The sequence below is a fragment of the Triticum aestivum genome, chromosome 5D, assembly GCF_018294505.1.
Source record: "Triticum aestivum cultivar Chinese Spring chromosome 5D, IWGSC CS RefSeq v2.1, whole genome shotgun sequence".
Taxonomy (NCBI): Eukaryota; Viridiplantae; Streptophyta; class Magnoliopsida; order Poales; family Poaceae; genus Triticum; species Triticum aestivum.
Genome location: NC_057808.1, coordinates 534,231,039 through 534,302,230, shown reverse-complemented (window position 1 = coordinate 534,302,230; position 71,192 = coordinate 534,231,039). Strand labels below are relative to the sequence as shown.

The 71,192-nt window shown below is 44.9% G+C and overlaps 5 protein-coding genes and 2 pseudogenes across 6 annotated transcripts; 5 read left to right on the top strand and 2 right to left on the bottom strand.

The window, feature by feature from the left end:
- Window positions 1-21,207: 21,207 nt before the first annotated feature.
- On the top strand, window positions 21,208-22,384 carry LOC123123575 (pre-mRNA-splicing factor CWC21). Its single transcript, XM_044544102.1, has 2 exons — window positions 21,208-21,601; window positions 21,941-22,384. The coding sequence occupies exons 1-2, from the start codon at window positions 21,282-21,284 to the stop codon at window positions 22,104-22,106; spliced, it is 486 nt and encodes a 161-aa protein (XP_044400037.1). The 5' UTR covers window positions 21,208-21,281; the 3' UTR covers window positions 22,107-22,384.
- An 830-nt stretch (window positions 22,385-23,214) lies between these two features.
- LOC123123574 (50S ribosomal protein L18, chloroplastic) lies at window positions 23,215-25,537 on the bottom strand. The gene is made up of 3 exons (XM_044544101.1): window positions 25,229-25,537; window positions 24,449-24,610; window positions 23,215-23,548 (listed from the first exon to the last, which is right to left on the bottom strand). Exons 1-3 carry the CDS (start codon window positions 25,427-25,429, stop codon window positions 23,399-23,401), a joined length of 513 nt encoding a protein of 170 aa, XP_044400036.1. The 5' UTR covers window positions 25,430-25,537; the 3' UTR covers window positions 23,215-23,398.
- Window positions 25,538-42,875: 17,338 nt separating this feature from the next.
- LOC123126039 (uncharacterized) lies at window positions 42,876-43,985 on the top strand. The gene is made up of 4 exons (XM_044546455.1): window positions 42,876-43,013; window positions 43,117-43,241; window positions 43,358-43,491; window positions 43,618-43,985. Exons 1-4 carry the CDS (start codon window positions 42,959-42,961, stop codon window positions 43,712-43,714), a joined length of 411 nt encoding a protein of 136 aa, XP_044402390.1. The 5' UTR covers window positions 42,876-42,958; the 3' UTR covers window positions 43,715-43,985.
- Window positions 43,986-52,791: 8,806 nt separating this feature from the next.
- On the top strand, window positions 52,792-54,386 carry LOC123126038 (uncharacterized). 2 transcript variants are annotated; one of them, XM_044546453.1, is made up of 3 exons: window positions 52,792-52,923; window positions 53,019-53,221; window positions 53,323-54,386. In XM_044546453.1, exons 2-3 carry the CDS (start codon window positions 53,131-53,133, stop codon window positions 54,024-54,026), a joined length of 795 nt encoding a protein of 264 aa, XP_044402388.1. In that variant the 5' UTR covers window positions 52,792-52,923; window positions 53,019-53,130; the 3' UTR covers window positions 54,027-54,386. The 2 variants fall into 2 exon arrangements, with proteins under 2 accessions (XP_044402388.1, XP_044402389.1); XM_044546454.1 differs by lacking the exon at window positions 52,792-52,923 and having other exon boundaries at window positions 53,071-53,204.
- Window positions 54,387-54,651: 265 nt separating this feature from the next.
- Window positions 54,652-55,795, top strand: LOC123121131 (uncharacterized; annotated as a pseudogene).
- Window positions 55,796-59,714: 3,919 nt separating this feature from the next.
- Window positions 59,715-60,505, bottom strand: LOC123126036 (dirigent protein 22). Its single transcript, XM_044546452.1, has one exon. The coding sequence runs from the start codon at window positions 60,467-60,469 to the stop codon at window positions 59,900-59,902; it is 570 nt and encodes a 189-aa protein (XP_044402387.1). The 5' UTR covers window positions 60,470-60,505; the 3' UTR covers window positions 59,715-59,899.
- Window positions 60,506-68,530: 8,025 nt separating this feature from the next.
- Window positions 68,531-70,265, top strand: LOC123121130 (glutamate decarboxylase 1-like; annotated as a pseudogene).
- The last annotated feature ends 927 nt before the right edge of the window (window positions 70,266-71,192 follow it).

Below are 71,192 nucleotides of genomic sequence, written 5' to 3'. Positions count from 1 at the left end.
AGCGATAAAAGTGAGCGCAAATGGTATTGCAATGCTAGGAAACAAGGCCTAGGGTTCATACTTTCACTAGTGCAAATTCTCTCAACAATAATAACATAATTGGATCATATAACTATCCCTCAACATGCAACAAAGAGTCACTCCAAAGTCACTAATAGCGGAGAACAAACGAAGAGATTATTGCAGGGTACGAAACCACCTCAAAGCTATCCTTTCTGATCGATCTATTCAAGAGTCCGTAGTAAAATAACATGAAGCTATTCCTTCCGTTCGATCTATCATAGTGTTCGTACTAGAATAACACCTTAAGACACAAATCAACCAAAACCATAATGTCACCTAGATACTCCAATGTCACCTCGAGTATCCGTGGGTATGATTATACGATATGCATCACACAATCTCATATTCATCTATTCAACCAACACAAAGAACTTCAAAGAGTGCCCCAAAGTTTCTACCGGAGAGTCAAGACGAAAACGTGTGCCAACCCCTATGCATAAGTTCACAATGTTACGGAACCCGCAAGTTGATCACCAAAACATACATCAAGTAGATCACGTGAATATCCCATCACCATAGATAAGCACATGCAAGACATACATCAAGTGTTCTCAAATCCTTAAAGACTCAATCCAATAAGATAACTTCAAAGGGAAAACTCAATCCATTACAAGAGAGTAGAGGGGGAGAAACACCATAAGATCCAACTATAATAGCAAAGCTCGCGATACATCAAGATCGTACCACCTCCAGAACACGAGAGAGAGAGATCAAACACATAGCTACTGGTACATACCCTCAGCCCCGAGGGTGAACTACTCCCTCCTCGTCATGGAGATCGCCGGGATGATGAAGATGGCCACCGGTGAGGGATCCCCCCTCCAGCAGGGTGCCGGAACAGGGTCCCGATTGGTTTTTGGTGGCTACAGAGGCTTGCGGCGGCAGAACTCCCGATCTAGGTTATTTTCTGGAGGTTTTAGTATTTATAGGAATTTTTGGCGTTGGTCTCACGTCAGGGGGGTCTCCGGGTTGTCCACGAGGCAGGGGCCCACGCCCAGGGGGTGGGCGCGCCCCCCACCCTCGTGGGCAGCCCGGGACTCTCCTGGCCCAACTCTTTTGCTCCGGGGTCTTCTTTTGGTTCATAAAAAATTGTCAAAAATTGGCACGTCCATTGGACTCCGTTTGGTATTCCTTTTCTGTAAAACTGAAAAATAAGGAAAAAAACAGAAACTGGCACTGGGCTCTAGGTTAATAGGTTAGTCCCAAAAATCATATAAAATAGCATATAAATGCATATAAAACATCCTAGATGGGTAATATAATAGCATGAATACTTCATAAATTATAGATACGTTGGAGACGTATCAGGGACGCGCCCAGGTCGGAGGAGCAGTGAGGGAGGGGATCGACCGCGCGGGGAAGGTGGGCCGGCTTGCTGGGGTGGGCTAAAGCCCGTTGTGGCAAAGGGGTGGGGTGGCTTCTCTCTTTTCCTTTTTCCATGCTTTTGCTCTTTTCTTTTTACAGAAAAAAATGCTATGCAATATTTGAGCTGCCAAAAGGAGTTCTGTAAAATGTGGGACTTGGCCAAATAAATACATTACAATATTTGGCACCTGCCACAAAAAGTTTGGGAGGAGTTTGAATTGATTTGGATTTTCACAAATGGAAAAGCATTAAAAAATGCTGATTTGGAACTGCTTTAATTCCCAGGGGAAATTAGCTATCTCAAATGATGTTGAATCACTCATGACATTTAGTTAGTGAATATTTGCAACCCAGCGAACATTTTTGTTTTACTGTTTGGAGAAATAATTTATTTGACTTTATTTTAAAATTGAATTTGAATTGGTTTGAATCAAAGTGAGATTAGCAACAGTAACAGTGATGACTTGGCATCATTAGTAGGGGATTACTGTAGCTTGATTATTCGGGCGTTACAAATCTCCTCCACTACAAGAAATCTCGTCCCGAGATTTAAGAGGTGGAGTAAGGGGGAAGCTATAAGGACGAATGTCTGAAAGGATCAGCACCCGGTAGTTATCTCAAGGAAGGAGATTTTAGAAGCACCAGGACGTATCGAGAGAGCTATACAGAGATTCAACTAGTTTTAACCAGGTAGGCATCCAGCTGATGCATAAAATAGGTGATGAAGGGGTTCAGAGCAAGAAGAATAATGTTGCCTCTGATACCGAAATGAAACATGGTGAGGAAGTTAGCTCGTGTATTACATACGAAGCCGAGTGCCAAGAATATTTCTGAATCAAGGTTGTACAGGAGAGTCAGGTTCCGATCCTGTGGAACTGTGGGTTATGGGCCCACCATGTGGGTTAAAAAGTAGGAAGGGTGCTGACATCTTGTACGGTCCTGATAGCAAGGCATGTCAGAGGATAGTCTGTCAGTTATATTGGCAACAACGTTGGTACCAAGGGCGAGGGACGAAGAGAACCATTTTCCTGCTCGTTAAACGAGGCGGACCAATAGGCAAGGTTCTCGTCCATCGGTGGTTACCGGAATGTCATTAGCAATAGTAACAGGGTCTTACTGATAGAGTTGTACACCGAGGTGTTTCCATAAGCAGGGAATTATTACTTATATCATATAGATCACAAGAAGGGTTAAACAAACCAACGAAAAGGAAAAATATGATTATCGAATCAAACAACCCAAAGGAAAGGAATATGTGTTTACACATAAGAGTTGGGAGTATATCCTTCCCAAGGAAAAGCGGAGCAGGATATACATGATAGGACAGCAAGTTCAAAAGCATTTAGATAATGGGGAGAGGGAAGAATCATGATATTACCCATACAACGGTGTGAGGGTAATTGAACGAGAAACATTTTGTATTATGCTTCCGATGTTCTTGTTGATATTCGGAATACCACAGTCATGCTTCGATGCGGCAATGATATGGTGTCAAGTAAAGATTGGGTTCGAAGATCTCAAGAGATACCGAGAAAAAATTCCAAGATATCTCAGAATGTAAGGAATAACCAAGCACAACCAGGTCTGTGTTGGTAGAAATTCAAGATGTCATCGATGATATCACAAATCATCGAGGGGCAGGGATGGTATTTCTAGCCATGAATTCAATTGACATCTCTGAAGAAGCCAAAGTGTAGACGGCGATCACTACAGATTTTGTCGAGAGACTCTATGAAGATGCCATCGAGCAGAAAAGGAAGGATGAAGTGAAAGGCTATGAGAACCATGGATTCAACACAAGCTCGAAGTCAAGCTTGTTGTTCGAGGTGAAATGATAAGATGAGGAAGATCGACGCAAGCTTAGCTCATCGTCGAAAGTTGCTCCGGGCATAAGGACCAGGTAGCACAGTTAAAAGTTGACACGATAAAAATATAGCCGATCAGGCTAGGAATGATGTGATGGGGTATAAAACTTCCAATATCAGGTACTAGGTGTAATGCCGGAAGGTAAATCGGAGTAGAGGTTGGACGGGGGGAATGATTTGCAGAGGATAAGTATTTTAACTTATCCGGTAAATGGAATCAAGGAGGAAATATGGTCGGAACCATGATTGCAAAGGATCAATTCATAGATACAAGATGAGCTTGTACCAAAGAAATAATTATTTTTATGAGCAACTTCCATGATAAGTTCTACATCAGGTCCATGGGCATGAACACAAGGGTTCAAGGTCGACTCTCACTTCTTCAATGCATAACCTGTCATTCACTCCTCGTTTTTCGAAGAAATTGTAGTGCAGAGGATTTATCTGGCGACGTACCAGAAGAGTAAGACTCGTGAGAACTCTCGGGTTCACACGGATTATGGAAGGCATAAGTTCAACCCATCGGGGCATTTTTACGAATCTATACAACCATCAACCAAGCAAAAGATACGAGTTCAAAAGCAGAGTATCGGAGTCAAAGCAGATGATACAATTTACCGAAGGTATTATGTATCAGGGAAAAACTCACAAGATTTTGGATGTGAAGGACACTGTCAGATAACAGCCCAGCAATGGATCTGGCAATTCATGACAGAGTTGATGTGAGTATCGGTAATCAATCAGATGAAGAGGGGGATGCGAAGGCATCGGCTTATAGAAAAGTCTGAATGATTCGATGCTTGGGTACAAAGGAATTATGATTTCAAGACGAAGGATCAGAAGCAGAGGCTCTGATCAAAAGATGAGTAGGTTGAATAAACTTAAAGGTGCACCCGATCAAATCTGGATTGGACAAGAACCAGCTCATATCTGGAAGGATGTTTGAGCTAGAAAGAAAATTTCCAAGGATTAATTGATGATTGCGAGTATTCGCACACACGTTGAATCCATAGGAACAAAATGACAATCACAAAGAATTTTAAAGAATATTGCTAGACATATGGAATTAATCCTAATGCAAGCAGGCAAGGAGAATCAAGAGCAATAGGCTGCAGAGGATTTTGAAAGATCAGATAGCATTTTCAGGTATTTTGGAAAGCATGTGAACAACTGGGGACAAACGAACCCCGGTTAAGAGAATTACCCCGCAGTGCGAAAAGAAGCTGCAAAGCAGAAGGCACAAGGATTCTCGGAACAACGGAGAGTACTAGGGGTATCTTGTAATAACAGGAGCAACTGGGGATCAAGGTACAAGCGGCGAGGATGTTATTCATGGGGATTATCGGTGGTCAGGAACTGCAAGGCAGTTGGCACAGTGTCTCGAGAAGCATCTAGGAGTATCTGCAGAATCTTCTGGCGAAGCAAGCGATCATTGATAATGTCGGGGCTCTCCAGGAGGAAGTGGGCACGAGAGCCTAATGTCAGAGTTAGTAAAAAGTTTAACCCGAATAGACGAGAGATCAGAGTCCTAGAGTATAGGCGAGGAATAAAAGATCCTAATACCACCCAATGGCGACGTGGGCCCGTAAGACACACACCCATGTTAGTAAAAGTTTTTTTTCAGTGACTAGACTCAACCTTGGCCAAGGAGTTGGAAAGGGGGCTACCTACAGGCAGTCGGCTCTGATACCAACTTGTGACACCCTCGGGGTTGTAGTAGTCGTCGGTGGCGTCATCTGGATCCTGGGCTCCACCACCTGGTTGCGACATCCAATAGGAACAGAAAAGGGAGAAAAGAGGGAGCAAAGCAACCGTGAGTACTCATCCGAAGTACTCAGCAAGCAAGGATCTACACTACATATGCATCGGTGTCAATGAAATGGGTAGTGTATGTGGACTGAACTGCAGAATGCTAGAATAGAGGGGAGAGCCTAGTCCTATCGAAGACTAGCATCTTCAGCGGTCTTGCAGCATTAGAAGAGTGCAGACTAGCATAAAGTAAAGTAGTAGTAGTGTTATCAACCTCGGCCAGAGATCCTTTCTCGACTCCCTACGAGAAAGCAATCCCAGAGCCATACTATCCATTTCTCATCTCCAGTATCCAGTTCTAGTTGTATCGATCGGGATACAACTCCAAGTGTCCGTTATCGTAGGACAGGCTATCGATAGATGTTTTCTTCCCTGCAGGGGTGCATCAACTTACCCACCACGCTCACTTAACTCCGGCCGGACACACTTTACTGGGTCATGCCCGGCCTCGGCCAAACAATATGCCGCAACCCGACCTAGACTAAATAGAGAGGTCAAGCACGCCGGACTAAACCTACGCCCCCAGGGGTCATGGGCCATCGCCCCGGGAACTCCTGCACATTGCGAACGCGGCCGGTGAGCAGACCTAGCTAACTCCTTAAACAAGGCAGGTGCTTACGCAGTCCAACCCGGCGCGCGCCGCTCAGTCGCTGATGTCTATTAAGCTTCGGCTGATGCATGACGCAGAATGCCCATACTATGCTGATACGTCTCCAACGTATCTACTTTTCCAAACACTTTTGCCCTTGTTTTGGACTCTAACTTGCATGATTTGAATGGAACTAACCCGAACTGACGCTATTTTCAACAGAATTGCCATGGTGTTATCTTTGTGCAGAAACAAAAGTTCTCGGAATGACCTGAAACTTCACGGAGATTATTTTTGGAAATAATAGAAAATATTGGCGAAAGAATCAAGGCCATGGGACCACACCCTGTCCACGAGGGTGGGAGGCGCGCCTTCCCCCCAGGGCGCGCCCCCTGCATCGTGGGCCCCCTGTTGCTCTACCGACCTCAACTCCAACTCTATATATTCACGTTCGGGGAGAAAAAAAATCAAAAAAAGGATTCATCGCGTTTTACGATATGGAGCCGCCGCCAAGCCCTAATCTCTCTCGGGAGGGTTGATCTAGAGTCCGTTCGGGGCTCCGGAGAGGGGAATCCGTCACCATCGTCATCATCAACCATCCTCCATCACCAATTTCATGATGCTCACCGCCGTGCGTGAGTAATTCCATCATAGGCTTGATGGACGGTGATGGGTTGGATGTGATTTATCATGTAATCGAGTTAGATTTGTTAGGGTTTGATCCCTAGTATCCACTATGTTCTGAGATTGATGTTGCTATGACTTTGCTATGCTTAATGCTTGTCACTAGGGACCGAGTGCCATGATTTCAGATCTGAACCTATTATGTTTTCATGAATATATGTGAGTTCTTGATCCTATCTTGCAAGTCTATAGTCACCTACTATGTGTTATGATCCGGCAACCCCGAAGTGACAATAATCGGGACCACTCCCGGTGATGACCATAGTTTGAGGAGTTCATGTATTTAGTATGTGTTAATGCTTTGGTTCGGTACTCTATTAAAAGGAGGCCTTAATATCCCTTAGTTTCCATTAGGACCCCGCTGCCACGGGAGGGTAGGACAAAAGATGTCATGCAAGTTCTTTTCCATAAGCACGTATGACTATATTCGGAATACATGCCTACATTACATTGATGAATTCGAGCTAGTTCTCTGTCACCCTATGTTATAACTGTTGCATGAATAATCGCATACGGCATAATTCTCCATCACAGATCCAATGTCTACGAGCTTTTCACATATTGTTCTTTGCTTATTTACTTTTCCATTGCTATTGTTACAATCACTACAAAACCCAAAAATATTACTTTTGCTACCGTTACCGTTACTTCCATACTACTTTGCTACTAAATACTTTGCTGCAGATATTAAGTTATCCAGGTGTGGTTGAATTGACAACTCAACTGCTAATACTTGAGAATATTCTTTGGCTCCCCTTGTGTCGAATCAATAAATTTGGGTTGAATACTCTACCCTCGAAAACTATTGCGATCCCCTATACTTGTGGGTTATCAAGACTATTTTCTAGCGCCGTTGCCGGGGAGCATAGCTCTATTCTTTGAGTCACTTGGGATTTATATCTGCTGGTCACTATGAGGAACTTGAAAGACGAGAAAACCAAAATTTATCCCTCAACTACGAGGGGAGGTAAGGAACTGCCATCTAGCTCTGCACTTGATTCACCTTCTGTTTTGAGTAAGCTTGCGACACCTAAACCTGCTTCTGCTATTAATTCTGATATGTCGCATGTTATTGATGATGCCACTTCTGCTATGCATGATACTTATGATGAAACTACTTCTATGCTTGATACTACTGTGCCACTTGGTGAATTTCTTGATGAACAACTTGCTAGGGCTAGAGAGAATGAAATTATTGAAACTGATAATATTGATGAAAGTGATGATGAAGATTCTCCCCCTAGATATGAATTGCCTGTTGTGCCTGAGGGTTATGTTATGGATGAAGAAACTGCTAGAGATTTTCTTGCTTGCAATGATAGAAGTGATCTTAAGAAATTATTAGCTAAGCTGAAACAAAAATCTCTGAATGCTAGAATGAAATATGATCCTGCTTATGCTACTTCACCTATCTTTGTTACTGATAAGGATTATGAATTCTCTGTCGACCCTGATATAATTACTTTGGTTGAATCTGATCCTTTCTATGGCTATGAATCTGAAACTGTTGTGGCACATCTTACTAAATTAAATGATATAGCCACCCTGTTCACTAATGATGAGAAAACTCGCTACTATTATATCCTTAAAATATTTCCGTTCTCATTAAAGGGTGATGCTAAGATATGGTTTAATTCTCTTGATCCTGGTTGTGTGCGTAGTCTCCAGGATATGATTTATTACTTCTCTGCTAAATATTTCCCCGCTCATAAGAAACAAGCTGCTTTAAGGGAAATATATAATTTTGTGCAAATTGAAGAAGAGAGTCTCCCACAAGCTTGGGGGAGGCTTCTCCAATTACTTAATGCTTTGCCTGATCATCCTCTCAAGAAAAATGAAATACTTGATATCTTTTATAATGGACTAACCGATGCTTCCAGAGACCACCTGGATAGTTGTGCTTGTTGTGTTTTCAGGGAAAGAACTGTTGATCAAGCTGAAATTCTATTGAATAATATGTTGACTAATGAAAATAATTGGACACTTCCTGAGCCAACTCCTGAGCCTATTCCTAAACCAACTCCGAGGAAAAGGGGTGTTCTATTTCTCAGTCCCGAAGATATGCAAGAGGCAAAGAAATCTATGAAAGAAAAAGGTATAAAAGTTGAAGATGTTAAGAATTTACCTCCTGTTGAAGAAGTACATGGTCTTAATGTACCGCCTGTTGAAGAAACACCTGGTCTTGATAACCCGACACAGGTAGTAAAGGTAAATTCTCTCTATAGATATGATAAAGCTGAAATCCCTCCTACTAAGTTTGCTAGCCAATGTTGGATGAGTTTGATAACTTTATGGTTAAGCAAGAAGACTTCAATGCTTATTTTGCTAGAGAATTAAAACGCAATGCTTATATGATTGAACACTTGAGTGATTATATGTCTAGAGTTAAAGGTGAACTTAATCTCATTAGTAAACATGCTTCTATGGTTACCACTCAAGTAGAACAAGTGCTTAAGGCTCAAAATGATTTGCTCAATGAATTAAATAGTAAGAATAATGATATGCTGTTAGAGTTTGACTAGAGGGGGTAAATGACTCAGGAACCTTTGTATCCTGAGGGCCACCCTAAGAGAATTGAGCAAGATTCTCAGAGAAATAATGTTGATGCACCTAGTTCTTCTAAAAAGAAGCAAAAGAAAAATGATAGGACTTTGCATGCTTCTAGTGAACCTGTTGTTGACACACCTGAGAATCCCAATGATATTTCTATTTCTGATGCTGAAACACAATCTGGTAATGAACATGAACCTAGTGATAATGTTAATGATGATGTTCATGTTGATGCTCAACCTAGCAATGACAATGATGTAGAAATTGAACCTGCTGTTGATCTTGATAACCCACAATCAAAGAATCAACGTTATGATAAGAGAGACTTTGTTGCTAGGAAGCACGGTAAGGAAAGAGAACCATGGGTTCAGAAACCCATGCCTTTTCCTCCTAAACCATCCAAGAAAAAGGATGATGAGGATTTTGAGCGCTTTGCTGAAATGATTAGACCTATCTTTTTGCGTATGCGTTTAACTGATATGCTCAAAATGAATCCTTATGCTAAGTATATGAAAGAAATTGTTACAAATAAAAGAAAGATACCGGAAGCTGAAATTTCCACCATGCTTGCTAATTATACTTTTAAGGGTGGAATACCAAAGAAACTTGGAGATCCAGGAGTACCAACTATACCATGCTCCATTAAAAGAAACTATGTTAGAACTGCTTTATGTGATCTTGGAGCCGGTGTTAGTGTTATGCCTCTCTCTTTATATCGTAGACTTGATTTGAATAAGTTGACACCTACTGAAATATCTTTGCAAATGGCCGATAAATCAACTGCTATACCTGTCGGTATTTGTGAGGATGTGCCTGTTGTGGTTGCAAACGTTACTATTTTAACGGACTTTGTTATTCTTGATATTCCCGAGGACGATAGTATGTCTATTATTCTTGGAAGACCCTTTTTGAATACTGCAGGGGCTGTTATTGATTGCAATAAAGGCAATGTCACTTTTCATGTTAATGGTAATGAGCATACGGTACACTTTCCGAGGAAACAACCTCAAGTTCATAGTATAAACTCTATTGGAAAAATTCCATCGATTATTTTTGGAGGTTTTGAATTTCCTCTTCCTACTGTCAAGAAGAAATATGATATTCTTATTATTGGGGACGTGCATATCCCCGTTGAGGTAACCTAGTGCTATTCGAAATTTCTCCGGTTCCATGTTATTCGGAAAGAGTTTGTTAACAAGACTTGATCAACCTTGTTAGTGGATTCCTTTTGATGAGCATGAGATGGATGAAGTTAGAAAGCATAACCTTCTGTACCCTCCTTTTACTTTCTGTTATTTAGGATAAATAAAGTAAAATTAGTATTTTCTGTCAGTTTTCTGAATTATCCGTGCAATAAAAAAATACCCCAAAAATAAAAGTTCTCTAAATGCCCCGAAATTGAAATATGATTTTTTCTGGAATATTTGAGAATATCTGGCACTGAGAACACAGTAGAGGGAGCAAGCACCTGGCCACGAGGGTCCAGGGTGCGCCCACCCCCCGGGCGCGCCCCCTGCCTCGTGAGCCCATGGTGGCTCCCCTCCACTTATACCAGCCACCACACACTCCTTCTTCCTCCCAAGAAATCACCAACCAGCTCAAGCACGAGTTCTTGCTCATTTTGCTGCGATTTTCGATCTCCTTGCTCAGAGCTCCACTCACAAAACTGCTTTGGGGGATTGTTCTTCGGTATGTGACTCCTCCAATGGTCCAATTAGTTTTTGTTCTAGTGCTTTATTCATTGAAATTTTTTGCTGCTTAGGTGACCCTCTTCTTGAGCTTGCATGTCAAATTTATATGGTCCCAAGTAGTTCTAATGCATGATATAGTCTCTAGGCACTTGTGGAGTAGTTGCTATCAATTTTGTTGAGTTTGGTTCACTTTTATTTGAAGTTACTAAAATTTTCAGAAATCTTCAGAGGAAGAAATATGTTTAGGAAAATGTACCAAGGTGGTCCTTCAAGGAAGCAAGGACCCAGGCCCGCAATACGCGATGCGGACGATGAACCACCGAGGGAAGCTCAAGTGCGGGCTTGTGAATGGCCTTCAGAGGACTTTATGGATCGAGCAGGAATCAAGGAAGAATTTAACGCATATGTGCGTAACGCTGATCTTGTGAGCTTCGAGGCAGATAAGTGCCGTTAGTACCACTATCTCACTGATTCCTTTGTGAGAAGGTTTGAATTTTCATCATCACGCAATTCTCAAACTGTCCTGTTTGATCTTTATGAAAATTCTTATACTATGGACTTAGAGGATTTTAATACTGCTTGCAAACTTCCACAATGGGGTAGTCCTAGTGAACCTCGCAAATCTGAGTTTAGAGATTTTCTTGCTAGTATAACTGTGGGGGAGTCTAGAGATATAACACAAGCTACCATAGGGAGCATTCATTTTCCTGCTATACATTATTTTGCTCTCTTCATAGGTAGGTGCATAAATGGTAAGGATGAAGCATGTCACATGTGTGTCCCTGATCTCAGTGTTCTCAGGAGCGCTGTGTTAGGACATAAACATTATAATTTGGGAGCCATTGTTGCACGTAGGTTGCATAATAATAGAATTAATGGAGATTTCTTTGGCGGAATTTATGCAACCCGTCTAGCTAATTTTCTTGGAATACCTATTTGTGATTATGATATGGAATTGCCTCCTTCTTATCTAGATTTTAATGCCATGGTTCACCATCAGTTTGTTGAGAGGAATGAACCGCCTCTCCAGTACCGACTAATCTTTGACAGGCGTCACGCCGTCAATATTGTCCTCCCTGCTCCTACTCTCTTTGACTTTCAGGCAAAGGGGAGATATGTCATAACAAGGGAGGAGGCAAATGAGTACGAGAGGAGGACGAGGGCAGCTCGCCTCCAAGCTGCAGCCCACGATGCAATAGCCGCTGCATCTCAGTACGACCCCACTTACAACTTCGGATATCCGCCAGGCCAGCCGTGGCAATAGACCAACTTAGGCCAAAAGCCTAAGCTTGGGGGAGTACGTATTTCTCACCGACATTACATTTATGATTCACACACTCATTGCTAGTTGTCGGTGCTCATACTTTTTCACTGTAATATCCATGCTAGTTTATTTTCCTTATTATGCTTTCTTCTTGTGTGTTTGAAAAACTTTAAGAGAACCAAAAAAAATTGTTGTAGCTTTTAGCTAGTTTACTTTTCATGTTGTAGTAGTAATAATTAAAAGAAAACCCAAAAAGATTTCCCGTTCTTCTTTTGCTTGTTGGGAGCTTTCCCGTGTAAATAGTTTTATTTCTTTTTTCTTTGGGGTCGATAGGAGAAGACCATAATGAAATTGTTGAAGTGGCTCTTATTTGCATTATTGTTGATTTAACCAAGAGCCCATATTGCCTTGTCTTCTCCTGTTTATTGAATGCTCGCAGATTCCAGCTTAGTCCAATGCACGTGCACTATTATTATTATTCACATCATTCGGTCGTGCAAGTGAAAGGCAATTATGACGATATATGATGGACTGATTGAGATGAGAGAAGCTGGTATGAACTCGACCTCTCTTGTTTTTGTAAATATGATTAGTTCATCGTTCCTGATTCAGCCTATTATGAATAAACATGTTTGCAATGACAATTAGAGATTATAGTTGCTTATGCCATGCTTAATTAGCTAGGAGTTTATAATAGTTTATCTTGCGTGCCAACATGCTATTAAAATGGTTGTGATGTGGTATGATAGGGTGGTATCCTCCTTTGAATGATTCAAGTGACTTGACTTGGCACATGTTCACACATGTAGTTGAAACAAAATCAACATAGCCTTCACGATATTTATGTTCATGGTGGATTATATCCTACTCATGCTTGCACTCAATGTTCATTAATTTTAATGCATGTTCATGACTGTTGTCGCTCTCTAGTTGGTCGCTTCCCAGTCTTTTGCTAGCCTTCACTTGTACTAAGCGGGAATACTGCTTGTGCATCCAATCCCTTAAACCCCAAAGTTATTCCATATGAGTCCACTATACCTTCCTATATGCGGTATCTACCTGCCGTTCCAAGTAAATTTGTATGTGCCAAACTCTAAACCTTCAAATGAAATTCTATTTTGTATGCTCGAATAGCTCATGTATCAACTAGGGTTGTCTGTATCTTCCATGCTAGGCGGGTTATTCTCAAGAGGAGTGGACTCCGCTCCTCACTCACGAGAAAATGGCTGGTCACCGGGATGCCCAGTCCCATGCTTTAAGCAAATCAAATCAAAATAATTGCAAACAAAACTCCCCCGGGACTCTTGTTAGTTGGAGGCACTCGTTGTTTCGAGCAAGCCATGGATTGATGCTTGTTGGTGGAGGGGGAGTATAAACTTTACCATTCTGTTTGGGAACCGCCTATAATGTGTGTAGCATGGAAGATATCGCCATCTCTTGGTTGTTATGTTGACAATGAAAGTATGCCGCTCAAAATATTATTTATCTCTATTTAAAATCGAGCTCTGGCACCTCTACAAATCCCTGCTTCCCTCTGCGAAGGGCCTATCTATTTACTTTTATGTTGAGTCATCACCCTCTTATTAAAAGCACCAGCTGGAGAGCACCGCTGTCATTTGCATCCATTACTATTAATTTATATTGGGTATGACTATGACTGGATCTCTTTTACCATGAATTACAATGTTTAGTCAGTCCTTGATCTTTAAAGGTGCTCTGCATTTATGTTTTGCGGTCTCAGAAAGGGCTAGCGAGATACCATCTTGTTATATCATATCATGATTGTTTTGAGAAAGTGTTGTCATCCGAGATTTGTTATTATTGCTCGCTAGTTGATTATGCCATTGATATGAGTAAACATGAGACCTAAGTGTTATTGTGAATATGGTTAGTCGTAATCTTTGCTGAAAACTTGAATGCTGGCTTTACATATTTACAAAAACAAGAGCAAACAGAGTTTGTAAAAGTTTTTCTTTATCACTTTCAGTTTATCAACTGAATTGCTTGAGGACAAGCAAAGGTTTAAGCTTGGGGGAGTTGATACGTCTCCAACGTATCTACTTTTCCAAACACTTTTGCCCTTGTTTTAGACTCTAACTTGCATGATTTGAATGGAACTAACCCGAACTGACGTTGTTTTCAGCAGAATTGCCATGGTGTTATCTTTGTGCAGAAACAAAAGTTCTCGGAATGACCTGAAACTTCACGGAGATTATTTTTGGAAATAATAAAAAATATTGCCGAAAGAATCAAGGCCAGGGGGCCCACACCCTGTCCACGAGGGTGGGAGGCGCGCCTGCCCCCCACCCCAGGCGCGCCCCCTGCCTCGTGGGCCCCCTGGTGCTCCACCGACCTCAACTCCAACTCTATATATTCACGTTTCGGGAGAAAAAAGCAGAAAAAAGGATTCATCGCGTTTTACGATATGGAGCCGCCGCCAAGCCCTAATCTCTCTCGGGAGGCCTGATCTGGAGTCCGTTCGGGGCTCCGAAGAGGGGAATCCGTCGCCATCGTCATCATCAACCATCCTCCATCACCAATTTCATGATGCTCACCGCCGTGCGTGAGTAATTCCATCGTAGTCTTGCTGGACGGTGATGGGTTGGATGAGATTTATCATGTAATCGAGTTAGAGTTGTTAGGGTTTGATCCCTAGTATCCACTATGTTCTGAGATTGATGTTGCAATGACTTTGCTATGTTAATGCTTGTCACTAGGGCCCGAGTGCCATGATTTCAGATCTGAACCTATTATGTTTTCATGAATATATGTGAGTTCTTGATCCTATCTTGCAAGTCTATAGTCACATACTATGTGTTATGATCCGGCAACCCCGAAGTGACAATAGTCGGGACCACTCCCGGTGATGACCATAGTTTGAGGAGTTCATGTATTCACTATGTGTTAATGCTTTGGTCCGGTACTCTATTAAAAGGAAGCCTTAATATCCCTTAGTTTCCATTAGGACCCCGCTGCCACAGGAGGTTAGGACAAAAGATGTCATGCAAGTTCTTTTCCATAAGCACGTATGACTATATTCGGAATACATGCCCACATTACATTGATGAATTGGAGCTAGTTATGTGTCACCCTATGTTATAACTGTTGCATGAATAATCGCATCCGGCATAATTCTCCATCACTGATCCAATGCCTACGAGCTTTTCACATATTGTTCTTCGCTTATTTACTTTTCCGTTGCTATTGTTACAATCACTACAAAACCCAAAAATATTACTTTTGCTACCGCTACCGTTACTTCCATACTACTTTGCTACTAAATACTTTGCTGCAGATATTAAGTTATCCAGGTGTGGTTGAATTGACAACTCAACTGCTAATAGTTGAGAATATTCTTTGTCTCCCCTTGTGTCGAATCAATAAATTTGGGTTGAATACTCTACCCTCGAAAACTGTTGCGATCCCCTATACTTGTGGGTTATCATATGCCCACGTGATGGTTAGTGCTATCAAGCCAGAGGCCCCTCGGATCAAATATCCAAATCGCTGTGGATTAGGAACACACGGTAACAAGCAGAGACTCACGAAAGAAGTGACCCCGTTGCCCCGTCTCGAGGACTTGCGGCAAGGGCTAAGAATGCCCGCCCACGCCTCGTAATTATTTCGCGGGCACCCTCCAGGTCAACCCGACTCCTCATCACTCGCAATTATGCTCGCGCGGGTACCCCTCAGGGCCGACCCGTCTTTAGTAACAGGGTTCAGTGTAAAGTCATAGTAACCATAGTAACCGTGTGTCTAACACCAAGGGGAAAACCTGAGGAATCACCCTTGACGGATTCCACTCGATGTAATCATCAAGGTGAACGTAAGAGGATCCAACCTCGAGGTTCACACTTGAGGGGTTGCACGACAGAGTCGTATCGGAAGTGGTTAAGGCGGAATCACCCTCGATGACCACGACCGAATAGCTACACTACAGGGTTAACATCAGAAGTGCTGATGAGGTCTCACCCTCGGCACTCGATAGTAGCCCAGTAGTGTCGACCAACTAAGGGGGAAATGATGTGCGGTGTTGGGGCCTGGTCTTTGATCCCGTTGATCGAGTCTTCGATGATGAAGCAGGGGCAACAAAGAAAAGGTGGGGGTCACTGATGGATCACTAACCAACCTATACTAAGCAGTTTAGGATAAGCAGGTAGGTAGCAATAAGCAGGTTACAAAAGCAGGCTATGCATCAGAATAGGAGCAAACAATTACAGTAGCAAAATCTAATGCAAGCATGAGAGAAAGGAAATGGGCGATATCGGGATGATCAAAGTGGGGGCTTGCCTGGAAGCTCTGCTGTAAAGGAAGAAGGGTCGTCGTAGACGTAGACGATCACAGGGGCAGCATCGGTCTCGGGGTCTACCGGAGAGAAGAGGGGGAAGAAACAATAAATATAAAGCAAACATAGCATCACAAAGTATAACATGGCAATATGTTGTGTCGGGTGTGACCTAACGTATGGCTACACGAATAAGGTGAAAGGGGAATTCAACCGGGAATGTTTTCCCGGTTCCGGATTTGTGTCAGCATGTTAGGAGCATGTGACAGATGAACGGACCGCGTATTCGGATTCGTTGGATTTTTCTGAGCAACTTTCATGTATAAAGTTTTTCCATCCGAGCTACGGTTTAATTTCTACGAATTTTCAAAGTTTTAAACATTTTCTGAAATGATTTAAATAACAGAAAAAAGAGTTACTGTGTCAGTATGACGTCAGCAATGCATCAGCATTCGGCTGACCTGCTGACTGGTCAAATTGACAGGTGGGGCCCACCTGTCAGCCTCTCTGGGTTAAACAGTGGGTTAAACTAATCTAACAGACTAATTAGAGGGGTGAGCCCCAAGTGTCAGTGACTAACTAACTACTAATTAAATAACAGATTTTAATTAGCAATTTTATTTATTTATAAAAACATTTAAGCTAGTGGGGCCCACATGTCAGTGGGTCAGAGTGCCCAGTCAGCAGTTGACCCAGTCAACAGGGTCAACAGGGGCCCGTGGGGCCCAGCGGTGTTGGGAAACATAGTAATTTCAAAAAAATTCCTACGCACACGCAAGATCATGGGGATGCATAGCAACGAGCGGGGAGAGTGTGTCCACGTACCCTCGTAGACCGAAAGCGGAAGCGTTAGCACAACGCGGTTGATGTAGTCGTACGTCTTCACGATCCGACCGATCAAGTACCGAAGGCACGACACCTCCGAGTTCTGCACACGTTCAACTCGATGACGTCCCTCGAACTCCGATCCAGCCGAGCTTTGAGGGAGAGTTCCGTCAGCACGACGGTGTTGCTACCAACGCAGGGCTTCGCCTAAGCACCGCTACGATATTATCGAGGTGGACTATGGTGGAGAGGGGCACCGCACATGGCTAAAAGATCCAAGAGATCAATTGTTGTGTCTATGGGGTGCCCCTCTCCTCCGTATATAAAGGGGGAAGGAGAGGGCCGGCCAAGGGGAGGAGGCGCGCCCAAGGGGGGAGTCCTACTCCCACCGGGAGTAGGTCTCCTCCTTTTCCTATTTGGAGAGGGAGAGGGAATGAAGAGGAAGGAGGGAGGAAGGAAAGGGGGGCCGGCCCCCCTCCCAATTCGGATTGGGCTTGGGGGGGGCGCCCCCTCCCTTTCTCCTTTCCCCTCCTTTCCACTAAAGCCCATTAAGGCCCATATACCTCCCGGGGGGTTCCGATAACCTCTCGGTGCTCCGATATTATCCCGATCTCACCCGGAACCATTCCGGTATCCAAATATAGTCGTCCAATATATCGATCTTTACGTATCGACCATTTCGAGACTCCTCGTCATGTCCGTGATCACATCCGGGACTCCGAACTATCTTCGGTACATCAAAACACATAAACTCATAATATAACCGTCATCAAACTTTAAGCGTGCGGACCCTACGGGTTCGAGAACTATGTAGACATGACCGAGACATGTCTCCGGTCAATAACCAATAGCGGAACCTGGATGCTCATATTGGCTCCTACATATTCTACGAAGATCTTTATCGGTCAAACTGCATAACAACATACGTTGTTCCCTTTGTCATCGATATGTTACTTGCCCAAGATTTGATCGTCGGTATCTGAATACCTAGTTCAATCTCGTTACTGGCAAGTCCCTTTACTCGTTCCATAATACATCATCTCGCAACTAACTCATTAGTCACAATACTTGCAAGGCTTATAGTGATGTGCATTACCGAGAGGGCCCAGAGATACCTCTCCGACAATCGGAGTGACAAATCCTAATCTCGAAATACGCCAACCCAACAAGTACCTTCGGAGAGACCTGTAGAGCACCTTTATAATCACCCAGTTACGTTGTGACGTTTGGTACCACACAAAGTGTTCCTCCGGTAAACGGGAGTTGCATAATCTCATAGTCATAGGAACATGTATAAGTCATGAAGAAAGCAATAGCATAATACTAAACGATCAAGTGCTAAGCTAACGGAATGGATCAAGTCAATCACATCATTCTCCTAATGATGTGATCCCGTTAATCAAATGACAACTCATGTCCATGGCTAGGAAACATAATCATCTTTGATTAACGAGCTAGTCAAGTAGAGGCATACTAGTGACACTCGGTTTGTCTATGTATTCACACAAGTATTATGTTTCCGGTTAATACAATTCTAGCATGAATAATAAACATTTATCATGATATAAGGAAATAAATAATAACTTTATTATTGCCTCTAGGGCATATTTCCTTCAAGCGGCAATGTCACAGGGGGCCCACTTGTGAGGCCACGTCGGCGACGACCGGAGACGCGACGCCGGCGTGGCTCGCGCGGACTTCGCCGGAAATCGCGCACAGGGGGTCCTTTGGCGCGGGACTTGGTGCGTTCGAACGAGCGCACGAAGGCGCGTTAACTAGGGGCGGTGGCGTCGCCGGAGTTGGCCGGAGCGGCGCCGACGAGCGACGAGGGCGGCGGTCGCGCTCGGGCGACGATGAGGATGGTGCTACGGGGCACCAGAGAGCGCGTGCGATCGTGCGTTCAGACACGCGAGTCGAGCAGCGACGACTGGTGGTGGTGTCGGCCGCCGAGGGGCACTATGGCGACGGCGGCGAGCTCGCGAGCGGCGGCCGGCATCGTGATTCGTGGGGCGGCGCTAGGGGGTACGTGAGGGGGTGTGCGTGTGTGCGTTGTGCTCCTGGGAGCACCAGGAGCACGATGGTGGCCTCGGGCGCGGGCTGCGGCAGCGGTAGCCACTACGGCGACGGAGCGGGGCGGCGGCGAGCTAAGCTTCGCAGGGATGGCGACCGAGCGCGCTAGAGCGTGAAAGAGAGGGAAGGAAGCAACGCGGAGGCTCACCGAGTGGCAACAAAATGCCGGTGACAGTTTAGGAGCAGCAGATGTCACCGGAGACGGAGAAGATCGCCGGAGCCCGAGAAGAGAGGGGGCGGCTCGATCTGCTCGATGCGGAGCTTCCCGGCTCCAACCAGCGGCACTAGAGGTCGTGGCGGTCCACGGTGGTGCCGACGAGCTCGGCCAGGCCGCGTGGGAGGCACGGTGGCCGCGGAGACGACGAAGGGCGGCGGCGACGGCTATGTTGGGCGGGCACCCGAGCGAGAGGGAGAGGCCAGAGGAAGGGGATCTGAGAGGGGGGCTGCGAGGAGAGGGGGCGAATGGATCTGGGCGGAGGGCAGTTGAGTGGGGAGAGAGTCCGAGGCGTCGGGGCTGCCCTTATCCCTTTGTCGGCGACGTGGCAGTATGGGGCGGCGCGCTCAATCCGGCGGGGACGCGCCCCGGTCGGAGGAGCAGTGAGGGAGGGGATCGACCACGCGGGGAAGGTGGGCCGGCTTGTTAGGGTGGGCTAAAGCCCGGTGTGGCAAAGGGGTGGGGTGGCTTCTCTCTTTTCCTTTTTCCTTGCTTTTGCTCTTTTCTTTTTACAGGAAAAAATGCTATGCAATATTTGAGCTGCCAAAAGGAGTTCTGTAAAATGTGGGACTTGGCCAAATAAATAAATTTTACAATATTTGGCACCTGCCACAAAAAGTTTGGGAGGAGCTTGAATTGATTTGGATTTTTCACAAATGGAAAAGCATTAAAAATGCTGATTTGGAACTGCTTTAATTCCCAGGGGAAATTAGATATCTCAAATGATGTTGAATCACTCATGACATTTAGTTAGTGAATATTTGCAACCCAGTGAACATTTTTGTTTTACTGTTTGGAGAAATAATTTATTTGACTTTATTTTAAAATTGAATTTGAATTGGTTTTGAATTAAAGTGAGATTAGCAACCGTAACAGTGATGACTGGGCATCATTAGTAGGGGATTATTGTAGCTTGATTATCCGGGCGTTACAAGACGTTTCTGATACATATCACTTGTAGCTGAAATGGGTGTATCTAGACGTATTTCAGTGCTAGATACATCCATTTAAGCGACAAGTAATATGGATTGGAGGGAGTGCCAATTATTATTTTTTGAGTAAGAAATGTACCCAACTTGAAATCCTTTAAAATATCTGAAAATACCTTCTGAAACAAGAAAAACAACAAGACAATGGTATATTTTTTAGCGTAATTTGTTTTTATTGCTTTTTTGAGAGAATTGTTTTTATTTAGTTTTTGTTTTAGTTTTTTATTTATTTTTTAGACACGATTATTTTTATTTATTTTTCTTGAGAAAATTGTTTTTATTTAGTTTTCTTAGGGGGATTTGTTTTTATTTAGTACTCCCTCCGTCCCGTAATATAAGCACGATTTTCAAGCTATGTTAACTTGAAAAACGTTCTTATATTATGGGACGGAGGGAGTATATTTTTAATTCTAACTACACTCTTCATTAATGATCATAAACAAGGTTCATGGGGATACAATTTATGTCCGGAGTATTAAGGAGCCACATATGACGTCCAACCAAAAGTCCTAGAGCGTGCTTAGCGAGACTATGTGCCTCAATATTGGTGCCACGTCCTTCGAAGATGAAGGAGCATCTCTCAAATTGCCTTGATGTTACTATAATCTTCTTGATAATGCTTGCATATTTGCCTCTCTTGCCTTCCTTCAAGTCATCCACCACACCCTTGCATTCCAAGACTATGATCACATGTGAGAGGGGGAGATTCAAGGCAAGAGATAGGGCTTCACGACAAGCCAAAGCTTCGAGAATTGCCGGGTCTAAGATCTCGGAACATTTAAAATCCGAGATTTGTTTTGATTTAGTAGAATCCTTTGTACACACACACGTACAGGGCCCACCCGAATCTTTTTCTTTAGGCCCATCCGAATCAGACACCGTCTCGAACTCGTCTGGGTAAAAATAAAATCAGGCCCACTCCTCTTCTCGCCTCGTCCCGTCGTCTTACAGTTGGGATCGAGCCCAACTCGCTCGAAGCATAGGGTTTCGCCTGAACCGCCGAACCACCGTCGCCGCCATGTACAACGGCATCGGGCTGCAGACGGCGCGCGGGTCCGGCACGAATGGGCACGTCCAGACCAACAAGTTCTTCATCCAGCCCCGGACCGGCGGCCCGCCGCCCAAGGCCCACAGCCACGACGACGGCGCCGCCGGGATGAGGAAGCCGAACAAGGAGATCCTGGAGCACGACCGGAGGCGGCAGGTGGAGCTGCGGCTGGTCGAGCTGAGGGACACCCTCGAGGAGCTGGGTTACACGGAAGGCGAGATCGAGGAGCGCGTCGAGGAGGCGCGCAAGGAGGCCGAGCTGCAGACTGCCGCGCCGCGTCCGGTGGAAGGGTATCGATCTAAGTGCTCATGTTTTTTTCTGTAATCTGAGAAGGAGGCTAGTGGCAGATTATTTGACAATACGTTATACGTTCATGTGCAAGTTTTTAATCTGATTTCTTCATGCAGTGCTAGAGGATATTCACATTGGAAACAGAATTAGCTTCCACTAAAAACAAAAACAGAATTGGCTCCTGAAGATTTGGTTCAGTATCACAATTTATAGCTTTATGCTGTTCCTAGTCAAGCACAATGTTGGTTTCCTGTATTGTTATTTTACAGTTCATGGGTGTTGTATCTTCTGTTGGTAGATTGGGAATGCTTTCTGACAAGAAGGTAAACTCTTCTCAGGTTCACGAGCACGCAGAGCCACCATGTCGCAGCACGCAAGGAGAAGAAGCTCGAGACGCTGAGGGCTGCTCTTGGGCTAGATGCTGAGGTTGGACAGAAGAAGAGTTCTCAAGTAGACAATGATCCGGAGTCTGGGGAGCTTGTACCTGCGAAGGATGGATTCTGAAGAGTGCACTGGACATTCATGTTCAGAACGACAGGAAGGCTTTCAAGGGTGGTAAAAAGCGTACAGAAGGAAAGAGGGAATGACAACAGCACAAGTTGTAGCAAGAGTACGCATGTGTATGATTCAGAAGATGATTTTGAGGCTGACCATGATGATGAGAATAGGGAAAGAAACACATGAAGAAATCCTTCTTAGATGGAGATGTTGATTCCGAGATTGTTCATAAGAAGGCAACTATGTAAGCTATGTATATCTAAGATGTGCTTTTAATTGTTGGAGATGAACCTTGCTAAAACTTGGCTTGATGCTCATTTCAGAAGGGTGTGTTTCGAGCCATTGTCGGTGCATATTGCCTTTTGGTGTCAGGAGATTTGATCATTTGCCCCGCATTATTTGGGGACTTGATCATTTGCTCCCTTTTAGTTAGGATTACATGATTAGCCCCCAGTTTACTTGGATTTGTTGATCATTTGCCCCATTCCTCAATTTACTGATTACTTAATTTTTTTAATCTAGATAATACATGTGGCACCTTTTGCAATTCCTCCCGACTCGTATCTATTTGCTGCAGATGATGCACAGATATGATTGACAGGGACCAAGAGGACGGTGCGGATTGATGTTATCTTCATTTATGGCATTAAAGTAGCAGCATTTATAGGAAAAAGTAGCAGCATTTATGGCATTAAAGTAGTATCACTAGATTCGTTTTGAAATGTACTTTCACAGTATACCAATTTGATGTCATATATGCTACTTCTATTTTCTATAAAGTTGGTCAAAATTTTAAATTTTTGACTTAGAACTGAATATAGAAGTACACTTATTCACGGACAGAGTACACCATGTATATATCTAGTTTCAGGAAACAAGCAGAGATGCATTACTGTGTAGTGCTTATTAATTCTGTAATCAGGATTTGACATGCCAATAACAAAGAGGCTTATAGACATCTCATCTGTATCTGTTATCTACTCCTACTAGTAGTACTAAAGCATGGAAGCTGCTAAAGTATCCCTAGTTATTTTGCCCAAGCTCGCAGACTGAATACTCCATTTCCAGGTGCTGGTTTGCAAGGTCGCATGGGCAGAAACCAAAGTGTCAGAAATAGACAGAAAATGAATCTTCCATTTGCAAGGCTGATTCAATGTTGATACAAAGATCAGATAACATTAAAGAGGGGAGGGGCCATGTCTGCAGAACAACCCAAATGACTACAGAAAGAACTTCGTTCAATAAACGGGAAAGAAAAGAGAATATTACATGCGATCCTGAAAATATCAACAGAAAATTCAGAACTCAAGCCCGTTCTCTCTAGCAGCATCGGCTAGAGCTTTGATGCGGCCATGGTAGAGGAAACCCCCTCGGTCAAAGACCACTTTGGTGATTCCTTTCTCCAAGCAGGACTTGGCAATCACTTCACCAATCTTTTGTGCCACTTCCTGGAAACCAAGCACCACAACATTGAACTCCCATCAGAAACTAAGCATAAGCCTTTCATTAAGAAACAACTACAGATGCAAGTTTTTTTTTAATCTTTGTCTATATTGCAACAGACCAGTAAAAACAACTGTCCAGAAAGCATCATGGGCCTTTATTGGCTTGTAGAGCATAGATGTTATGACTACAACCCACAAAAACATGTGTATCATCGGAAAGCTAGATGTCTAAAATCATCAAAAGCAACCACACAGGTTATAATCATCTTTTATTTTCTCAGTGCAAAGCACAGACATCTGTAAGTTTTCTTCGGAGATTCGTTAGTACTACAATGTTCCCTCGGATTATCAGAGTTCCAATAGCCTAACTAGAAGCTACTTCCCTGCCAATACGGGTCCAATCATCTCACCTAGTGTAGGCTTCGACTTGGTGGATGAATGGCTGTTAGATTGATTGAAAAACATCGCAATGCCAGCAATTGGACAATCATGACCATCCACGGCAAACTTCTATTTATGAACCAGAGTCGCATTACCCACATATAACTAGGGAAACAGAGAGAGGCGCTTTGTTGATCCACCACTCAAAATCTCTTATTGTTTAACCAAACCTGGGTTTAGTCATATTATTGGATGGAATTTTCTTTGACTCATGGTGATAATTCTATTATAAACAAAAATGACATAGGAAGTATAATAGACAGCCAGTTTGACAGTAATTCCTTACTGGAACAAATTTCTTTTCTAAAGGTGCTGCCAGTTAAAATAAATGGTATACAGTACTGTACAGTTTCATTTATATACGCAAGGGAGCGCAGGATCACAAAACAAGTTGATAAATATTATGCGACCATGTTAGCTTAATATGAAATGAAAAGGTATGACAACTCAAAACCAACTTACAGTTGTTGGCCCAGCAGAGTACTCAAGCTCCTTTGAAAGAGCTTTGTGCATTGTTGAGGCTGAAGCCAGAGTGCACGACTTTGTATCGTCGATCACCTGAGCATACAAATGCTTGTTTGAGCGGAAAACGCTGAGTCTTGGCCTCTCTGTGGTGCCGCTAACCTGAAAGGAAAAATGTGTAATGACCATGTAAGTCCTGATTCCATTGACAATAACATAAGCTTGTACAGTGTAAACATCACACCATTCGTCACCCTTTGAACCATCCTTCTAAATTGGTTCGTGTGCAAAGTTTTCCGATGCATATATTTTTGTGTCAAATACTTGATATGTGTGCCTAAGCTTGCATCTAGTGCAACATAGAAGTTAACCATCTCTCTTCTACATCACCAATCTCACCCAGAATCTGAGCTGGCATGGGATTAGATACAAGTGGCATGCCCTTTTATAGATGCGCTCGCTACATTGCAATCCCTTGACTCTGCTTGTATCCAGTGGCAGCCATTGGTACAAATACTTCTCTGTAAAACTAACTAGATGCATCAACAGGAGCTCAAGTGGCCAATCGGACATACTGCAGACGTTCAGCAACTAAAGAAGCTACTGCCGAAACAAACTAAAGACATTTCCTCAAACGCTTCAACGGCATGGCATTGCCCTATCAACTCCATAGAGAGAGCAGGCGCGCCATACTTGCAATCAAACAAATCGCCGCGCATTGGCAAAGAGACAAGAAAACAACGAAGCCCAATCTTCGTGCCGGAGGTTCACTGGTAGTACCTTCTTGCGGAGGCGGTCGTGGCGGGCGATGCGGTCGGCATTGGGCGTGGACACCTTGGCCTTGGCGAGGACGACCAGGGCGGCCCGCCGCGCCGGCGAGTGCGAGGGCGCGGACACGGACGGGAGGTGGATGCCGCGGCTGCCCGACACGAAGGCCGGGAAGGAGTGGGTGGCGCCGGCGAGCGCCGGCGAGGCTAGCATGGCTCACTTGCGCTGCGCTGCTGGTCGCTGGGGTTCGCCGTCTCACGCGCCTAATGGCTCGCCTTATCCTATCCACCGTCTCGCGTTTCTTTAAGCTGCTCTGCTCTGCTCTGCTGGACCGAATTACGGAAAAGACCTCAGACTTTGTCATTTTTCTACGTATCATTTCATAGAACAAATAAAAGCAAAATACACACGGTATAACAAGGCGTCTTATGACTTCATCAATCTTCAAGCTTCACAACTTCATTTCCCCCTACACGTGTGACGGTGTTTCTTGCTGCTTCTGGCGACAGTGTGGCGACTCAGTGCGTGTCCCTGTCGGTAACCCTTGCCGCTCAATCCCCATTCGTTTTCCACGAAACAAACACAAAATCGCCCTGATTCTCCTTCACACCATCTCGTGCATAGATTCCAGTCCTCCCCCAGCAAGTGTGAGAGCCCCATCCAGATCCGATTTAGAACAACCTGGTGAGGAAAAGAGAGGATTTTGGGAGCATGTTGTGGTGTGTGGCGGCGCCAGATTTGGAGGCATGAAGGGGGCTGCGGTGGAGCGGCTGACCTAGCATCTATCAGCTGCAATGGGGGACCTGAGGACCACATACCTTGAAGGAGTGAAGGGAAGAACCTGCAACTCTCTGAAGCGGAAAAGAAGGGGATCAGGATTGGTAGGAAACAAGCATGCTCCTCACTGGTGAGAAAGCTTCAGGCAGTAGGCAAGCTTATTGCAGAGAGACCTGCTAGGGTTGAACATCTGGGAAGAACTGTAGGGGACTCTGGAGCCCATTGTGGGGTGGATTGTAAATATTTGGGCAGGAATAGGTTTCTATTTATCTTCCAACAAAAGGCTGATAAGGAAAAGGCACTAGATGCTGGACCATGGAGATTTAACAATGACCTATTGGTGATGGAAGATTTTGTGCCAATTCGAACCATAGATGAATATGAATTCAAGACCATACATACCTGGGTTAGAGCTTATGGCATCCCAAATGGGAATGATGAGCAAAGAGACAGGACACTTAGTAGGTGAACAAATTGGAGATGTTATTGTTGTAGACCTAGACGTTAATGGTGATTCAATGGGCGCATTTATGTGGATCAAAGTGAGATTAGATATCACTGTCCCAATTATGAGATTTATAACAACCTTCATTGAGGATGAGGCAGAACAAGAGCAGGAAGATCAAATGGTTTTTGGGGGATGATGAGGCGAAAGAAATAAGAAAAAGAAAGAAAGGGAGGAAAAGATTGTCTCCTTCACATACGAGTATCCTCCCGACTTCTGCTATAGTTCTGGAATTATTGGACATACTGAAAAGTCATGCCCAACTAGATCTAGAAGAACGAGGTCTAGACAATTTTGACCATGGCAGCATGCAAATCTGTACGAGGGGAGCTCAAGCGAAGAAATAAGTAGGGGTTCAAGTGATAAATGAAAATTCTGGCCAATCAATAGTGCAGTCACAAGGGGAGCAAACATGGAAGCGATGGATCGTCCTGGCGAAGAAATATACCAAGCGGAGATGATGAGAGAGGACCAAGAAGGAGTGATGGGAATGAAGTGAAAGTCCTCTCAAATTAAAAGTGCGAGGATCAGGCAGTAGGGGAGGGGAAAAGACTGGATCTCAGCAGAATAGTGATACAAGACCCCATTGGAAAGGTGCAAAAAACTAAAAGAGAATCAAGTAAGGCTGAAGAGAAGAATGACACTATCACAAAAGCAAAACATGGTTTTCAAGGGCCAATAAAGGTTATATTGGAGCAGAACAAAGAAGGAAATACATTTATGGAGTCAGGAAAAGGCATAAAGAGAGGTACCTTCAAGCGAATCAAGAGGAAGGAAAGAAACCAGCAAAACCAATTAAGTACGACAAAATAGAAGAAGATAAATTATGATGGAAATTGATGAAGATACAGAACTAGCAAAGAAACCAAAGATGGAAGTAGAGGAGGTTGAAGAAAAGGAGGAGAGCTGTTGGAAATATGCCCTAGAGGCAATAATAAATAGGTTATTATTATATTTCCTTGTTCATGATAATCGTTTATTATCCATGCTAGAATTGTATTGATAGGAAACTCAGATACATGTGTGGATACATAGACAACAGCATGTCCCTAGTAAGCCTCTAGTTGACTAGCTCGTTGATCAATAGATGGTTACGGTTTCCTGACCATGGACATTGGATGTCGTTGATAACGGGATCACATCATTAGGAGAATGATGTGATGGACAAGACCCAATCCTAAGCCTAACACAAGATCGTGTAGTTCGTTTGCTCAGAGCTTTTCTAATGTCAAGTATCATTTCCTTAGACCATGAGATTGTGCAACTCCCGGATACCGTAGGAATGCTTTGGGTGTACCAAACGTCACAACGTAACTGGGTGGCTATAAAGGTGCACTACAAGTATCTCCGAAAGTGTCTGTTGGGTTGGCACGAATCGAGACTGGGATTTGTCACTCCGTGTAAACGGAGAGGTATCTCTAGGCCCACTCGGTAGGACATCATCATAATGTGCACAGTGTGACCAAGGAGTTGATCACGGGATGATGTGAGTTACGGAACGAGTAAAGAGACTTGCCGGTAACGAGATTGAACAAGGTATCGGGATACCGACGATCGAATCTCGGGCAAGTAACATATCGATAGACAAAGGGAATTGCATACGGGATTGATTGAATCCCCGACATCGTGGTTCATCCGATGAGATCATCGTGGAACATGTGGGAGCCAACATGGGTATCCAAATCCCGCTGTTGGTTATTGACCGGAGAACGTCTCGGTCATGTCTGCATGGTTCCCGAACCCGTAGGGTCTACACACTTAAGGTTCGATGACGCTAGGGTTATAGGGAAAGTATGTACGTGGTTACCGAATGTTGTTCGGAGTCCCGGATGAGATCCCGGACGTCACGAGGAGTTCCGGAATGGTTCAGAGGTAAAGATTTATATATGGGAAGTCCTGTCTTGGTCACCGGAAAAGTTTCGAGTGTTATCGGTAATGTACCGGGACCACGGGAGGGTCCCGGGGGTCCACCAAGTGGGGCCACCAGCCCCAGAAGGCTGCGTGGGCCAAGTGTGGGAGGGGACCAGCCCCAGGTGGGCTGGTGCGCCCCCCCCCACCAAGGCCCAAGGCGCATGGGAGAGTGGGAGGGGGCAAACCCTAGGTCCAGATGGGCCTTAAGGCCCACCCTAGTGGCGCCCCCCTCTCCCCCCTCTTGGCCGCCACCCTAGATGGGATTGGTGCTGCCGCCACCCCTAGGGAGGGAACCCTAGGTGGGGCGCAGCCCTCCCTCTCCCCCTATATATAGTGGAGGCAAAGGGGCAGCCCAACGCACGAGAACCTCTCTCTCTTGGCGCAGCCCTATCCCTCTTCCTCCTCCTCTCCCGCGGTGCTTGGCGAAGCCCTGCAGGATTGCCACACTCCTCCATCAACACCACGCCGTCGTGCTGCTGCTGGACGGAGTCTTCCCAACCTCTCCCTCTCTCCTTGCTGGATCAAGGCGTGGGAGACGTCACCGGGCTGCATGTGTGTTGAACGCGGAGGCATCGTTCTTCGGTGCTTAGATCGGAATCAACCGCGATCTGAATCGCTACGAGTACAACTCCTTCATCCGCGTTCTTGCAACGCTTCCGCATCGTGATCTATAATGGTATGTAGATGCACTCCCCTTCCCCTCGTTGCTAGATTACTCCATAGATTGATCTTGGTGATGCGTAGAAAATTTTGAATTTCTGCTACGTTCCCCAACAGTGGCATCATGAGCCAGGTCTATGCGTAGTTTCTATGCACGAGTAGAACACAAAGCAGTTGTGGGCGTAGATGTTGCCAATTCTTCTTGCCGCTACTAGTCTTATCTTGTTTCGGCGGTATTGTGGGATGAAGCGGCCCGGACCGACCTTACACGTACGCTTACGTGAGACAGGTTCCACCGACTGACATGCACTAGTTGCATAAGGTGGCTAGCGGGTGTCTGTCTCTTCCACTTTAATCGGAACGGATTCGATGAAAAGGGTCCTTATGAAGGGTAAATAGAAATTGGCATATCACGTTGTGGTCTTGCGTAGGTAAGAAACGTTCTTGCTAGAAACCTATACAAGCCACGTAAAAACTTGCAACAACAATTAGAGGACGTCTAACTTGTTTTTGCAGCATGTGCTATGTGATGTGATATGGCCAGAAGATGTGATGAATGATAAATGTGATGTATGAGATTGATCATATTCTTGTAATAGGAATCACGACTTGCATGTCGATGAGTTTGACAACCGGCAGGAGCCATAGGAGTTGTCTTTATTTTTTGTATTACCTGCGTGTCATTGAATAACGCCATGTAAATTACTTTACTTTATTGCTAAGCGCGTTAGCCATAGAAGTAGAAGTAATCGTTGGCGTGACAACTTCATGAAGACACAATGATGGAGATCATGATGATGGAGATCATGGTGTCATGCCGGTGACAAAGATGATCATGGTGCCCCGAAGATGGAGATCAAAGGAGCAAAATGATATTGGCCATATCATGTCACTATTTGATTGCATGTGACGTTTATCATGTTATGCATCTTATTTGCTTAGAACGACGGTATTAAGTAAGATGATCCCTTATAATAATTTCAAGAAAGTGTTCCCCCTAACTGTGCACCGTTGCGAAGGTTCGTTGTTTCGAAGCACCACGTGATGATCGGGTGTGATAGATTCTATCGTTCGAATACAACGGGTGTTGACGAGCCTAGCATGTACAGACATGGCCTCGGAACACATGCGAAACACTTAGGTTGCCTTGACGAGCCTAGCATGTACAGACATGGCCTCGGAACACAAGAGACCGAAAGGTCGAACATGAGTCGTATAGCAGATACGGTCAACATGGAGATGTTCACCGATGATGACTAGTCCGTCTCACGTGATGATCGGACACGGCCTAGTTTGACTCGGATCATGTATCACTTAGATGACTAGAGGGATGTCTATCTGAGTGGGAGTTCATTAATCAGATGAACTCAATTATCATGAACATAGTCAAAAGGTCTTTGCAAATTATGTCATACGCTTTAGTTCTACTGTTTAAGATATGTTCCTAGAAAAATTTTAGTTGAAAGTTGGTAGTAGCAATTATGCGGACTGGGTCCGTAAACTGAGGATTGTCCTCATTGCTGCACAGAAGGCTTATGTCCTTAATGCACCGCTCGGTGTGTTGGCCTCAGCGACGTCTGTAGATGTTACGAAACATCTGACATACACGTTTTGATGACTACGTGATAGTTCAGTGCGTAATGCTAACGGTTTAGAATTGTGGCACCAGAGACGTTTTTGAAACGTCGCAGAACATGTGAGATGTTCCGAAGACTGAAATTGGGATTTCGGACTAGTGCCCACGTCAAGAGGTATGAGACCTCTGACAAGTTTCTTAAGCCTGCAAACTAAGGGAGAAAAGCTCAATCGTTGAGCATGTGCTCAGATTGTCTGAGTACTACAATCACTTGAATCGAGTGGGAGTTAATCTTCTAGATGAGATAGTGATGGTTCTCCAAAGTCACTGCCACCAAGCTACTGGAGCTTCGTGATGAACTATAACATATCAGGGATAGATATGATGATCCTTGAGCAACTCGTGATGTTTGACACCGCGAAAGTAGAAATCAAGTAGGAGCATCAATTGTTGATGGTTAGTAAAACCACTAGTTTCAAGAAGGGCAAGGAAAGAAGGGATACTTCATGAAACAACAAATCAGTTGATGCTCTAGTGAAGAATCCCAAGGTTGAACCCAAACCCGAGACTAAGTGCTTCTGTAATGAGGGGAACGGTCACTGAAGCGGAACTACCCTAGATACTTGGTAGATAAGAAGGCAGGCAAGGTCGACAGAAGTGTATTGGATATACATTATATGAATGTGTACTTTACTAGTACTCCTAGCAGCACCAGGGTATTAGATACCGGTTCGGTTGCTAAGTGTTAGCAACTCGAAATAAAAGCTGCGGAATAAATGGAGACTAGCTAAAGGTGAGATGACGATATGTGTTGGAAGTGTTTCCAAGGTTGATGTGATCAAGCATCGCATGCTCCCTCTACTATCAAGATTTGGTGTTTGCGTTGAACATGATTGGATTATGTTTATCGCAATACGGTTATTCATTTAAGGAGAATAATGGTTACTCTGTTTATTTGAATAATACCTTCAATGGTCTTGCACCTAAAATGAATCTCGATCGTAGTGATACACATGTTCGTGCCAAAAGATATAAAATAGTAATGATAGTACCACATACTTGTGGCACTGCCATTTGAGTCATATTGGTATAGAACGCATGAAGAAGCTCCATGTAGATGGATCTTTGGACTCAGTCGTTTTTGAAAAGATTGAGACATGCGAACCATGTCTATTGGTATATATGCATGAAGAAACTCCATGCAGATGGATTGTTTGGACTCACTTGATTTTGAATCACTTGAGACATGCAAATCATACCACATGGGCAAGATGACTGAAAGGCCTCGTTTTCAGTAAAATGGAACAAGAGAGCAACTTATTGGAAGTAATACATTTTGATGTATGCAGTCCAATGAGTGCTGAGGCATGCAGTGGATATCGTTATGTTCTTACTTCGCAGATGATTTGAGTAGATGCTGAGTGTATTTACTTGATGAAACACAAGTCTGAATTATTGAAAGGTTCAAGTAATTTCAGAGTGAAGTTGAAGATCGTCGTGACAAGAGGATAAAATGTCTGTGATATGATCATAGAGATGAGTATCTGAGTTACGAGTTTGGCACACAATTAAGACATTGTGGAAAGTGTTTCACAATTAATACCGCCTGGAACACCATAGTGTGATGGTGTGTCCGAACATCATAATTGCACCCTATTGGATATGGGGCATACCATGATGTCTCTTATCGAATTACCACTATCGTTTATGGGTTAGGCATTAGAGATAACCGCATTCACTTTAAAAGGGGCACCACGCAATTCCGTTGAGACGACACCGTTTAGAGAAACCTAAGTTGTCGTTTCTTAAAAGTTTGGGGCTGCGAAGCTTATGTGAACAAGTTTCAGGCTGATAAGCTCGAACCCAAAGCGGATAAATACATCTTCATAAGAATACCCAAAACAGTTGGGTATACCTCCTATTTCAGATCTGGAAGCAAAAGTAATTGCTTCTAGAAACGAGTCCTTTCTCGAGGAAAAGTTTCTCTCGAAAGAATTGAGTGGGAGGATGGTGGAGACTTGATAAGGTTATTGAACCGTCACTTCAACTAGTGTGTAGCAGGGCACAGGAAGTTGTTCCTGTGGCACCTACACCAACTGAAGTGGAAGCTTATGATAGTGATCATGAAACTTCGGATCAAGTCACTACCAAACCTCGTAGGACCACGAGGATGCGTAATACTTCAGAGTAGTACGTGATCCTGTCTTGGAAGTCATGTTGTTGGAAAACGATGAACCTATGAGCTATGGAGAAGCGATGGTGGGCCCATATTCCGACAAATGGTTAGAAGCCATGAAATCCGAGATAAATGGATCTTTAAGAAGAAGACGAACGTGGACGGTAAGGTTACCGTCTATGAAGCTCGACTTGTGGCAAAGAGTATTTTCACAAGTTCAAGTAGTTGACTACGATGAGATTTTCTCATCCGTAGCGATGCTTAAGTCCGTCGGAATCATGTTAGCATTAGCTGCATTTATGAAATCTGGCAGATGGATGTCAAAACAAGTTTCCTTACCAGTTTTCATAAGGAAAGGTTGTATGTGATACAATCAGAAAGGTTTTGTCGATCCTAAGGATGCTAAAAGGTATGCTAGCTTCAGCGATCCTTCCATGGACTAGAGCAAGCATCTCGGAGTCAGAATATACGCTTTGATGGAGTGATCAAAGTTTTTGGGTTTATACAAAGTTTGTTAGAAACTTGTATTTACAATAAAGTGAGTGGGAGCGCTACAACATTTCTGATAAGTATATGTGAATGACATATTGTTGATCCGAAATGATGTAGAATTTCTGGAAAGCATAAAGGGTTGTTTGGAAGGAGTTTTTCAAAGGAAGACCTGGATAAAAGCTGCTTACATATTGGGCATCAAGATCTATAGAGATAGATCAAGACGCCCGATGATACTTTCAAAGAACGCACACCTTGACATGATTTTGAAAGAGTTCAAAATAGATCAGCAAAGAAGGAGTTCTTGGCTGTGTTACAAGGTGTGAGTATTGAGTAAGACTCAAGACCTGACCACAGCAGAAGAGAGAGAAAGGACGAAGGTCGTCCCCTATGCTTTAGACGTAGGCTCTACAGTATGCTATGCTGTGTACCGCACATGAAGTGTGCCTTGCCATGAGTTGGTCAAGGGGTACAATAGTGATCCGGGAATGGATCACATGACAGCGGTCGAACTTATCCTTAGTATCTAGTGGACTAAGGAATTTTCTCGATTATGGAGGTGAAAAGGAGTTCGTCGTAAAGGGTTACGTCGATGCGAACTTTGACACTAATCCGGATGACTCTGAGTAGTAAACCGGATTCGTATAGTAGAGCAATTATTTGAAACTATATAAGAGGCACGAGATGATCAGGTGTGTGCACTAAAGCTCGACATGATGAAAGCTTATGAGAACTTCACTGCTATAGCTGATACGGGATCCAATGACTTATTTCTTAAAATAGGGTTTTGTGACTACCGAAAGTTTCTCTTTTCATGACACAGGGGGGGTCTCTGTGGCCCTAGTTTGCTCCCTGCCCCTTTTTTCATGGAAAAAGGAAATATCAATTTCTCCATTCATTGAACCCTAGTTCGGGACTGACGGGGCTCGAACCCACAGCTTCCGCCTTGACAGGGCGATCGCGCAGATTCACCCTCCTCTAAAGGAAGAGGAGCTCCAAGTAGCGCGTGGTAGCATCCACAAGATGACATAGATATTCGTAAAGCACACACAGATTTGAAAGGTTCAGACCCGTTGACTAATAACCTCTCTCACAAGCATAACATGATCAAACCAGAACTCATTGAGTGTTAATCACATAGTGATGTGAACTAGATTGTTGACTCTAGTAAACTCTTTGGATGTTGGTCACATGGTGATGTGACCTATGAGTGTTAATCACATGGTGATGTGGACTAGATTATTGACTCTAGTGCAAGTGGGAGACTGTTGGAAATATGCCCTAGAGGCAATAATAAATAGGTTATTATTATATTTCCTTGTTCATGATAATCGTTTATTGTCCATGCTAGAATTGTATTGATAGGAAACTCAGATACATGTGTGGATACATAGACAACACCATGTCCCTAGTAAGCCTCTAGTTGACTAGCTCGTTGATCAATAGATGGTTACGGTTTTCTGACCATGGACATTGGATGTCGTTGATAATGGGATCACATCATTAGGAGAATGATGTGATGGACAAGACCCAATCCTAAGCCTAGCACAAGATCGTGTAGTTCGTTTGCTCGGAGCTTTTCTAATGTCAAGTATCATTTCCTTAGACCATGAGATTGTGCAACTCCCGGATACCGTAGGAATGCTTTGGGTGTACCAAACGTCACAACGTAACTGGGTGGCTATAAAGGTGCACTACAGGTATCTCCGAAAGTGTCTGTTGGGTTGGCACGAATCGAGACTGGGATTTGTCACTCCGTGTAAACGGAGAGGTATCTCTGGGCCCACTCGGTAGGACATCATCATAATGTGCACAGTGTGACCAAGGAGTTGATCACGGGATGATGTGAGTTACGGAACGAGTAAAGAGACTTGCCGGTAACGAGATTGAACAAAGTATCGGGATACCGACGATCGAATCTCGGGCAAGTAACATATCGATAGACAAAGGGAATTGCATACGGGATTGATTGAATCCCCGACATCGTGGTTCATCCGATGAGATCATCGTGGAACATGTGGGAGCCAACATGGGTATCCAGATCCCGCTGTTGGTTATTGACTGGAGAACGTGTCGGTCATGTCTGCATGGTTCCCGAACCCGTAGGGTCTACACACTTAAGGTTCGATGACGCTAGGGTTATAGGGAAAGTATGTACGTGGTTACCGAATGTTGTTCGGAGTCCCGGATGAGATCCCGGACGTCACGAGGAGTTCCGGAATGGTCCGGAGGTAAAGATTTATATATGGGAAGTCCTGTCTTGGTCACCGGAAAAGTTTCGGGTGTTATCGGTAATGTACCGGGACCACCGGGAGGGTCCCGGGGGTCCACCAAGTGGGGCCACCAGCCCCAGAAGGCTGCGTGGGCCAAGTGTGGGAGGGGACCAGCCCCAGGTGGGCTGGTGCGCCCCCCACCAAGGCCCAAGGCGCATGGGAGAGTGGGAGGGGGCAAACCCTAGGTCCAGATGGGCCTTAAGGCCCACCCTAGTGGCGCCCCCCCTCTCCCCCCTCTTGGCCGCCACCCTAGATGGGATTGGTGCTGCCGCCACCCCTAGGGAGGGAACCCTAGGTGGGGCGCAGCCCTCCCTCTCCCCCTATATATAGTGGAGGCAAAGGGGCAGCCCAACGCACGAGAACCTCTCTCTCTTGGCGCAGCCCTATCCCTCTTCCTCCTCCTCTCCCGCGGTGCTTGGCGAAGCCCTGCAGGATTGCCACACTCCTCCATCAACACCACGCCGTCGTGCTGCTGCTGGACGGAGTCTTCCCAACCTCTCCCTCTCTCCTTGCTGGATCAAGGCGTGGGAGACGTCACCGGGCTGCACGTGTGTTGAACGCGGAGGCACCGTTCTTCGGTGCTTAGATCGGAATCAACCGCGATCTGAATCGCTACGAGTACGACTCCTTCATCCGCGTTCTTGCAACGCTTCCGCATCGCGATCTACAATGGTATGTAGATGCACTCCCCTTCCCCTCGTTGCTAGATTACTCCATAGATTGATCTTGGTGATGCGTAGAAAATTTTGAATTTCTGCTACGTTCCCCAACAAGAGCAACTCTGAAACTGTGAACGCCAGGCTGCAGGGACAGCCTGGCGAGCCAAAATAAGAATTTTAGTATGGAATTGCCGGGGATTGGGAATGGCCCGACAATGAGAGGACTTCTGGATCTCTAGAAGCAGGTGGACCTCGACATCCTCTTCTTATCTGAGACCAAACTGGATAAGAGTAGGCCGGAAAAGTTTAAGTGGACGCTACGGATGGGGAACATGATAGTCAGAGATTGCGAGGGGAAGAGTGGAGGATTGGCATTGTTATGAAAAAAGGTGTAAATTTGGGCTGCTCAACTATTCCAAGTACCATTTGATGCCCGGCTACCACGTCACCCAAGACACATCAGAGGCCACCAAATTCATTGTCTGGAACTTCATCCGGGGCGATGAGTGACTGCCAGCGACAGGTGTGGACTACACGCCTGGGCTTTGGTTCGCCACATTGGGGAAAAGCTAGCTTCTTAAGTACTCAAATGCCCATGTGCGTAATTTATATCCTATATACGTGACATTAGTGCCCTCTCAGAAAAATATCATTACAATAAAAAATCACCACAAATAACTTCATTTTTTCTCACAATATTGTCATATAAATACCAGAATAATGTTTGTCCCTCTTTTCTAAAAAAGTTCAGGACATTTGGGACTAAAATTTAATACAGAAATTTGAACGAAAAGTATATATTAAATACACAGTTCGCAAGAGAACAAATATTCAACTTGCATCCACACATGCATATAACCTGACATGCCAAAGTCGGACCAATAGTGCAACACCAATGATAAATATAGTTTACTAACTATGTCTCAAAAGAGAAAATGCTAATTATGGTTACAGGTTCAGCAAGAAACAATACTTTGTTCCACTAAAAATATCACAACTATGTGAACTATATCCATACTGAACTACTTCCACCGTCAACTTTTTGAACATTTCTGTCGACCTGTGGTAAGGGAACCTGCATCACAAATAAGTATTGAATTTTCAAGCATCAGTATAAGCATGAACTTTTCTGTCCTAGTGGTTACACAAATCTGACATCTGACCCCTTCTCTACTGAATAGAAAGAAAGCCACACATACCAACTCAAGAGGGTTATTCGAGCATAGACAAATGCTGCTGATCCACCTGCCAGTTCGCTTATCTTTTTCAGATAAGAACTGTGAATAAACTCATGTAGCTTAGCAAATAAAGCATCTTTGGACAGACATCTTCCCACTATAGGCATGATGGTTTTTCTTCATTGCAGAATGTAAAAGATATATACTTTATAAAAATAAAAAGTATATCAGCCAGCTATAAGAAAAATGCAAAGCTTCAAATTAGTTTCAACCGAGAACCAACTTGGATCAACCGAAAAGTATATCATTATTTTTAATCTGGACAGGCATTCCATATTTTGTATAGTAAACCGAATCATGTATGCTTGCTGGCATAGGGGAATTGGACTGCCGCATATCCTTGGTTGGCATGTTTCACCCAGCAAGACGACACAATCAGAAACTCAAAAAAGAAATTGGGTATAGCTGATGCTTTCTTGATGGTTTTTCCTTCTGAACTTTATTCTCCTGTAGAATGCTGAGTTTACTGATGTATAAAAGATATTGATGAACACTACGTGAATAAAAAAATGTGTGTTCTCCTGCCTTGTGACGTTTGCAATCAACAACTTAACATGAACAGAGCATGCGATTTAGTAATGTTGCTTATGTTCAGAATGTAAAACTGAATGTGCAAGACTGTCATCAGGATGTAACTGAGGCTCAAACCAGCAAATAATTGTCTCCAGCCCTGCATTTGTTTGATTATCTACATCCCAGGTTTGGCAACACCTCTCGGAAGGTTGTTATCTTTTTATTACTAGCTCATTAAGGACAATACAAGCTTCAGAATCTGGATTACTGGGATCGTAGACAGTCTGAAACTACTACTGTCTATCATAGAAGTTTTCCTTTTTCCCACATATATATGATGAAGAAACAGGTGCTCAGAAGAAAATATATAAATATTAACAATGAGAAACTGATCCATCAGAGCAAAAAGATGCTTATTCTAGTTTCAGCTTATCTACTCCTTATATTTGCAATGGATCATAATACCTACATATATTTATAAAGAACCCTAAAATAAAACTAGAAGTATGGCAAACGAATTGAAATACCAGCCTTGTGCGTAGCGGTAGTTTGAGTGCTACCCCATAAATACCAGCCTTTTTCTCTGGACTGTCCTGGAAATATATTTCTGTCCTAAATTTTCTTTAATGGTAATTCTGTCAAATAATGCAGGACCGGAACATCTTCAAATACAGAGTCTTATGCAAGTTATTACAATCAGTATGATATTGTCAAGGTCATCCAAGTACTTGCCCTTTCAGATGCATATACAGCTATATGTAGGAGAATAACAGAGTACTGGCCACACCTGCTAGATGTATTTCAGAACGAGAGGTCAAAAATAGGTAAAAATACTGATTCAAGCTATGCTCTACAACAAGTGCAGAGCAGGTACACAAGAAAAATACAAGATCCTATGGAATTCGTGGTTCAAGATTAGGGACGGTGAAGGCATGAACTGAAGAAAAATGTATTGGGGGGGGGGGGGGGATGAATACGTCCGCGAAACCGGCGTCGTCGCCGTCGCCGGAGGGGATCGGACCTTGGAGGCGGAGGGGAGATCTGGGGAAGGAGAACAGTGACGGCCGCGGTCCGTCGCCGTCGCTGGAGGGGCGGAGCTTGGATCATCAGCACCGGAGGGAGGGGGTCGGGGGCGTCGCTTCTGTCGCCGGCGGAGGAGCTCGGAGGCGGCCAACTTTACCATCTTTACCATCTGAAGCTTCATCCCAGTTGACATGGCTACCAATAATAAGTATCATCTACATGTTGTCCTTTGATTCACCACGCGTGGGAAAAACTAACTTGCTAGATTTTTTAGTTACGCTTTGCACGTTTGATGTGTGTATTTTCTTTTAAGGTATTCTTGTTCGTAGTTTCGTAACATCTCTCACAAATATAGATACACATAAAAATGAGCATATATAGACATGTGAATGTCCCCTTTCTGTCACTAGGAATACTTCAACAAAAAGTCATCTAAAAAATCTCGTTTGATCCTCCTTTTCTAAAAAATCTCGTTTGAGGCATTTCATTACTACCGCATTTAGGTTATGTGAGCTGATTGAGATGTTGAACAGTTGTGTCCTATATCAGAGTTTTGTCCCTTTGCCACAGTAGACCAACATCTCCATGCACATCCAACAGAGTACAACCATTCCTGTGTCTGTGTGCCCATGCGGACATTGCATTTGCGGGAGGCAACTTGGTGGTTCTGCTTCCACGCCTTCCTCCATCCATAGAGTGATCTGGCCACAATCACCGATCACCCGGATCATGAATTCACTAAACATGACTTACATAATGGCGGGTAGTGACCACTGCAAGATAGCGTGCGACTGCGGAAGCATGCCACACCATGTCTTGGTCTATCGACCTTGAAACCCAACCTTGATAATATTTCCCATGATCCGATGAAATCTAAATTATTGATGGGCGAGCACGTGATGCTATATTTTATACTTATGCAGCTATATACACCATCTCAAAAAAAGGCAACACATTTTACTGCACTTTAATTAAATTTAGTACACTCATTTATCTCTTGGTATTAGTGTGGAAGACCATAAACACACAGTTGCACTGCACACACACACACACACACACACACACACACCACAAACACAAATTGTTGACATATTCTCTCTATTTCAAAATACAGTGTGCTTTATTTTTTCCTTTCAAAATCCAAAAAATATATGAAATTTATAAGAAAATATACATTTACTATATCAAATAAATACCGTTACACACATTGTAGAGTATATTTTGTATTATATTATTTGGTTTTATTGATGTCAATATTTTCTCTATAAACTTGTCAAACGTTAAGAAGTATGGGCAGGCTCTCACCAGTGACGGGCAGAAGATGGAGACCCCCACTGGTAGTCTGGCCAGATACCAGTGGTGTGCGAGAAAACATACCCAACTGTGGTGTCAGCTTACCGTGGCAGGAGGCAAAACATGCCCAACACTGGTAATATGGTCTCAGGTTAGCCGTGGGCCAAATTTACAAGTGGCAAGCACTTTGTCATGACCGCCACCAGTAATATGGGTCTGATTTTGCCTTGGTTAGCCGCGAGGCATAACACTAGTGACAGTCTCCTAGTCCTAGCTCAACCCGTCGCTGGTATATTTAGGTATTTTTGTTTTTACTGGTTTTGTGTATTTTTTGATTTTGGTGTTTTATGATTTTATGGTATTGTATGGAAAACACTTTGAACTTTGTATGTTTCATTATTTTAGGCATTTTAAAAATATTGTTTATTTCATTGATAAAATTCAACATTGAAATGCAATCATTATACATTTAAAAATTCGCAAATAATGGAAGAAAGAACATAACTAATGTTAACCAACATATATCTAGGTCTTACGAAATAAATGTTTGGTTCTTTCAGCCATGCATATGTGAAAATTTAGTCACAAACTTAATTATATGTAATTGACCTTTTGAATTTACAAAAAAATAAATATTGTCTGGGAACTATATAACTTTGCATTGTGTCATTATATGATCAATTATGAGCCCAGTCTCTCAGAACTGCTCATATGGGTAAGTAGTGCATGCGTGCATTTATAGAGGTGAGTGTGCGTGTGTGTTTATGAAAGTTTGCGGTTGTATTGTGTTTCTAACAAAACATGATATTATGAGGTCGTTTCTAGTTTCTACAATTCCATTATGCAATGGTATTACATAAACAGCCACATACTTATATTTTCTTGCCAAAATCACACAATAGAACCATAAATGGTGAAAACATAGTATGCATTTGGTTTGTTTTAACCGACTTTATCGGTTTTTCAAACACCATAGCATCCTATTATTCTAGAATGCCCGAAGCAGGGAGTTAAATAAATGGAATACAACATTAAGTCTCAAGGGCTAACAATCCACCGATTACACCTTACAAAAGTTGTCACTCCTCATCATTCCATCTGGCTAACCACCGAACAACGACATTCTCTTTTTAAGTCACGGAACAAAATTGGCCCTCCTTTCAAATAAGTATAATGGCATCTTCAACACTACTACCTCCGTCCTGGTTTATTGGTCTCCTTTGTAATTTGTGCCAAATTTTGGTCAAATATTTAACTAATAAAATGTTAATGCATGTCAACAAAAATTGTATCGTTGGATTCGTATTTGAACCTAGTTTTCGATGATATAATTTTTTGTGACATGTATGAACATTTTGTTAGTTAAATTTATGGTCAAAACTTAGCACAAAATATAATGAGAACCAATAAACCAGGACGGAGGCTTATATCGTTGGATTCGTATTTGAACCTGGTATCTTTTAAAATGGACGCACTATCCATCCGTTGGTCGTGTCCGGATGCGTTCGCAGACGATACAAGAGCCGGCTATCCAACTCTATATGAGTCTAACAACAATAACCTTCCGCCAAATACTAACATTGCACTGCTGCCTTCCGCCAAATACCTAGCATTGTCACTAGTGCCTTCCGCCAAACATGTGTGGATGTATTAGTTTTTTTATCGCTCGGAGTAGTGTGAGCACTTGAAAAAAAAGATAAGAGTGTGTAGCACCTGAAGAATAAAAATAAAACAATAGTGCTTCCGCCAAATTCTAGGAGCGTTCCGCCTTAAAAAAACTAGTGCCTTCCCTATTACGAGCACTAGGCTAAAATGCCTTCCGTCATTTTGAGTGTTATGCCATTTTTGTTTTTTCATAAAAATCATCAAAATCTATTAATATGGGATCTAGTTTTAAAGATCTCGGCGCTAGAAATTTAACGGTGAATACAATTAATAATTTGGACGTCTTGCTCAAGGGTTAAAAAGTAAATCTATGAAAAAGAAAAAAAAACTCACGGGTTGTGATAAATGATGCACTGCGTCACTTATCAGCAGTGGCGAAATGAAAGTAATGTTTGCAAAGAGTGCTACTTAATTAGTATTTTGATTCTTCAAAACGAAGGCCAGCGAACTTCGGGTGAAAGCTTGTTGACACCCCCTCTGTTTTCATTTCGGCGCCGTCGTATGTGAGGTGGCTGTACGGTTACGGCCCGTCGCTCTTGTGACATCCCCTCTGTTTTCGTCGTATATATGTTCGTGCCGCGGTAACAAATGTACGGAATGCAGTGCAGTGCACCCGCAGCTAGCGTACAAAGCTGCCGATAACGATGACCTACAGCTCTATTAGAGACCGGCCGACGGCCGAACAGGACGATCGAGAGGATGACAACGAATGGAGCCGCACGCATACGCACCAGCCTGCATGCATGCACTGACTCGCAGGCGCGTGCATGGCAGACACGCAGCACTGGGCGACGACGATGTGTACGAAAGCTACGTGCTGGACAGCTCATACTTATCCATGCATGCTAGCAAGCGAGTATAAAAGGACATGCTGTCCGCTGAGGCTTATCACCGCCGATCCATCGATCACTCGTGTGCATGCTCGTTGGTCACGTTAATTTCATCTTTCCAGATAAAGATCGAGTTTGTTGCTAGGTGGATATGGGCTCTCTCATGGCTGGCTGGAGCTCCCATGCGCTCGACGACGACCTCAAAGGTACGTCCGCCGTGTACAACCATCCACAATCCATAGTGCATGCAAATTCACGTTGCAAGATTCATAATTAGCCTTGTCTTATGGCATCCCTCTATGTATGCAGTTCGTTTTATGAGGAACCGGTCGCTGACCAAGGAGGATGTGGAGGCCTTCTGGAGGCAGCACAAGAAGCCGGCGCCGGAGGACAACGTTGACGGCGGCGAGACCGTCGTCGCCTCCTCTCCCCGCGTACGTAACCGGTCCGCATGCGTGCATCCGTCGGATTTGCATCGGCCTCCTTAATCAAGCTTGTATCAAATACGTACTTGATTTTTTTACTCTGCTTGCATGTGTTGGTTAATTAGAAGGGGAGCCCGAAGTCGACCCCGCGTCCGTCGACTCTGTCTCATGTCCGTTCGTCGCCGCCGGTGATGACGAGTAGCGTGGACGGCGACGGCGACGGCGAGGCTGCCGCTAGCCCCAGCGCGAGCCGCGACTGGTACGTAACGTACCTTACCTAGTATAGTAGCATGAGCTTCTTGATTTCATACATGCACATATTCATAGCATGCATGGATCCATGGGTACATGTATCGATCACGGACGGCTGGTTGTGTGCATGCAGGTGGACGAGGAGCAGCTGGGCGTTCCTCAACGAGCCGCCGCCGCCGCCGCAGCGCGAGGGAGGAGGCGTTGGGCAAGGCGCCGCAGCCGCCGTCTGATCATCATCTCTTTAATTACTTTGCTAAGTTAGCTTTGTACTATCCCTGTAAATACGTACAGTACTACGTACCAGCCGTGTACTTGGAGTGGTGGCTTTGCTAATGTTTGATCTCTGTAGCATGTGGCATGTCACTTTCTGTATTGGCGCTCATGTAACCTTGGAGATATACTATGTGTACACGTCACTTTCTGTATTTGGCATCTCAGATAGTACCAAAAACAAAATTCGGGACTAAAACAAGATGCATTTTGGAGCATTGATTTTTTTTTACACACACCTCTATGGATGTTAGAAACTTGTTGATGTTGATCCACAAAAAAATTCAGATTTTACTACTTTATTCAGAATTTACTCTTCATGCGGGTGTATTTGAGCTCGAGATTAGAAGATCACTTCCGTTAATAATGGTATCTATCCATGTAGCTCGTTTCATGAGAAACCGGTCACTGACAAAATTGGTGCGGTGGCCGGGTTCCCCTTGGTCATGCAGCCGGTCGTCGGTCCTCAGCTTTGCGGCTACTTCGGCTTAGAGTTGCGGTGGCGGCGGTGCGAGGCAAATTGGACGGTGTTGCCCATCTTCAGGAGGCGTGGTGATGTGCGCTCGCGCGGATGAAAATCTTGCTTGGCTTATGTCGGGCCGACGGTGATGGCACCTGTGGGTGTCATTTCTTTCTTGGAGGCGTCGCCGAGGCGTGTGCGCCATGCCCCTCGCTCACTTGGAGTTGGTGGTTGTCTCCGGGCGAAAGCCTCGATTCGATGTTGGATCGGCACATTGGTGGCGTCCTCGACGTCGTATCTCTGTTGGGAGCTTTGTGTCTGGAGATATGGTTGGGTCCTTATTGCTCTCCTTCGGTGTTCGCCGCTGTTCTCTGTTGGTCCTTTGCGGCGCTACGTACGCTTGTCGCTGGTGTCTCCAAGACGGTGCTTCTCTTAGATCGGAGCAAGTTCTGCCTTCCACTTGCCACTTCCTCTTAGGCGTTCAGAGTGGATGGTGCGTCGACAAGCGATGTTCTATGAAAAGTGGTGGTCTTCGGAGGTGTCCGGTGTCGGTCGAGACGCGGTGTGTGTCAGCCAAGGATTGGCTCTTCCGTGTTGTAGCTTGCTTTGCGGTGTTGTCCGCCTGTAATCTTGGTCGTGAGTGGTGTGGTATGTGCTACGCTCGTTGTTCGCAGCGAGGGGTAATTTCTTGTGATTTTAATTCTGTCTTCTATAAAGCTATGGTACGTCTAGGCGTACTCTTGAAAAAAAACAAAAGAAAATGTGGAGGTTGTGCTCCGCGTACGGGGTTCCGGCCTGTGACAGCCGAAACCGGTTGTCGCGGGCTGTCGGGCTCCTCCGCTAGGGGTACCTCTGGGAGCCCTGGCGGCTATGTTGTCGAGGATGTCCCGCGGCGAAGGGCACGTTGGCGGTGTCGGCGAGGCTGAGGCACCATTGGCTCACATTTCTTGGGTCTCAACGGCGTTTCACAACACCGCCCTAAGCCTGGATACGAGATTAGGGTTGCCTGGGGTAGCGTGAAGCCTATCGGCCAGGACCGCAGTCGCCTAGAGGTTGCGCGATGTCTGTATGAAGTTCAGTCCTCTGATATCTTCGAAGTCAGGCCGCTTCCCTTTGATGATGGCCTCCATGCTGAGCAGTCATGGTGTGCAGCCATGGTGGTCTGCATGATGGCCTCCATGGCCATAGTCATGGGGTCGTTTTCTGTCAACAACATGCTGAGCAGTCGCGGTGCCTTGTCCATGATGATTGACGGGGTCATCGTTAGTGTGGTGACTATCGAGAGGCCGGCCAAGGAGTCATAAACCCCGGGGGTCCGGTGCCTAGGGCCGTTAAGCAAAGAGGGCTCCAACTTATCGGTGTTAGGGTTTATGTGGGGATGATGGGGCGGCTGCTGTAGTAGTGACGACCAGAGGCAATTAAGCCAGTGGGGCAATTTTCATGGGCGCGGCTCCGCTAGTGCTGGCGACGATGGGAGGGCTGTCGGGTGACGAAGACTGATAGTCACGACCTCCAGAGCTGCCCGAAGCCTTCACTAGGAATTGCTCCAGGTTGATGACATGCATTGGCACATCGTCGTCTGTCGATGAGGTTGTCGCAGGGCTCATCCCATTGCCGTCGTCGGCTCCGTTTCTAGAAGTGAGATGTGGCTTGCCGAAGTAGTGTCTGTTAGAGAATATTTCTGTAACCCATTGCGTTGTAATCTCAACCTCCTTCCTATTCCTTGTTCTACTTAAACTCCTGTAATATCTCTTGTACGCCAAGGCAAGGCTTCTGCCCCACATCAATATATATGAGACGCGGCTCCCCTCGAGGGAGTAGGATTATCTTTCATGGTAATCAGAGCCACCTCTTCTCATACATCTAGCCACAAACCAAAACCCTAGAACCACATATTATCGTCTTCATGGCTTCTTCAGCCGGCGTCGCCCTCAACCTCGGTTCGCCGCCATCTGAGAAGCTAGCAAGAGGAAACTTCATCCTCTGGAAGACCCAGGTGCTCCCAGCCCTGCGAGGTGTGCAGGTAACCGGGCTCCTGGACAACTCTGACGCCGCTCTGCCCAAGACTGTGGAGATCACGAAGGCGGACAAGACGACGGCCCTAGAGCCGAACCCTCTGTACGGGCCCTGGATCGCCAAAGACCAGCAGGTCCTGTCATATCTTCTCAACTCCATGTCTCCAGAAATCCTTGCGCAAGTCGTCGGGAAGGACTCCACCTATGAGCTCTGGACGACGGTGAACAATCTCTTCGCCTCGCAATCACAGTCCCGGATCACCAATCTGAGGATCGCGATCACCAACACCAAGAAGGGCACAATGTCGAGCTCGGCGTATATGGCGAAGATGAAGAGCCTTGGGATGAACTAGCTGCCGCTGGTCGTCCCGTCTCTGATCCGGAGATGGTGGACTACATGCTGGCAGGACTCGACCGCGACTACGACTCCATGGTGGCGGCGATCGGCGCTGTCAAGAACACAATCACCGCTGACGACCTCTTTGCTCAGATCTCCGCCTTTGATCAGAGGATGGAGATGTTGGGAGACTCGTCTTCAGGCGGGTTTCATTCATCTGCCAACGCCGTCTACAGAGGCCGCGGCCAGTCCCGTGGCAGACCCCGCGGGCGAGGAGGAAGAGGGTGCGGCCGCGGTGACCGCGGTGACCGCCAGCCCTCTCCTGCAAATAGAGGCGGCGGATTCAAAGGACGCCCTCGACAGCAACAGCAACAACAGGTACGCGAGCAGCAGCATGACTATCCTGAGTGCGAGATATGCTACAGACATCATCCAGGAGGTCCACGTGTCTGCTGGTGGCGCTATGAGGAGAATGATCAAGAAGAAAAGGAGGCGCATGCTGTCTCCTATGGCATGGACACCAATTGGTACGCCGACAGTGCAACAACAAATCACATCACGGGTGAACTTGACAAGTTGACAATACGGGAGAAATACAACGGAGGCGACCAAATTCGCACGGCAAGCGGTTCTGGTATGAATATCACCCACATTGGTAGTTCAATTGTTAAAAACCCCATGAAAATTTTGCTCCTTAAAGATGTCTTGCATGTTCCTCAAACTTCCAAAAATCTTGTTTTTGTTCAGCGATTCACCCTTGATAACAATGTTCTTATAGAATTCTATCCTTACTTTTTCTTGGTTAAGGACTTGAGAACAAGGAGAATCATTCTTAGAGGACGGTGCGTGGGAGGCCTCTATCCACTCATATCATCATCATCATCTTCGTGGTCCAATAAACAAGCAAACATTGTCACCAAGCCATCATCATCAAGGTGGCATAGTCGATTAGGTCATCCATCTTCAGTCATAGTTAAATATGTTCTTAGCAAAAATAAACTCTCTTATGAGAATAGTGTTGAGTCAGTTTGTTATCCGTGTCAACAAGCAAAAAGTCATCAATTACCTTACCCCATCTCTCCTAGTGTGTCTACTACTCCTCTACAACTTATATTTTCAGATGTATGGGGGCCAGCCCCTACTTCAGTTGGGAGATTTTCTTACTATGTAAGCTTTATTGATGACTATAGTAAATTTACTTGGATTTACTTGTTAAAGAAACGATCTGATGTATTTCAAGTCTTCATTAATTTCCAAAATCTTGTTGAACGCAAACTGAACTCCAAAATCATTGCTATGCAAAGTGACTGGGGTGGTGAGTATGAAAAATTGTACTCTTTCTTCCAAAAACTTGGTATTTCACATAATGTTTCTTGCCCTCATGCTCACCAACAAAACGGATCTGCTGAAAGAAAGCACCGTCACATAGTTGATATGGGGCTAGCATTGCTAGCAAATGCATCCATGCCACTCAAATTCTGGGATGAAGCATTCTTAACTGCCACATATATTATCAATTTGCTTCCAAGTAAAGTCTTCAAATTTGAAACACCCATTACACGACTCTTTGGTGTCACACCCAACTACACATCTCTTCGTGTTTTCGGTTGTGCATGTTGGCCCAACCTTAGACCCTACAACACATGCAAGCTCGTTTTTCGCTCCAAAAAGTGTGTCTTCTTAGGCTATAGTCCCATGCATAAAGGAGTTAAATGTCTCGATGTTCCTACTGGTAGGGTCTACATATCCAGAGATGTTGTTTTTGATGAGTCCGTGTTTCCTTTTGCTTCCCTTCATCCCAATGCCGGTGCACTTCTCCGCAAGGAAATCCTCCTTCTTCCTCCACATCTTCGGTCTTTTGATAATGGGGGCGACAGTTGTACTAATCAAAGTGATGATATTCCTGCTAGTACTGGTTCTTCTCTATTGCCTGTGCAGGTCCCTGGTGAAAACGGCGCTCAAAATGATCAAAATTTCGAAAATATAGCCCAAGATGATCTTATATTTCATGCTGAGGAAGGAGACGAACCTGGCACGGATGACGAAGCTGATCCGGCGGCGCCCGCAACTCCTGTGCGCGTGCAGACCTCGGATCACGCAACCAAATCAGCCTCGGATCGCGCCCCCACCAACCGCAGCGCTGATTCAGCAGCAGGCGGGACCAGCTGCGGGGCCGGATCTCCCTCGCCCAGCGCGCGCCACTCCCGCGCCGCCACATCAGCAGCAGGCGGGACCAGCCGCGGGGCTGGATCCCCCTCGCCCAGCGTGCGCCTGCAACCGCGGTCGGGCGGTCGATCCGCTGTGTCGGCTCGGGTGGCTGGCACCCGTGTGCACTCAGAGGAGGTGGCCACACCGGCGGCTACACCAACGGCTAAGGGATCCTCTGTACAGGAGGTGTCAAATTCTCCTGTGCATCCAGATTCCTCAGGATCTTCTGTGGCAAGTGTTCCTGTGGTCCAGCCAACGACTCCTTCACGAGTTATGACTCGGTTACAGAAAGGTATACGAAATTCTAAAATAAGAAAAGATGGGACTATACCGTATGGAATGTTGTGTATTTCAGGAGAACCAACAACATTGAATAGTGCACTTGATGATCCTAAGTGGAAGTAGGCAATGGATGAGGAATACTCTGCACTTATGAGGAACAAGACATGGCATCTTGTACCAAATCAGAAAGGTAAAAATATCATCGATTGCAAATGGGTTTACAAAATTAAAAAGAAGGAAAATGGCTCCATTGACAGGTACAAAGCACGTCTAGTTGCAAAGGGTTTTAAACAACGTTATGGTATTGATTATGAGGACACTTTCAATCCTGTTGTTAAAGCTGCGACTATCAGACTTGTGCTAGCCATTGTTGTATCCAAGGGTTGGAGTCTACGACAGCTAGATGTACAGAATGCGTTTTTGCATGGTATTCTAGAAGAGGAAGTGTTTATGAGACAACCACCTGGTTATGAGGATAAGAAGTCACCACATTATGTTTGCAAGCTTGACAAAGCACTCTATGGTTTAAAACAAGCACCCAGAGCATGGTACTCCAGATTGAGCTTACAGTTGAAATATCTTGGTTTCATTGCCTCCAAAGCTGATACATCTTTGTTTATTTATAACAAGGCTGGAGTAGTCATTTTTGTGCTTATATATGTTGATGATATCATAGTTGCAAGTTCTTCACAAAATGCTACTAATGCACTTCTGCATGACTTGAGCTCAGAGTTTGCCTTGAAGGACCTAGGTGATTTGCATTTCTTCCTAGGTATTGAGGTCAAGAAAACTCAAGATGGAATTGTGTTAAATCGGGAGAAATATATCATTGAGCTTCTGTCTCGCATGGGAATGAAAAATTGTAAGCCAGTTCCTACACCTTTGTCTTCCTCAGAAAAACTTTCAGCATATGAAGGTGTGCCACTTTAGGAGGAGGAAAGCACAAGGTATAGGAGTACTGTGGGAGCATTACAATATCTAACTCTCACACATCCAGATATCTCATTTGCTGTCAACAAGGTTTGTCAATATCTGCATGCACCTACTTCTGCACATTGGTCAGCTGTCAAGAGGATTGTAAGATATGTGAAGCATACTATGGGAATAGGACTTCATTTCAAACGTTCTAATTCCTCTCTTGTGAGTGCATTCTCTGATGCTGACTGGGCAGGATGCAGTGATGACAGAAGATCAACTGGAGGCTTTGCAGTATTCTTTGGGTCTAATCTTATTTCTTGGAGTGCTAGAAAGCAAGCCACTGTGTCACGGTCAAGTACAGAAGCTGAATACAAGTCCTTGGCGAATGCAACTGCTGAAATCATTTGGGTTGAATCACTTCTTGAAGAATTGGGAATCAAGAAGAATCGTATCTCATGTTTATGGTGTGATAACTTGGGAGCAACATATTTGTCTGCAAATCCTGTGTTTCATGCAAGGACAAAGCACATCAAAATTGATTTTCACTTTGTGCGAGAAAGAGTTGCAGCAAAGAAACTCGAGATACGGTTTATTCCCTCCAAGGATCAAGTAGCAGACGGCTTTACAAAGGCATTACCAGCAAGACCATTTGAGGAGTTCAAGAGTAATCTTAATCTAGGATACTTAAGATTAAGGGAGGGTGTTAGAGAATATTTCTGTAACCCGTTGCGTTGTAATCTCAACCTCCTTCCTATTCCTTGTTCTACTTAAACTCCTGTAATATCTCTTGTACGCCAAGGCAAGGCTTCTGCCCCACATCAATATATACGAGACGCGGCTCCCCTCGAGGGAGTAGGAACGCTTATTATCTTTCAGCGTCGTCGTTCGAGATATAGCCATCCCAGATGCAATCTTCTGGGTTGGTCGTCGATGAGTGGCCAGTTCGTGCACACCATGGTGACTAGATGCGATGTGAGGGTGGGCTGGTAGGTTCTAGTCGAGTCGACACATCCCGATGTCGCGATCTTGGCCCGGGCCTCGTTTGGGAGGATTCTCGAGGAAGTGCCATCGTATTCCACTTCATATTTATGTAGTGGAAGAACCGAGCCTAGGTCAGATGATTATATTTTTTGTAGTTTTTTTTTCAGGTGAAAACTTGTATTACTCAATCACAAGATCCTTACCATCATCAAAAGCTAAAGACAAAGCAACTTCTGGGCCAGACCCTAACCAAGTTATAGTTCTGCCCTCACCTCTACCAAGCTTAGCTAAACTATCACTAACATTATTCTGAGTACGATTAACATGAGTAATACAAGAATCACGAAGAGACAAAAGATGCCTAATTTCTTTAATGAGAGAAGCGTAGATTGTTCTATCCTCTTCCCGGCCTTGGATCAACTTGACAGCAACTATAGAATCCATCTCAATTATGATAGGTAAGTCACTTCTTTGTAGGGCGAAAGAGACCTTCCATGCACGCACACAATTCAGCTTCGAGAGCCTCACGACATGAAAACGACACCCTACAGCATGAGAATATCATCTTGCCCTTGACATCTCTTAGAACCATACCCGCACCAGCAGTACCATCCCACAGCAAATGAACCATCGGTATTTATTTTAACCCAACCACTAACAGGGGGACACCACTTGGGTTGTACCTCTTGCATCATTATCGCATGTGATTGATGCACCGGTTTGCCATATGAAATAACCACTTTCCCTTTGGACGGATCAGAAGATAGCTCAGTTTTGAGACCAACCAAAGAGTCCAAATAACTCAAAGAAGTGATTTTTTGTAGTTGACTAGCCCACGAGGGTTTAATTTCTACACTTAGCACTGGTGCTCATTTTTTCCTGAATTTACTTCAGCATTTTCTACGATGTTCGTTCAAAAGGACGTTCTCGTCGATTACAGAGACGCCTATTGTGCCTTCATGAATCTCAAGAAGATGTGCCGCTCGGTCTATCGAAGATGCGGGTAGGATTCTCATGCGTGCATTCATAAGTATATGTATCTATGTGTATGTATAAATGTATGTATCTGTACTGTGTGAAGAAAATCTATGAAGTCAGGAAGAGCCTCCCTGCTTTTTAAGGAAATATATAAAGAAGAGGGATTATACGGAAAAAAAGGAAGGATAGAAGGACGTGAGAACGCAATCACCCCATCGATGTTTTGCTTTGAGAAATACTCCCTTGGTTTTTTTACTTCACATATACTCTTTCTGTCACGTATTACTTGTCGCAGAAATTGATTAAAATAAATATATTTGGAACTAAAATACGTCCAGATGCATCCGTTTCTATACGAAGGGAGTAAAATTTAATATAAGTCAAACTTTACAAAGTTTGATCAAATTTATATAGTCCCATCGATGAGTTGTATAAAAGTTACACAATTAATTTGGATCGAATGGAGTACAAAATTATGAACATCTACAATGTTAGAAATATGCAATAACAAAGTTAATTCACTGATGCATCGGCATCGATTTAATATTGTGGCGTTGATATTTTTCTCTATATTTTGTTTAATTTTATTATGTTTTATTTAAGACAAATTTTTTATGCGGACTGAAAAAACGGAGAGAATATTCTAGTTGCGGCTCAAAAGGATAAGAAGCTTTTACCTTGGAAGTTGATAATCTCACAGCACAACAGCCCCGTGCTGGCACACTTGTCTACACGGACCTTTTTTACCACGCCGCGTGTGGGTCTGCGTGGCGCCCGAACATTAAGCGGCGTGTTCACGTGTCCAGTTGTTCCCTGCCATGTCCTGCCGTGTGGCCACGTTGGTCGTCCAGTGCTTTCGTGCTTGCCTATGAAAACACGGCCGCGCAGGAGTTGGCCAGCCGACGCTGGCCAACCGGAGACATCGCCAAACACGACGGGCCTCCGCCTCCCGCTGCACAGATTTCTCCGCCTCAACCTCCATTCATTCAGGCGAGCACGCTGATGCGATGCAATGCTACTTCTTCTGCTCCTATGCTGCTTGGTGTTCATGTTGCTGAACCGTCGTCGTTGTTTGCTTTTGCCAGGCTACGCGTACGTACGTGATGGGGCGAAAGAGGAGCGCTTCCAAGAAGGCGAAAATCAGCGCCGAAACTCCAGACAGCACGATGGCGCCGCAGGAAGAGTTAGAGACGAGCAATGTTTTCTCCCACGACATGGACACGCTTGAATGTGAAATCTGCTCCCTGCCTTTTGATTCGCAGATTTTCATGGCAAGTGTCCCAAAAACGTAACTTCTGCATTAGTCGCAGCATGATTTTGTTCAATCCTTGCGCAGAACCATGCCAATAATAGTTTGTTTGTCTCTCTAATAACTTGATTGATGAGCAGTGCAAGAACGGGCATGCGGCGTGCGGCAACTGCTGCATCGGCATGACCGCAAGTGCTCCTGCTGCCACGAGCGCATCGGCGACATCCGTTGCCGGGCGATGGAGAAGGTCCTCGCCGGCATGGCCAGGCCATGCAAGTTCAGCAGGCACGGCTGCGAGGAGACGGTCAAGTTCACGGAGCTGCGGAGCCACGAGGAGGAGGCGTGCCCATACGCGCCCTACAGCTGCCCGTTCGACGGCTGCGCCTACCGCGGCGCCCTGCTCTACGACCACGTCCGCGACGAGCACGCGCTGGCGCCGGCGCCCAACTGTGACACAGGCGGCCTGCTCCGGGGCGCGAGCGTCACTCTGCGGCGGGACGAGCCTGCTGTCCACGCGCTCCTTCACGGCGACAGGGTGAGCGTGATCCTCCTGCTCAACGGCGGCGACGTCCTGGCTGGGCGCTCGCTGTCGCTGGTCCGCATCTGCCCACATCCCAAGCCCGGCCAAGAAGACGAGGAAGTTGAGTACAGGATGGTGGTGACGCGCGACGAGCCTGAGCCTGGGACTGGGTCGCCCTCGCTGGCGGCGTCGGGGAAAGTGCAGTACGTCCGCCGGCTGGAGGGGTACCGGCCCCGACACTTCCTATTCGTGCCGGACGCTTTCTGGGGCTCTTCCGGCAGCGTCGTCGTCACCGTCACCACTACCGTCACCGTGCATCTCTGATCCACGCCGACGCGTGTGTGTTGTGCTCTGCTCTCTGAAGTGAACTTGGAGGCTGAAGCTGCTTAATCCCTGTATCCTGCTGGGTGGATCTGTAGTGTATTCTGTAGTGGTGTTGGTGCTGCCGGTGTGAGGTCCAACTACGTAGTTGCAAGTAGCAGTATGTTAGTAGGTCCGGTTCTGCTAACAGCCGAATCCCTGTATCCTGGTGGGTGGATCTTTTGTTTTTGGGCGCGCCAGGGATCATCAGGCAGAGGCAGGGTGGTGTAGTACTCGAAGAGTCTGTAGCTGTATACAGTACATATGTAAGTATGTTCCATGGTGGGATCGTGTATGTATCAACGTATGTATGACTCGGCGGTATGACCATGGTCTCATCATGTGACAATCCTTGTGCTTCATGTGTCTACTTGTCAGTTATTACTGCATACGATCTAGACCGTCGCACTTGTGACGATGTCCATTCACCATTCTCCTCTCTCTCTCTCTCTCTCTCTGTTTTCATTTCGGCGCCGTCCTCGTATGTGAGGTGGCCGTAATTGGCCGCGTTCGTGTCGCCGCGCAACGAATGTACGCATGCGGTGCAGGGCAGTGCACGCGCAGCTAGCGTCCAGAGCTGCCGACAACGATGACCCTGCAGCATAAACTAGAGACCGACGGACGGCTGAACAGGACGATGGAGAGGATGACGACGAAAGGAGCCGCACGCATACGCACCAGCACGCACGCACGCCCTGACTCGCAGGCGCGTGCATGGCAGACACGCAGCACTGGGAAAGCTCCCTGCTTGGACAGCTCAGGCTTATCCATGCATGCTAATGCTAGCAAGCGAGTATAAAATGACCTGCAGAGTACTGAGGCTTCCTTATCACAAGTACTAGTATTCACAACCGTGCAACCGACGGATTTTCCAGGACTTACGGATGGACATGCGCACCTTCGTGCAACGACTGAAGGACGAAATCACTATGTGAAACATGACAGGAGCTGGAATTCCTTTTGACCCGGGTTGAGGACCCTTTTGTGCATCTTTTTTCCTTTTAATGGCATCGTTTCTTCGATGTCTTTGCCTTTTTCGGCGCTGCTGTTACTCTTTCCCCATGATCAATGAATTTGGTAGAACAACTACCAACATTAAAAAAAAAACAACCGATCGATCACTTCGTGTGCATGCTCGTCGACCACGCTTCCACGCTAGCAGGTCGAGTTGCTAGAGGTCGATATGGGCGCTCGACGACCGCCACAAACGTGTACACTATCTATCGCCGTGTGCAACCGTCCACCATCATCGACGGTGCGAGAGCAGCTCGTCAAATAATTAGCCCTGATAGTACATACATGCGTCTATGCAGTTCGTTTCATGAGGAACCGGTCGCTGACCAAGGAGGACGTGGAGGCCATTTTGGAGGCAGCACAAGAAGCCGGCGCCCGAGGACAATGTTATCGGCGGCCTGACCGTCGTCACCTCGCCGCTGTCGAGGTCGACCCCGCGTCCGTCGACTCTGTCTCAGGTCCGTTCGTCGCCTCCGGCGATGACGGATAGCCCCAGCACAAGCCGCGACTGGTACATATACCTTAGCATGAGCTGCTTGAGTACATATTTGTAACATGCATCATGCATGGATGCATGTGTACGTGCATCGATGACGTACGTACCCTGGTTGTGTGCATGCAGGTGGACGAGGAGCAGCTGGGCGTTCCTCAACGAACCGCCGCCGCCGCAGCGCCGCGAGGGAGCAGGCGTTGGGCAAGGCGCCGCCGCCGCCGACTGATCGTCACCTTTAGCTAGTTTGCTCGGCTAGCTTTATAACCATGTAAATACGTACGTACCCGCCGTGTAATTGGAGTGGCTTGGCCTATGTTGGATTTCTATATTACTCTCTCCGTTTCTTTCTACTCTGCATATAAAATTTATCCGAAGTCAAATATAGTAAAGCTTGATTAAATTTACATTAAAAATACCAACATCTATACCACACTAAAGTTATATAATATAAAAGTTAATTTCGTGATGCATCTAATGATATTGATTTTATATTGTGATTGTTGATATTTTTTTCCCATAAAGTCGATCAAACTTTATGAAGTTTGACAAACAAATCTTATACGCAGACTAAAAAAAAACAGTCTGCATTATGTGGCATGTCATGTTTTTTTATTGTTGCTCATGTGACCTTGGCGATAATATAATACTATTTGCTCCAATAATAGTATTATAACAATACTCCCTTCGTTTCTTTATATATGGTGTATTTAGAAAAAAGTCAAATGGGTGCACGTTTGACCGAGTTTTTGTAAAATTCGAAAAGTAGTTTATATCATTTGATCCATCATGAAAAGTAGTTTCATATTTTATCTATACCACACTAAAGTTATATAATATAAAAGTTAATTCCGTGATGCATCTAATGATACTGATTTTATATTATGATTGTTCATATTTTTTTCCCATAAAGCTGATCAAACTTTATGAAGTTTGACATACAAATCTTATACACGGACTAAAATACGGAGTGAGTATTATGTGGCATCTCATGTTTTTATTGTTGCTCATGTGACCTTGGCGGTAGTATAATAACATTTGCTCCAATAATAGTATTATAACAATACTCCCTTCGTTTCTTTACATGAGGTGTATTTAAAAAAGTCAAATGAGTGTATGTTTGACAAAGTTTTTAGAAAAATATAGGTATTACAAATGTTGTTATTTTATTCTATAATCTTGATCAAATATTCAAATGATTGACTTGCAAAGAAATCAATACACCTTATATTCTGAAACAGAGAGAGTACAGTTTTGCTCTTTCAAAAAAAAAAACAAACAGTTTTCCTAAATCTTAGTCTGCTAGGATTTAAAACAGTGTTTACCGTCAGAAAAATAAAAGAAGATTCAACACAGTATCTATTGTCAAAAAGAAAATTAACACGGTCTCGGTCAGATTTAGATCTATGCACATCAACATTTGTGCGAGCTGGTTTTTTTAGACAACCCCGCTAAGCTTTACTAATTAATCAAACTGTTTACATGCGTCAAATTAGTGTTACAGGGAGTGATAACCCAAATATGCCGGCCTATACTAATGAGATAGCGTCCTTAGATAGGTTGTGGGCTAATTGGCAAAAGAAAAAAAGATGGGTTGTTGGCTTCGAAATTACATAATCTCAATTCATAGACATAAGCAAGTTAGCTTAGCTGGATTCGTTAACATAACAAGCTCAAATTAGACTCTATTTGCCTTGCGCAAATCGCGAGTAAGATGTTGTAATATGTGAACATTAAAGTATAGTTATCATATATGTCATACTCTAATAAAAAGTTAACACACAATTTTCTTCACAAATCATAACAATAATTTTTTTACTCCAAAGAGGCACATATTGCACGCCGCAAATGACAACAATATTGATGCTTAACTTATGTTCTTTCTAATTAACGAGCTTGACGAGTTAAACAAGTAACTCATTCACTTGACTCGTTCAATGAGCTCAGATAAAAACTCAGATCGACTCGTTAGCCAACGAGTTTGAGCCGAGAAATGAGCTACTCGTTTAGCTTGCGAGAGTTATAATTCTAGGACAAGGCTTCATCGCTCACGACACGAGTGCCAAGAAAGAACCGGGCAGGGACACTCATGCCTGAGTCTGACAGGTATGTCGTCTACCTGTGCCCCATCCTCGGCTACCAGGGAACCCTTTATGCCAAGGATCATAGGCAGATGTACTATGATTAACAGATCGAAGGCTCCACCGATTTCTTCTTCGACAACGTCATGTATATAGGATAGGGGGCTATGCCCCCCCCCCTCCGGCCACCACCCACACACTTCAATAGTTGGTGTACCCCCTCCCACACAAATATTTTTATTTTGCGAGGTACCAACTTCCCTTCTGAAGATTCATCCAAGCTTGACTGGTGTCCTCCAATAACACATCCTGGCTACATGTTGGCTTTTTAATTTTATTTGGCATGTTGGCCTTTGATTCGCCATGTCGAGAAAATAAGAATACTTGCTAGCTTTTTATGTACGCAATGCATGTTTGATGTGGGTATTTTATTTGAAGGGGTTCTTGTTCATAGGTTCGTAATATCTCTCAAAAATATGGAGACACGTAAAAATGAGCATATATAGACATGTGAATACCCCCCTTTATGTCACTAGGAATACTTTGCAAAAGGTCATCTACTTTCACTTTTATAACCATTAGGTCAGTTCTAATTACAGAAAGGTAACCACAAGATACTATGTTGTTTGAGACACCGGGGTTTGATCCTCCTTTTCTAAAAGATCTCGTTTGAGGCATTTCATTGCTACCACATTTAATATCAAGTGGGTTGATCGAAGATTCAGCCGTTGCACGAGGAGCCAAACAATGCGTGCATTTGTTGAACGGTTTTGTCTCAGTATAATACAGTTATGTCCCTTTGCCCCTGCTCTCATTAGTGTAAATACATCATATGCAACTTATTGGATGTATCGATGAGATATAGTAGGCCAATATCTCCATGCACATCCACACGGTAAAACCATTCCTGCGTGGCGTGGCAAGGCCTAGATTGCATTTGCGTGAGGTAATGAGTGAATTTTTTGCGCTCATCGCACCGCTGTTTAAACCGGATAATGTCGGAATTTCTGAGAAAATAACTCTCATATTGACATGTGGGACTCACATTTCTAATTTTAGGGGTTTTATGTAATTAAATAAAATCTAAGGTGGCTTTCAGCAAAAATCCCTTATGCGCGGTGTACAACAAAGGTGTGTGAGACGTATCGCAGGATCGGTTCGCGAAATTTAAGGACTGTATTTGAAGCGGTGTTCTCAACTTTTGGGACTATATTGAAGAATTTGCTTAATTTGAGGATCATTGTGGACATCACCGCCAAGTTTAAGGACCATATAAGCATTTTTCTCCAAAATATACACTACATTGTGAAACGAAGAGCGCAGTGAGCTAATCTGTAAGAAGTCGGTTTCTCCATAATAATTGGAAATTATTAGTTTCTGAACAAACAATGACAAGGCAATCAAGAGGCCTCGCGATGTTGCTTTTGGCGATGGCAGTGTCTACTGGTTAGAGAAGTCATGTTGTAACCATTGGACATTACCTTTGTTTGATCTCGACGAGGATTTGTGGCACGCAGGTCTCATGCCACGTAGTCCCTCGTGCGTGCTCTTATTTTTGGCTTCCGATTTTTAAACTTTTATATCTTTGAAAGAAAAGTCCTAATTAAGTTTTGTTTTCGTATTCGCGTTTCTCGTGAGGACTGACGAGGATTCTCAAATAAGATCCAATTTAAATATATTTGATGAATTATGAAAATGAACGTCAAATTTCAACTCTTAAAACTTAGTACGAGCGACTGATAAAATCATGATATTTGTGCCTGCAACCGAGAAAAAAATGTCTTCAAAATTTATCTATGAAACTTGGTAAAAGAGAGCGAGAAAATCTCAAAGTTCGGATGAAAAATCGTAAGTTTCAATGACTGAAACTCAAAACTTACCGTGCCCTCGTGCGGGATCCAACTACTTCGTGAATCGCAAGATAATCGAGCGGCCGGGCAGGCCTTGGCAGGTGCGTGCCCCTGCAAATTTGTGTCTTTGATCTTACACATCAATGCATCAAAATTTCAAAATGCAAGGCTTTTGCATCTCTCGAGCAAAAAAAAAAGTACGATAGAAAAGTTTCAATAATAAAAAAAGTATACGCCTTTCACTGTTTCACATAGGGCCACTTATTCTTGCAACTTGACAGGCAGTTAACCCAAAAAAAAAGGCACCGATATTTAGGACAAAGAAAACGCCCAAATCTCAAAGCAAAGCATAACCGGAAGTAAACAAACGAGGAAAATAAAAGCCTTTGAAGCATTTTCATGCTAGTGCATGACGTAGACGTCGTATTCGACGGTGGCGTCGCCAGTCTTGAAGTCGAGCCAGTGGGTCCGGGCCTGCGCGTACCCGCGGGCGAAGCGGAAGGCGCCGGTGCCGCCGACGACGGGCATCTCGCGGACGTCGGTGAGCGGGCAGTTGCGTCCGAGCACGGCGAGCGTGCTGCCGTTGTAGGGGCCGGAGGTGAGCACGAGGTTCATGGTCTGCAGGAAGCCCAGCTCCGCCTGGTCCGCCCCCATGTACAGGCCCTGGGCGCGGCCGACGGCCGCCGAGTCGGGCTCCGGGCCCTCGGTCAGCGGGTCGTCCATCACGTTCACCATCCCGAAGAAGGTCCGCGATGACGGGTCGGCCGGACCCACCACCCGCACCGCCGACGGAGACGCGCCGCTCACGGTGTCGTGGAAGAAGAAGTGGAGATGTGTCGGCGCCGCTGGGTCGGCGGACCGGCGATGCCCGTGGGACAAGGTCCTGTGACCGGCCCGGTGCTGCAGCTGGGCTTCGCTCACCGCCGACAGCACCGTGAATAGCACAAGAAGCATCACCGCTCCCTTGGCCATTTCTTGAGCTAGGTGCTTCAGTGAGTGTCTGTGACTTTGTGCGATCTTTCAAGTGTACCTCACCTGTCATTTATAGTGGGATGGAGGGAGTGTAAAGGAACATCAGCGACACGTGGTGGGCTCCAATTGGCGATCCAGAAAGCTGCTCTATGAAGTGGAGTGGACAGTGGTTGGGCAACATGGACAATACTTTGCTTGGCCAGTGGTGATAGGCACCTGACCCGGGGAGCACTATGCAGAGGATCAGCGGTTATGATGTTGCTTGTAGGTTTTAGATTGTGGACTTTGTGGTTTTGGAGGAATGTTGTGAGTGGAGCTGGATCACCGTACTTTTGTTGTCCGTGGTGAAATTAGAGCAACTCCAACGGGCCGACCTAAACGGACGGCGATTTCGTTCGCTTTTTGTCTGTTTGGATCGGCCGCCCGCCCGGCGTCTGCCCTCTTTTAGATTTGGGTCGGCAGCGCGCCCAACGCGCCGACCCATATGTGCGGCGTGGCCGGCTGGCCGCCCAATATTACATTGATTTGCATTCCAAACATAATGTCAAATAACATAGTTTACCGAATAAAATATTATAGTTTTACAAGCCGGATACAAATAAAAATGTTTCACATAGTTTTGCAAACGAATAAAAGAAGATACATATATTGCACTCAAAATAGTCATCATAGCCGACCACCCCCTCTCTAATACGGTTGAAAAAGATGCCTACTCATACGGAAACGACAGCAGATTTTTTGATATTTGAACAACGGGTTTGTTGTATCAAAGTATTCCTTCCAAAGAAGGAAATGCTCGCTCTCTCGGTTGCGATTCAACGCCGGAAGGTGGCCCGGAATGGAGCCACGGAACAACGGCCGCTGGCTGTGGAGGTGGTGATGGACCAACACGGCAGCCAATATCTCCTCCTCGTAGTCGGACGACGAATCGTCGGAGTCGTAAAGGAAATTGCGGAAAAAGAACTCATCGGCGGAGTCCATTTTCATACCTTGGCAAACTGTCTAACAGCTTGCGGGCGTCGAAGAAGGAGACGGCCGGCGAGGGGAGTCGTGGCGCGCACGGACCAGCTAGCTGCCCTACAGACGTCCGACGAGTGGGCCGGCGTCCGACGAGCGTGGCCGGGGCGGCGAGGCGGCTGTGCGGTGGGCGGAGCGGCGGTGGGAAGCAGTTTGCTCCCCGGCGGCAAGACAGCGGTGGTGGGCGACGGGGGGAGTGAGCGGCGTTGTTGGGCGGGTGTGGAGGCGGCGGCAGCTGACAGAGTCGCCGGCAAAAAAGGGCGGCGGCGGCGGCGACGACGAAGGAGGCGGGCGAGGGTTGTTGTTTGGCTGGGGGGTAAGGGGGGAGGCCAATGAGCCACCGACCAGCGGGTCCGGGGAGAGGAGAAGGCGAGCGTGCGCGCGTCCGTCGCGTGTCCGCGCCGACGAAATCCGGCTCAAAAATGGGCCGGGAATGGGTCGCCCGCGGACGAAAAGCGGACGCGCGTCCGTTTGGATCGGTGCGTTGAGCCGACTTTTCTGTCCGCGCCAACCCAAACGGACGGCGGCGGACGAAATGGATCGCCCCATTGGAGTTGCTCTTATGAAGGCAGAAATCAACAACATATGGGAATCCAATTGTACACCTTCACGTTTTTTCGTTTGAAGGATGGGGACATGGGTGCGTACTTGGCACTTTTCGCACGGGATGTTATTCATCCGTAGTGGGGTCAAGTAGACCCCGCCATTCTTCGACGATAATGGAACTTCCACGGATTAGATCGATGATCATGATGTGACCAAAATAAGGGTCATGGCGCACTCTTGGGGTAGGCATTTCTACCATTGTACTGTACTTGGAGTTAGCGACAGTGCATGTTGGAATTGCTGACATTTTTTGCCATGAGACGTAAAAGACGGTCCGCGAGCATCGTTTTTTTAAAGCAAACTGCACGGTTGGTCGCTTGTGCCTAAGATATTCCACAGCATAGAAAATCCAGAAACATGCATGAGATGTAACAATTGTCCTTACCACAATCCACAAACATTTTATTGGATGGAAATTCTATAGTATTTTGTAGACTCTTCACTGAAAAAGGAAAGTATTTCGTAGACAAGGAAGGGTGCATAATGCTGGTCGTCACAGCCTTTGTGGTAGTAGACCGATCCTGACATCCTGTGGTGCTTGGCTTCCACGCCGAGCAACCAGAACTGAAAAACTGAAAAGCACACGTGCATGTCCCGTGGTAGTGGACTTAGGCTAGACACGGTCGTGCTTGCCCAGGTGCACTAGCTAGCTAGTATTCGCAAAAGAAACATGCACTAGCTAGTAGTGTCTCCAATTCAATGGCAGCAAAAGGAAGGGAAATGTGAAACAATCATATCAGTTGCACTCGTGGGTCGTGCTTGCCCAGGTCAGGGTGCACTAGCCAGAGTCTTTTTCTCAAATCCAATCGCACCAAAAAGAAGGAAAATGTGAAACAATCATATCAGTTGCACTCGTGCTTGTGCTATTTCAGGTATGTTCAATATGCCAATGACGAACGAGTTGCTATCTATAACTGGAACGCGTACTAATAGGAAGCTACAAAATCTGGTTATGCATTGTTGATCAAGTAATATTTCTTAACTTCTTAGAGAGACACCTCCGCTGTTCTTTAGCAATTCTATTTACTGAAAGTACTAATTTTAGTAGGTCTAACCATCATGCACACCAAGACTGTGCCGAACTAAGGCTACCCGTAGTGGGTAGTATCATAACTTAGTATCATGCATATGATACTAGTGTATAATACTACCTATGTAATGCATAGTATCATAGATGACCTTATTTATTGACATGCTTGCCACATAGTAGCAAAACATTTATTATGATATGGTATCATGATATGATACTCAACTCTCTTTCTTTCTTCATTTAATTTTATGCCAAGTCATAGAAAATTGCTTGGTTGGCATGCGTGCCTATGTACTTCCATTATGACCAGCCTAAGACACTTATACTTTTTATATAAATAGCAATACATGTTTCGTAGGGAATGTCATTACTGAGACCCATGCACATGATCTCCATAGACAAAGATAAAGCTTAAAACATTTGAGTATTCTCTGATAGTTTCCATGAAAACTAAACTGCACATGTCACTTATATATGTATTTTAGTACTATCATTGCCGATACTCTGCCAAAAAAATGAAACTAAACTAACTACACATATCACTTACAACTGTATTTCACTAATGTCGTCCATATACACCCTCGATTCATTAACTACCAGTCATCATGCATTCAACATGCAGGCAAATCAACTAACGCCAGATAATTTCTATTTCACACATGTCAACATAGTAGTTTTGGCTCTCCGGTACTGCTATGTCCAGGCAAATATGAGACTAATAGTTAATATGATAGTAGCAGTGTAAAGTATGAGACAATAATAGTTTACCTTCTTTTCAATTGGTCATTTTCTGGAAATAGAGATCTTCTGGAGTAAATGTTGCTTGTTGTTTATTTACATACAATCAAAACAGAAAATGGTATTAGAATATTTGCTAATTCAATAAATACAATAAAATTGCCTAATTTTCTAAGGAACTTGTCCCTTTGGTGCTGATGCTTTTATTCGCATTACATAACTCTACAATTACGTAATACAATGTTATAAAGTAAAATATACCCTTCCACACTTCTCAGTTCTGATTTATTGTTCATCATCCACCGACAATTATTTTTATGGAAAGCAAGAGCTCTCTAATTGGTTTAGCATTTTGATTGAATCCTTCCTTTCTTTTTGTGCATAAACACTCTACTTAGATACGTTTGAATTCTCTGTCTTCCTTGAAGAAGGAAAAAACAGTTCGTCCAAATAGATTTAAAGAAGCTGCTTGATCGTTCTCACTAAAAACACTGGAGCTGCTGGATCGGGGCATTCTTATATCTCGCCTAATCCGAGTTGGAGCGACCGCTCACGACAGTGTGTTGCGAATGGACCGGCCCTGGTAGGTTCCATAGGTAATGTTTAATTGAAAAAATAAATCCTGATTTGGAAAAATGTTAACATAACGTAAAACAATTGTTAGCTTAACTAAACCGATTGTTGATAGCATATTAAAAGAAATTTGTGACATTTTAAAATGTTCACGTGTTTCAAAAAATGTGTGTGACTTTACAAAAAAGTTAATCATATATTTGATAAAAATGCTAAACATATATAAAACAAATGTTTCAAACGTATATATGATAAAAATTGATAGCATACCAAAAAATTCTGACATTCTAAAACTTTTGATGCATTTCAAAAAAATGTATGTGAAATTATAAAATACTGTTAATCATGTATTTAGAAAATTTTAAACATATATCAAATACGTAAATGTTTCATATGTATATATGAAAATGTACAATGTTTATGAAAAAATAGACATCAAACACGTATTTGAAAAAATGTTATCATTGTATTTGAAAATTTGATCATGTATTAAAAAATGTGGTTGTTGTATACAAAAAATGTAGACATCAAAACATTAATTATACAAATATTAATTGTGTATTTTGAAATTTTAACATGTATAAATATGGTTTTACATGTACATGTAAAATGTATATAGAAGAATTAGGGAGAATAATACAAACGACACATAAAAAAAGTCTATCAAGATGGTTCTAAAAACAAATAAAAATCATCGATTGCCATAAAGAAAAATACACAGAAAGAAATAAAGAAAAACCAAATAAAACTGAATAAAAAGAAAGAGAAATGAAGCAAAACCATTGAAATAGGAAGAGAAGCAATGAAAAAGAAATAGAGATGAAGAAACCAAAGAAAGAAAGAAAGGAAAAGAAAGAAATAATAATAAAATAATGTAAAACGAGCAAAACCCAAAGGAAAAAAGAAAGAAAATAATAAACCAGCTAAAACAGAGAAGAAAACAACCAGTGAAAAAAAAGAAACATAAGTTATGACAAAGAAAACAGAAAACGGGAGTTCCAAGAATGAAAAAACGAAAATTCAAAGAAGACCAACGGAAAACCCCATAAAAACATAGAAAACGAAAAAAAGAATCGAAAAGGGAAGAAAAAAAACAGGGCAAACCGACCAAACACCATGGCTGGACATGAATGAGAGAAGAAGAAAGCGACTAATATCTGGGGGTTTCACAGAGGGCAAAAGTGAGAAGAAGAAACGTTTAGGAGAGGTGAAATATGACAACACTTTCTTAAACCTGAGCTATGTCTTTTAGTCCGTGAGTATAGCAAGGTTGGGGGCGGTGCCTCTCCTTTGTTGACGTATAAATGCATAGCCCATCTTTCCCCATCATCTTGAGCTTTTGAGTGAACTAGTTAGTGCGTGCGGTTCTACATGGTATTAGAGCCAAGAGAGGTCTTGAGTTCAAGACCCGGCTGACGCAATGCAAACCACTTTTGGTCCACGTTTAGGCGTGAGGGGGCTACACGTGAGGGGGAGTGTTGATGTATAAATGCATAACCCATCTTTCCCCATTAGCTTGAGCTTTCGGGTGAACTGACTAGTGGGTGCAGTTCTTCATCCCCTGCTACACACAGCTCTGCCACTAATGCCGTCATCGACCAGTGTGAGGTTTCACATGTCCTCGGCCAAGACGGCCGGCTCCACCACCTTGTACGCGCCCTTCTTGACGTAGATGGTGTGGCGGTTCGTGCTCCGGCATGGGTGTCCTTTAGGGCATCCAAGCTCGTGGTGTAGTTGCCACTGTCATCCAATGTCACCATTGCGTCAGGCACAACAGACATGCATATGTAGCGGGGGGGAGGGGGGGGGGGGCACCGCCCTAGCCTAGAAGAAATCATTGAGGCTTTTTTAGGGACCTAAATTGAAGTAAATAGTCTTATTTTCCCGTAACCCCACCCCATCTCCAAACTTCCATGCACCGACATTCACATATAGCTCCAAGACTGATATGTAGGTAAGAGAATGAAAAGAACAGTCGATGAAAAATTAAAGGGTTAATTTGATAAGTGCCACTCCAAATTTGGCGATTCTGAGAAATGCCACTGTAATTTCCAAAATTTAAAAAAAGTGCCATTTCATGCCATTTTTTGTGGCATTTTTCGAAGTCTGCAGTGGCGTTTTTCAAAATTTGCAAAAATTACAGTGGCATTTTTCAAAGTTTGAAAATTGCAATGGCATTTTTTATGAATCACCATAATTGAAGTGGCATTTATGTAATACCCAAAAATAAAATGGAAGCAGTAGGATCGGATAGGCTGGTTATTTAGATGAAGAACCATTGTTATGTTAGATCAATGTGCACCTTGTATTGCCAATGATTTTGTTTCGTGGAATACTGAGTTTGGCCGCGCTTGGTTGTACGACAAGCAGTACAAGTATGTACCTCAAATATGTAAGTGTGGTATTGAATTAAGATTCTTACACGGATAGAACGTGTCCTCCCTGGTGTCCCTGGCGCGAACGATATTGCGTTCTAGGAGGCTCATTCGAGTGAACGGCTGCAACAGTAAGCGTTCCCTTAAAAATCACTCACGTGGAGTGTTTGCAGGAACTATCATGTTATAACAAAGAGATTTATCATGCTAAGAAGAAATAATTATGATGTTAATTATAGCAGTTGGAATTCACATACCTTTCAGGATTTGCCATGTTGCAGCAGCGAAAATTGGCATGCGTTTTAGGGATTTGTCATGCTGCGGCAAAGAGAAATGCCAGGCTAAGAAAAGGTGAGTTGCCCACATGTTCACCAATTGCCATGCTACAGCGGGGCGAATTATCATGCCACGTAGATACATTTTCATACATGCTTCCAGTAATTATCATGCTACATCATAGGAAAGTGTCATGCTACACACGGGGTTATTTTCTTAGGAGAGTGTATGAGGGCGAACGTCGCGTCATTCTCTCACGAGGATGCACTGGGAGCGAGCAAGATTGCCACACTCGCCCTTTTGAGACTGGCATCCGGAATTGGACGCACCAAAGGGCGTTCCCTCGAGAAAACACAATAGATTTTTGTTGAATTATTGTTTAACATTTTTTGGCCAAAAAATCTGTTGTTTTTCTCGCAAAAAAAATCTGTTGTTTGACACGGGTTTCAAGCTTTGTTCGTGTTGTGTACAAAAAAGCTTTGTTGTTCAGGAGGCCCTCGTACCCAGCTGCTGCTAGGGTTCCTTCTGCCACCCGTCGGCGCCAACGCCGGTCTACCTCGTCTCCTGTGGCCTTAGGGCCATGGAGGCGGGGTGGATCTCGACCATTGCCGGTGGGAGGGCTTCACTTTCTAGATGCTATTCTGACTTTCTTAGTGCTTGTGTCCTGCTCAGAGAGTTGAGGCGGCGACGGATCTTTCAAGATGGAATAAGTTTCTCCCAGCCTAGCCCCCGTTCAGGTGGTGCTTCTAGCGTCATTTGAGGGCATGTGGAGACTTGCCTCCGGCGGATCTCGTGGGATTCGGTCGGCATTTGTCTTCAGTGGATCTACATGGATCCGGTCTTTGTTCGTGTGTGGATCCTTCCAATCTAAGCATCTTTTCAACGGCGGTGGTTGCTGTTCTGATGCGCTGGTCCTATAGGGACTTAGCATGACGACTTCCTGACTGTCCATCACAACAAGTTTTGCCCGGCTCTAGAGAGGGAGGTGCGATGACGGCGGTGCCCCTTCGGCTTACTTCAGTGCTTGTAGTCGTCGCTAGGTGGTCTACGAATCTGGGTGTAATTTTTATTATTTCTGGTATCCTTTGTACTACCATGATCGATGATGAATATATTGGAAGTTTTCTCACCAAAAAAAATGCTTTGTTCATGTTTAACCACGAATATAAGGCAGGCTTCCCCCGTGCTGCTAGCTCTTGCCTATTGAGGGCACAAGGCGAATATTACCTGGACCAGGCCTGAGCCTGACTCTCTCCTTCCTCTTCTGACCTTTCCTTTCCACGCGTCGTCCCTCGTCCGCGTATATATACCCGGGATGTCGCCTCCGCCCTAGCACACACCAAAACCATCGCATCATATTGCGCCGGCTGATTCGTGTAGTGCCAGCTTAGCTAGAGCCAAGAACGCGAGTAGCTAGGTCGACTGCTCGATCGGGTAGCTGCAGCCATGGTGCTCTCCCGTGGCGCCTCAGACACCGACGTGTCGGTGCACTCCTCGTTCGCCTCTCGCGCTATGTCCGGTCGTCTCTCCCGAGGTATGTGCATGCATGCGTGCCCTGTTGTTCTTCTTGCTCGATGCTCTCATCTCGTGGTCTGTTCTTACTAATCGACCGGCTGGTGGACAGGTACCGTATGCCGGAGAAGTCGATCCCCAAGGAGGCGGCGTACCAGATCATCAACGACGAACTGATGCTCGACGGCAACCCGCGGCTGAACCTGGCGTCGTTCGTGACGACGTGGATGGAGCCCGAGTGCGACAAGCTCATCATGGCCTCCATCAACAAGAACTACGTGCACATGGACGAGTACCCCGTCACCACCGAGCTCCAGGCACGTATTATTCCATTTTTTATTGTATAGTTTGTATTGACGTTTTTGCATCCTTGTGCGGCATTGCATTGCATCGCAGAACCGGTGCGTGAACATGATCGCGCATCTCTTCCACGCGCCGCTGGGCGAGTCGGAGACGGCCGTGGGCGTGGGCACGGTGGGGTCGTCGGAGGCCATCATGCTGGCGGGGCTGGCCTTCAAGAAGCGGTGGCAGAACAGGCGCAAGGCCGAGGGCAAGCCATTCGACAAGCCCAACATCGTCACAGGCGCCAACGTCCAAGTAACTCTTAGCTCACGAATTCATGAAACTGAGAGCCCAGAATTCCTCTCCTTTGAGGTGTAAGTTGAAATTTACGTTGCGATGCTCTTGTACCTAGGTCTGCTGGGAGAAGTTCGCCAGATACTTTGAGGTGGAGCTAAGGAGGTGAAGCTGCGGGAGGGGTACTACGTGATGGACCCCGAGCAGGCGGTGGAGATGGTCGACGAGAACACCATCTGCGTGGCGGCGATCCTAGGCTCCACGCTCAACGGCGAGTTCGAGGACGTGAAGCGCATCAACGACCTGCTCGAAGAGAAGAACAAGGAGACAGGGTGGGAGACGGCGATCCACGTGGACGCGGCGAGCGGCGGCTTCATCGCGCCGTTCCTGTACCCGGAGCTGGAGTGGGACTTCCGGCTGCCGTGGGTGAAGAGCATCAACGTCAGCGGCCACAAGTACGGCCTCGTCTACCCCGGCATCGGCTGGTGCGTCTGGCGCACCAAGGAGGACCTGCCGGACGACCTCGTCTTCCACATCAACTACCTCGGCACCGACCAGCCCACCTTCACGCTCAACTTCTCCAAGGGCTCCAGCCAGGTCATCGCGCAGTACTACCAGCTCATCCGCCACGGCTTCGAGGTAACTATAGCTAGCTCATGACAAGGAGTCGCGCGCAGTTCAAACATCCATCGATCATACCGAGGAGATTTGTCAAATTATACGATGGATGCAGGGGCACAAGAACATCATGGAGAACTGCCAGGAGAATGCCATGGTGATCAAGGAGGGCCTGGAGAAGACGGGCCGCTTCAACATCGTGTCCAAGGACCAAGGCGTGCCACTGGTGGCCTTCTCCCTCAAGGACCACACCCGCCACGACGAGTTTGAGGTCTCCGACATGCTGCGCCGCTTCGGCTGGATCGTGCCGGCGTACACCATGCCCGCCGACGCGCAGCACGTCACAGTGCTCCGCGTCGTTATCCGGGAGGAGTTCAGCCGCACCCTCGCCGAGCGCCTGGTCCTCGACATCGACACCGTCATGAACCAGCTCGACGCGCTCCCGTCCAACGACGTCTGCAGTAATAAGCAGTGACGGTTAAGAGTCTCCAGAATCCAAATGATGGTCATGATTCGAGTAAAAGCTATGATTGTACTGGTTGTTTTAGGCAGATTGTAACCAAACTTTTGCTGTGGCTTTTATGACTTGGACAGTTTGCATGGCAGTGATAGTAGTATTTCTGTTAAAGCGATAAAGGTTTTACAAAGTAAACCATGGTGGTGTTGTGTTCTCTCTCTTGTTTATGTCGACAGCGAGCCACTTAAATTGCATTCGGATGAAAGTAGAAAACGAAGTATTTTTTATTTTTCTGCAAAAGTCCGTTTGTTTTTGTTCGGCCCATCCTAGCCCATGAATCCAAATGACCGTCCAAAACACTCTTATTATGGGACGGAGGTGGGACCTCCTATTGGGCGCCTTCAGCGCCGCACAAGGGAAGTGGCGCCCGAAGCAGCGGCTTCACGGGCCGGCCCACGATCGCAGAAGGCGCGACGCGGAAAAAGACAGTAAAAAATAGCATGCAACTGGGAATCGATCTCGCGCCATCAATCTTCCACACGGACAGCAGAACCACTGCACCAACTAACTACTAGTGAATATTAGCAGCGAGAAATATTTTAAGAATAGAAATGTATACGCGCTATTTATTGCGTATTACACTGTAGCGTTTGTTTTTTCTTGTTATTTGAAAACATGTTCACATATTACAGTTGACGTTCATGAGCACGCAAAAAAGGTTCACATATTCAAAAAATAGTTCGCCAAATCAGAAAAGTTCACGAATTCAAAAAAAGTTCATCGAATTTGGAAAAATTTCATCTAAATTGAACAAAGTTCATCGATTTTGGAAAAAAGTTCATTGATTTTGAAAAAAGTTCATCAATTTGAAAAAAAGTTCATTGATTTTGAAAAAAGTTCATCGAGTTTCAAAAAAAGTTCAAAGTTTTTAAGAAAAGGTTCAAA

Excerpts from the sequence above, each read along its gene's own strand:
- LOC123126036 (XM_044546452.1), bottom strand. The coding sequence starts at position 60,469 with ATGGCCAAGGGAGCGGTGATGCTTCTTGTGCTATTCACGGTGCTGTCG.
- LOC123123575 (XM_044544102.1), top strand. The coding sequence starts at position 21,282 with ATGTACAACGGCATCGGGCTGCAGACGGCGCGCGGGTCCGGCACGAAT. Across the intron at positions 21,602-21,940 it reads GCGCCGCGTCCGGTGGAAGG|GTTCACGAGCACGCAGAGCC; the intron begins GTATCGATCTAA and ends AACTCTTCTCAG.
- LOC123123574 (XM_044544101.1), bottom strand. The coding sequence starts at position 25,429 with ATGCTAGCCTCGCCGGCGCTCGCCGGCGCCACCCACTCCTTCCCGGCC. Across the intron at positions 24,611-25,228 it reads ACGACCGCCTCCGCAAGAAG|GTTAGCGGCACCACAGAGAG; the intron begins GTACTACCAGTG and ends TTTTCCTTTCAG. Across the intron at positions 23,549-24,448 it reads ACTCTGCTGGGCCAACAACT|GAAGTGGCACAAAAGATTGG; the intron begins GTAAGTTGGTTT and ends CTTGGTTTCCAG.
- LOC123126039 (XM_044546455.1), top strand. The coding sequence starts at position 42,959 with ATGGGCTCTCTCATGGCTGGCTGGAGCTCCCATGCGCTCGACGACGAC. Across the intron at positions 43,014-43,116 it reads GCTCGACGACGACCTCAAAG|TTCGTTTTATGAGGAACCGG; the intron begins GTACGTCCGCCG and ends CTATGTATGCAG. Across the intron at positions 43,492-43,617 it reads CCCAGCGCGAGCCGCGACTG|GTGGACGAGGAGCAGCTGGG; the intron begins GTACGTAACGTA and ends GTGTGCATGCAG.
- LOC123126038 (XM_044546453.1), top strand. The coding sequence starts at position 53,131 with ATGTTTTCTCCCACGACATGGACACGCTTGAATGTGAAATCTGCTCCC. Across the intron at positions 53,222-53,322 it reads ATGGCAAGTGTCCCAAAAAC|TGCAAGAACGGGCATGCGGC; the intron begins GTAACTTCTGCA and ends ATTGATGAGCAG.